The sequence below is a fragment of the Anomaloglossus baeobatrachus genome, chromosome 8 (assembly GCF_048569485.1).
Source record: "Anomaloglossus baeobatrachus isolate aAnoBae1 chromosome 8, aAnoBae1.hap1, whole genome shotgun sequence".
Taxonomy (NCBI): Eukaryota; Metazoa; Chordata; class Amphibia; order Anura; family Aromobatidae; genus Anomaloglossus; species Anomaloglossus baeobatrachus.
Window position 1 is genome coordinate 123,297,962 of NC_134360.1, and position 72,089 is coordinate 123,370,050.

The window sequence follows — 72,089 nt, forward strand, 5'->3', positions numbered from 1 at the left end:
GATAAAGTGTCTCTTCGCAATATTATCACTGGTGTCAATGCAAATAAGGATGTGAATGTCCATAACCTGTTCACCATTGGAGAAATAGTGGCAACAATGGAGGGTCAATCACTGTTTTCAGTTAAGTACAAGCGGTCAATGAAAGCCAAGACTCTGGAAAGAATGTACCAGAAGTGGAACATTATGTTCATGACGGAGGTTCTCTTCTCCATCGACTGAAGTGGTCAGAAGGAAAGACATATTGTTCAATCACTGTAGACTATGCATCTTTCACAGTAAAGCACTATGGTAAGGGTACGATAGTATTTGATGGTTACATTGGAGGACCAAATACTAAGGACATTACCCATCAGCGACGGTGCAAAAATCGAACAAGTAACAAAGTGAACATTGATGAAGGAACGAAATTTGTCGGGAAAAAGGAGGACTTCCTTTCGAATGTGGAGAACAAACAGTCTCTTATCAATCTCATTTCACAGCGCATGAATGACAGAGGTTGCCACATAATACAATCAGAGGGGGATGCAGATGTGGAGATTGTTAAGGCAGCAGTGCCAATGTCATCCAACAAAAGTACTAGTCTCATTGGCGAAGATACAGATCTTTTGGTGTTGTTACTTTATCACGCATCAACCAGCGATGGCAACAAGCTTTATTTCTACTCGGATAAAGGGAGTTTAAAGATAAATATAAAGTTGGTTCAGCCAAAATCTTTGTTACACCTGAACGACTGCCACCGACCTCCTCGGCAACGAAGTATCATGCCCTTCGGAGTTACCTCCAAGTGATGCTTTGGATGGACAATGGTGAGGCCATGGACACTACTGAATGGGGATGGGAATTGCAGAACAGTCTAGTTCCAGTGATGATGGATACTTCACCCGCGCCAGAAACACTTCTGAAAATAATTCACTGCAATTGTTCTCGTGGTTGTAGTACACTTCGGTGCACTTGCAAAAGACACGGACTTACCTGTTCACGGGTATGCGGACCATGTCAAGAAGGGCATTGTGACAATATGAGTGAGGAAGCAGTGTCTGATGATGAAAATAGTGACTATTGACCTGACACAGTTATTCAGTGATGAAGTAGGTCTTAAAATGCACTGTGTATTAATAATTCTATAATTTCTAGAAGTGTACATGTATGTCATGACGTCATTGATGACGTCATGATCTCGCCTGTCCATGTAGTTAGTATAAAACTTTGTATAAAAATTGTTATATGAAAATATATAGTATAAAAAATGCAAACTCTTCTGTAACCTACAGCTACAGCTTTGAAATAGGGAAATATTCGTTATTTTTAGTGCGATGGCTGTCATCGTCTTATGACGTCATAGTTAGGACCTTTGTGCTGATCAATTTTTGGAAAACTTTTAATATGTTGTTCCCCACATATAATAGTAATAAAAAAAAAATCATAAAACGCTTTCTTGGAATTTGTTCCGGGTTAAACCGTATTTTGACTGGACTAGCAGGAAAACAAGGACTTTCAGCCACACTGCTACTATATTCAATTAAATCTGTCTATCACATACTGTATCTGTTTACCTATGTATGGTATTATCTATACTCTGTATATTCCTATCTGAAGCTCTGCTGTCTCTATCTGACTGTATCATACTTATTACCTCACTATTTTGGCACAGTCCTATGTACAGCATATATAACAGTCCTGATTGAGCTCCGGTAGAACTGTACTCCAATAATCCATTGTGAAATCTGCAGTGCTTACGTGGTTATTTGCATATCTTTGTTGCCAATACAGTAACTATAGTATCTCCAATGCGCAGTCACCTTGCCTTTATAATACTGCCTCTTGTGTAAGTGCAGAAAGCAGGATTTATTTGTCTGACTGTTACCAACTCTGTCAGTAAGCAATTAAGTGAGGAATGCTTAGCATCTCTAGGGACAATTACCAGTCTCCATATCTATGCAGGGGTATAGCACCTGTCCCTGTCATTAGGACAGCGAACATTTATCAACAGCCAAGCAGAAGGAATGGTGATTATTTCCCAGTAAAATCTGTTCAATACTTCAGAAAAGAAAAGTCGCTGTGTCAGTCGCATAGAGAGAAGGCCAACTCGTAGTGCCTGAAAGTCATCCTGCGGTAAGATGTACTTTTTATAGCCTTTCTCTGTATTAGAGGAGTATGTTGATCTCTACTATATTTTCTTGGTAATTAGTTTACATTAATATACTACATAATGCATAAACCTAAGCTGTCAGAAAACTATATCGAATGAAAGCAAATGTGTAATCAGTGTGTTATGCTATTGTGAGGACTGTGATGTCACAGTACAGGGGTAATACACACAGTGATGTCACAGTACAGGGGTATAATACACACAGTGATGTCACAGTACAGGGGTATAATACACACAGTGATGTCACAGTACAGGGGTATAATACACACAGTGATGCGACAGTACAGAGGTAATACACACAGTGATGTCACAGTAGAGGGATAATACCAAGACTGATGTTACAGTACGGGGATAATACACACAGTGATGTCACAGTACAGGGATAATACACACAGTGATTTTACAGTATGGGGATAATACACACAGTGATGTCACAATACAGGGATAATACACAATGTGATGTCACAGTACAGGGATAATACACACAGTGATGTCACAGTACAGGGGTAATACACACAGTGATGTCACAGTACAGGGATAAAACACACAGTGATGTCACAGTGCAGAGATAATACACACAGTAATGTCACTGTACAGGGATAATACACACAATAATGTTACAGTAGAGGGATAATACCAAGACTGATGTTACAGTACGGGGATAATACACACAGTGATGTTACAGTATGGGAATAATACACACAGTGATGTCACAGTACAGGGATAATACACACAGTGATGTTACAGTACGGGGATAATACACACAGTGATGTCACAGTACAGGGGTAATACACACAGTGATGTCACAGTACAGGGATAATACACACAGTGATGTCACAGTGCAGAGATAATACACACAGTGATGTCACAGTACAGGGATAATACACACAGTGATGTTACAGTAGAGGGATAATACCAAGACTGATGTTACAGTACGGGGATAATACACACAGTGATGTTACAGTATGGGGATAATACACACAGTGATGTCACAGTACAGGGATAATACACACAGTGATGTTACAGTACGGGGATAATACACACAGTGATGTCACAGTACAGGGATAAAACACACACAGTGATGTTCCAGTACAGGGATAATACACACAGTGATGTCACAGAGCAGACATAATACACACAGTGATGTCACAGTACAGGGATAATACACACAGTGATGTTACAGTAGAGGGATAATACCAAGACTGATGTTACAGTACGGGGATAATACACACAGTGATGTCACAGTACAGGGATAATACACAAAGTGATGTCACAGTACAGGGGTAATACACAGTGATGTCACAGTACAGGGGTAATACACACAGTGATATCACAGTACATGGGTATAATACACAGTGATGTCACAGTAGAGGGATAATACCAAGATTAATGTTACAGTATGGGGATAATACACACAGTGATGTTACAGTACGGGGATAATACACACAGTGATGTCACAATACAGAGATAATATATATATATATATATATATATATATATATATACAGTGCCTTGCAAAAGTGTTCGGCCCCCTTGAATTTTTCAACCTTTTCCCGCATTACATTATTCAAACATAAAGATAAAAAAAAAAAAATTTATGGTGTAGAATCAATGACAAGTGGGACACAATTGTGAAGGTGAATGATGTTTATTGCTTATTTTAAATTTTTGAAAAAAATAAAAAGCTGGAAATTGGGGTGTGCAATATTATTCGGTCCCTTTAAGTTAATATTTTGTAGCGCCACCTTTTTCAGCTATTACAGCTGCAAGTCGCTTGGGGTATGTCTCTATCAGTTTTACACATCGAGAGACTGAAATTCTTGACCATTCTTTCTTTGCAAACAGCTTGATCTGAGTGAGGTTGGATGGAGAGCGTTTGGGAACAGCAGTTTTCAGCTCTTTCCACAGATTCTTAATTGGACTCAGGTCTGGACTTTGACTTGGCCATTCTAACACCTGGATACGTTTATTTTTTAATCATTCTTTTGTAGATTTTGTTTTATGTTTGGAATCATTGTCTTGTTAGAAGACAAATATCCGTCCCAGTCTCAGGTCTTTTGCAGACTCCAACAGGTTTTCTTCAACTATGGCCCTGTATTTGGCTCCATCCATCTTCCCATCAATTTTAAACATCTTCCCTGTCCCTGCTGAAGAAAAGCAGGCCCAAACCATGATGCTGCCACCACCATGTTTGACAGTGGGGATGGTGTGTTCAGGGTGATGAGCTGTGTTGCTTTTACACCAAACATATAATTTGCATTGTGCCCAAAAAGTTCGATTTTGGTTTCATCTGACCAGAGCACTTTCTTCCACATGTTTGGTGTGTCTCCCAGGTGGCTTGTGGCAAATTTTAAACAACACTTTTTATGGATATCTTTGAGAAATGGCTTTCTTCTTGCCACTCTTCCTTAAAGGCCAGATGGACAATGGACAAACTCTCCCACCTTAGCTCTAGATCTCTGCAGTTCATCCAGAGTGATCATGGTCCTCTTGGTTGCATTTCTGATCAGTCTTATCCTTATTTGACATAAAAAGTTTGAGGGACGGACGGGTCTTGGCAGATTTGCAGTGGTATGATACTCCTTCTATTTCAATATGATCGCTTGCACAGTGCTTCTTGGGATGTTTAAAGTTTTGGAAATATTTTGCAACTAAATCCAGCTTTAAACATCTCCACAACAGTATCACGGACCTGCCTGTTGTGTTCCTTGGTCTTCATGATGCTCTCTGTGCTTTAAACAGAACACTGAGACTATCAAAGAGCAGGTGCATTTATACAGAGACTTCATTACACACAGGTGGATTATATTTATCATCATCAGTCATTTAGGACAACATTGGATCATTCAGAGATCCTCAATGAACTTCTGGAGTGAGTTTGCTGCACTGAAAGTAAAAGGAGCCAATAATATTGGACTCCCCAATTTTCAGTTTTTTATTTTTTACAAAAATTTAATATAAGCAATAAATATTGTTTACCTTCACAACTCTGTCCCACTTGTTGGTTCTTCACCATAAAATTTAAAATTTGTATCTTTATGTTTGAAGCCTGAAATGGGGGAAAGGTTGAAAAATTCAAGGGGGCCGAATACTTTCGCAAGGCACTGTATATATACACATAAAAAAGGGGTGCACACCTGGACTAAATAAATAAAACCGATTGCAGAATCCTGTATGATCACATGATGAAAACAGAAGAAGAAAAAAGCTAACACATAATGGATATGCACACCAGAAAATGGAAATGCTAGATAAAAATATAGCAATCTTTATGAAATACAAAAGACAGTAAAAAACACATAAAATCATTTATTGGGACCCTGTCAGGTCCAATATGCACCCAGAACCCAAGCAGTTCTGGGTGCATATTGCTATTCCCTAATGAGCGCAAGGACTAGTCCCCTGGGTGTTGCTTCCCTTGTTAGTCGCCCCCATTAGCATGTTAGTACGTCCTTGTTGGCATACTAACATGCTAATGATTGTACAGCATCAGAGGATGATCTCTCTCACCTCTCCGCTGCCATTGCCGCCCGACGCTGGATTTCGGCTCAGCGCGCATGACCTCAGAGTTTAGGTCATGCGCACTATGATGACGGGTGTACGCGTCCTGCCTTCAAACTGAAGTAGTGCACATGACCGGAACTCTGGGATCATGCTCACTAAGCAAGTGTCGGTCGGCCATGGCAGCGGAGAAGTGAGTGAGATCATCATCTGATGCTGCACATTCCTTAGCATGTTAGCAGATAGGGTTTCCTGATGGTTTACCTTTTAGTACAGGGATAAAAATACACACACACAGTGATGTCACAGAACAGGGATATAAATACACACACAATGATGTCACAGTACAGGGATAACAATTCGCACACACATACACACAGTGATGTCAGTACAGGGATAAAAATACACACACACGGTGATTACTGTATCACGGTGGTTACTGTACAGGGATAACACACACAGTGATTTCACAGTACAGGGATAAAAATACACACACACACACACAGTGAGGTCACAGTACAGGGATAATACACATAGTCATGTCACAGTACATTATAGGGATAAGAACACACACAGTGTTATCACAGTACCGGGATAAAACACACACAGTAATGTCACAGAACAGGGATATAAATACACACACAGTGATGTCACAGTACAGGGATAAAAATAAACACACAGTGATGTCAATACAAGGATAAAAATACACACAGTGATGTTACAGTACAGGGATAACACACACAGTGATGTCACAGTACAGGGATAAAAATACACACACACACACAGTGATGTCACAGTATAGGGATAAGAACACACACAAGCAGTGATGTTACAGTACAGGGATAACACACACAGTGATGTCACAGTACAGGGATAACACACACAGTGATGTCACAATACAGTGATAACACATACACACACAGTGATGTCACAGTTTAGGGATAAGAACACACACACAGTGTTGTCACAGTACTGGGATAAAACACACACACAGTGATGTCACATTACCGGGTCAAAACACACACAGTGATGTCACAGTACAGGGATAAAAATACACACACACAGTGATGTTACAGTACAGGGTTAAAAATACACACACACACACACACATACAGTGATGTCACAGTACAGGGATAATACACACAGTCATGTCACAGTAAAGGAATAAAAATACACACACTGTGATGTCACAGTACAAAGATAAAAATACACACAGTGATGTCACAGTACAGAGATAAAAATACACACAGAGTGATGTCACAGTACAGAGATAAAACACACACACACACACACACAGTGATGTCACAGTACAGGGATAAAACACACACACACAGCGATGTTACAGTACAGGGATAACACACACACAGTGATGTCACAGTACAGGGATAATTCACACACACAGTAATGTCACAGTACAGGGATAAAACACACAGTGATGTCACAGTACAGGGATAAAACACATACACACACAGTGATGTTACAGTACAGGGATAACACACAGTGATGTCACATTACAGGGATAACACACACACACAGTGATGTCACAGTATAGGGAAAAGAACACACACACAGTGTTGTCACAGTACTGGGATAATTCACACACACAGTGATGTCACAGTACAGGGATAAAACACACACACATACAGTGATGTCACAGTACAGGGATAATACACACAGTCATGTCACAGTAAAGGAATAAAAATACACACACTGTGATGTCACAGTACAGAGATAAAAATACACACAGTGATGTCACAGTACAGAGATAAAAATACACACAGAGTGATGTCACAGTACAGAGATAAAACACACACACACACAGTGATGTCACAGTACACGGATAAAACACACACACACACACAGCGATGTTACAGTACAGGGATAACACACACACAGTGATGTCACAGTACAGGGATAACAAACACAGTGATGTCACATTACAGGGATAACACACACACACAGTGATGTCACAGTATAGGGAAAAGAACACACACACAGTGTTGTCACAGTACTGGGATAATTCACACACACAGTGATGTCACAGTACAGGGATAAAACACACACAGTGATGTCACAGTACAGGGATAAAACACATACACACACAGTGATGTTACAGTACAGGGATAACACACAGTGATGTCACATTACAGGGATAACACACACACACACACACAGTGATGTCACAGTATAGGGAAAATAACACACACACAGTGTTGTCACAGTACTGGGATAATTCACACACACAGTGATGTCACATTAAAGGGATAAAACACACACAGTGATGTCACAGTACAGGGATAAAATACATACACACACAGTGATGTTACAGTACAGGGATAACACACACAGTGATGTCACAGTACAGGGATAATACACACACAGATTTAACAGTACAGGGAGAAGAACACACATAGTGATGTCACAGTACAGGGATAAAACACACACAGTGATGTTACAGTACAGGGATAACACACACAGTGATGTCACAGTACAGGGATAACACACACAGTGATGTCACAGTACAGGGATAAAAATACACACACACACACAGTGAGGTCACAGTACAGGGATAATACACATAGTCATGTCACAGTACATATATAGGGATAAGAACACACACAGTGTTATCACAGTACCGGGATAAAACACACACAGTAATGTCACAGAACAGGGATATAAATACACACACAGTGATGTCACAGTACAGGGATAAAAATAAACACACAGTGATGTCAATACATGGATAAAAATACACACAGTGATGTTACAGTACAGGGATAACACACACAGTGATGTCACAGTACAGGGATAAAAATACACACACACACACACACAGTGATGTCACAGTGTAGAGATAAGAACACACACAAGCAGTGATGTTACAGTACAGGGATAACACACACAGTGATGTCACAGTACAGGGATAACACACACAGTGATGTCACAGTACAGTGATAACACATACCCACACAGAGATGTCCCAGTTTAGGGATAAGAACACACACACAGTGTTGTCACAGTACTGGGATAAAACACACACACAGTGATGTCACATTACCGGGCTAAAACACACACAGTGATGTCACAGTACAGGGATAAAAATACACACACACAGTGATGTTACAGTACAGGGATAAAAATACACACACACACATACAGTGATGTCACAGTACAGGGATAATACACACAGTCATGTCACAGTAAAGGAATAAAAATACACACACTGTGATGTCACAGTACAGAGATAAAAATACACACAGTGATGTCACAGTACAGAGATAAACATACACACAGAGTGATGTCACAGTACAGAGATAAAATACACACACACACACACAGTGATGTCACAGTACAGGGATAAAACACACACACACAGCGATGTCACAGTACAGGGATAACACACACACAGTGATGTCACAGTACAGGGATAATTCACACACACAGTGATGTCACAGTACAGGGATAAAACACACAGTGATGTCACAGTACAGGGATAAAACACATACACACACAGTGATGTTACAGTACAGGAATAACACACACAGTGATGTCACATTACAGGGATAACACACACACACAGTGATGTCACAGTATAGGGAAAAGAACACACACACAGTGTTGTCACAGTACTGGGATAATTCACACACACAGTGATGTCACAGTACAGGGATAAAACACACACACAGTGATGTCACAGTACAGGAAAAATACACACAGTCATGTCACAGTAAAGGAATAAAAATACACACACTGTGATGTCACAGTACAGAGATAAAAATACACACAGTGATGTCACAGTACAGAGATAAAAATACACACAGAGTGATGTCACAGTACAGAGATAAAACACACACACACACAGTGATGTCACAGTACAGGGATAAAACACACACACACACACAGCGATGTTACAGTACAGGGATAACACACACACAGTGATGTCACAGTACAGGGATAACAAACACAGTGATGTCACATTACAGGCATAACACACACACACAGTGATGTCACAGTATAGGGAAAAGAACACACACACAGTGTTGTCACAGTACTGGGATAATTCACACACACAGTGATGTCACAGTACAGGGATAAAACACACACAGTGATGTCACAGTACAGGGATAAAACACATACACACACAGTGATGTTACAGTACAGGGATAACACACACAGTGATGTCACATTACAGGGATAACACAAACACACACACACAGTGATGTCACAGTATAGGGAAAATAACACACACACACAGTGTTGTCACAGTACTGGGATAATTCACACACACACAGTGATGTCACAGTACAGGAATAAAACACACACAGTGATGTCACAGTACAGGGATAAAACACATACACACACAGTGATGTTACAGTACAGGGGTAACACACACAGTGATGTCACAGTACAGGGATAATACACACACAGATTTAACAGTACAGGGATAAGAACACATAGTGATGTCACAGTACAGGGATAAAACACACACATTGATGTTACAGTACAGGGATAACACACACAGTGATGTCACAGTACAGGGATAACACACACAGTGATGTCACAATACAGGGATAAAACACACAGTGATGTCACAGTACAGATATAACACACACACAGTGATGTCACAGCACAGGGATAAGAACACACTTATACACAGTGATATCACAGTACAGGGATAAAAATACACACACACAGTGATGTCACAGTACAGGGATAAAAATACACACACACAGTGATGTCATAGTACAGGGATAAAATACACACACACACACACACACATACACACACAGGGATGTCATAGTACAGGACAGTTTCTTTTTGTAGCGTTACAGACAGACATTTGCACATTATAATACTCACCTGCACCTGTGCTGTGAGATCATGCAGCCTCTGGCCTCCCTGCTGCACTTCCTGTGGGTCTTCCTGGCTGTGTTCAGATCCTGTCCTCTGCTTTTCTTTTTGGTCCTCCTGGTCTCCGCTTCATCTTGTTTGCTTAGCTCTCTGTTTCCTCTGCTTATTCTGCTCTGTAGTCTCTCCTTGTCCTTTCCACATTTTCTTTTTTCCCGACGCTGTACAGACAAGCTCCGCCCCCTGTCCTGATTGGTTGTTATCCTCCTGCCATCTCTCACTCAGAGTTCTCCTGTCTGAAAGCAGATGCTGCCTGCCCACTCCCTCCTCTTCAGCAGAGGCCGCGCAGTGTGCAGTGTGGCAAGTATGTGCGAGTCTGCATATTTGTATTGCGGCTGCCTGCAAGTATTCAAATAGTGCGCCCCCCCTTAATCAGCTGCTTGGTGACCGGCCAAGGGCATCCCGCCTTGCTGGGAGTGATGAAAGTCAAAGCGCACACACAGCGGGCAGCCACTGCCGGGCCCCCTTAGGTCACGGGCCCCATAGCAGTGGCGTGGCCTACCTCTATTGACGGTACGCCACTGGTGCCAAGGTCTGCAAGGAAAAAAATCTGCAAAGTGTGCACAGCACTTCAGGATTCTCATAGATTTTGCTGGGACGTGTTTTCACTTGTAGATTGATTAAAATCTGCAAGAATAAAAAGCATAAAAAATGCAAAAATAAAACGCAGCGTGTACACACAGCCTTACTTTTTTCAGTAGGAGCTGAGATACAAGCAGCTCCATAAACTGTTTTTATCCAGCTGTCACTGGAGGTGATAATAACTGGTAAGTGATCAGTGGGGGACACATTTCAGACCCTAATTGATGATACTTTTTATCAATATGAAAGTGATGAGCAACACCTATTATACATGAGACATGAGTTCAGGGGGTTGATAAATAACCATAGATGTATAGATTTTGTGTTGCAGTAAAAATTCTACAGTATACGTGTATCCTATAGGAATAATACTAGACAGATCACTTATATATTGCTCATATGGTGTCTTTAATAAGCTCTCTGAAGCAAATGCAACGTTCAAGACATCTTGGTAACAATATGGATAAGCAATGGGAAGCTGAAAGGCGAGGAGCCAAGAGAGCAGAAGCAAGACTCAACAATGGCATTCAAGAAATTGAGGACGCTCAGAATTACCATATGAACAGTATGACGAAGGAGCAAAAACGATTACAGAAGGATCTCATCAGGATCAAGCAAGGTATGAAACTCAAGCTCTTTGATGTTTTCTAAATTTGTTGTGCTTTAGATGTGCATATTGCAGGGCATCTAAAAAGTATGTATTTGAAACAAGGGGTTGATTCATCAAGACCAGCATATCTCAAACGCGAGCTACACAGTGCCAGATTCATTCAAAACAGCACACCACTTATGAATTTGGAGCCTTTAGCAAGTGGCTTGCATCTTTTCACGCTGAGCCAGATATGTTACTCCAGCCAATGACTGGAATAGCATTTCTGGCATAAAAAACACCATCAAATTTCATGAAGTAGATGCTCCTTCCTTCCATTTTATCAGAGCTGATCCAAAGTGGTGCAAAAACTCCAAAAATTGCAAAATCATTCATGGAACTCCACGTTGCACAAAAAATTAGCAACTTTTCAAAGCTTTTACGTCACTTTTGAGTAATTGGCCTCAATATTTTCTCAAGCAATTAACATTAGAATTTTGTAGAAGTGTTTTAAGCTAGAATAGATGTTTGCCAATTTATTTAACATAATAAAGTGATTAATTGCTTTCAGAAACCTTTCTATTATAAGCTATGGCAGTGAGAAACAAACGGAGTATTAACTTGGTTATTGTCCTTGGCTCCCGCACTACAGAGCCTTGATTTTCCCGGTGCCCTGGACCTCTGTTGTTTTTCTGCATCGGTGACGTTATGTTGACAGCTGACTTCATTGGTTTTGCCATTATACAGAGCACGATCTATTGAATAGGGAAAAACCCTTTAAGATTTACCTTTAATTGACAATTTACTTATGTTCCAGCTACTGCTAAGAAAGCCTCAAATACAAAAAACGACCACAGGACAGAAACTCCACAAACACAACCAACAATTACCGGAAGAAGGTGAGATTACAATTCCTAACATACATGTTATTTATACGCTGTAAATGCAGTCCTGCCCCTTGATGAGTTGTCACAATCAGCACTAGCCTTGTGTAGGTGCCCAGATGGGAAAAGTTGATCCACAGCTATTTGCTATATTATGCCAGCTTTGTTAAGGGGGATACAGTAAGGTCATCATATTGTGCATGTGGAGGGTACCGTGGAAGAATTATTTTTCATGGTATCATACTGTGTTTGGGGGGGCACTTTTGCTGGCATCATACTTAATGGGTTCAATGAAAGGGTAATCAAGGGGCTTCTGTGACCCAGGTAAATATTTTTTATGTGAGGGGATGAGGCAATTAGACCTTCTTCTATGGGGCCCCATGGTTTCTATGTATGTATAGCACCCCTGAGACTGGTCTCTACAGGGTATATAATTATATCCTTCCCGAGCAGGTCAAGATGTTAATCTGGTAAGTTTACACACACCTCACACCACCATACAGCAGGGAAAAGCAGTCACTAGGAAAGGGTTAACAATGTTTCTACAAACACAGTCAGGAAGTGACTCAGCCAGTTCCTAGCAGACCCAGGTCACCATAACAACTTGCAAAGGTGGGGGCATGGGCAGTTAGGAGTAGAGATACTTTTAGCCAGCCAGAAAAAGCTTGGACACAAGACAGAGCAGACGCACAGTGTGCATCTCCCTGAAGGGAGGCTGTCAGGCTTTCAGGGATGCAGAACAGAGCTGTCTGGATGTTACACCGAACAGACAGCACAACCAAGCTGGGGCCAGTAACACCTAGAGAGAGACGGCACTTGTAATCGTAGACTAAAAGAGAGTAGTTGCCAGAGCATGGGACTGAGCACAAGAGAAGGTACAGAGCCCTAGTTCAGGTGGCTGTGGCGCGCCAGCAGAGAGGGAGTCTGAGAGAGGGGGATAGAGGTCCGACCCACGAGAGGCCCAGGCTGCCGACCGTACGGACCGAGATCGGGGAAGAGTACAGAGTTGTGCATGGAGGAGAAAGGCCAGAACAGCCCTTGCACCAATCTCAGAAGCATCAATTTCAACTTGAAAGGGGCAAGACAAATCTGGTTGACACAGAACAGGAGCAGAAGCAAAACGTCTCTTAAGCTCCCGAAAAGCAGAGACCGCCTCAGGAGGCCAGGTCTCCACATCAGCCCCTTTTCTGGTCAGATCAGTTAGTGGTTTAACAATACTAGAAAAATTCACAATAAACTTCCGATAGAAGTTAGCGAACCCCAAACATTTCTGGAGACCTTTGATAGAAGAGGGTTGAACCCATGTGTGAATAGCCTGAACCTTCTCCTGGTCCATCTCAATGGTGAAAGGAGACAAAATGAAACCCAAAAAAGAAACCTTCTGAGCCCCAAAAAGGCACATGGACCCCTTGACAAACAAGTAATTATCGCAAAGGACCTGAAAAACCTTCCTGACCTGGTACACATGAGAATCCCAGAAAAAATCAAAATGTCGTCCAGATACACAATCAAAAACTTGTCAATGAAACAACGAAAAATGTCATGCATGAAGGACTGGAAAACAGATTGGGCGTTCGTAAGTCCGAACGGCATCACAGTGTATTCAAAATGGCCTTTGGGCGAATTGAATGCCGTTTTCCATTCATGACCCTGCTTGATACGAGCTAGATTATATGCCCCCCTCAAATCAATCTTAGTGAACCAACATGCTCCCTTAATTCTGGTGAACAGGTCAGAAATCAAGAGCAATGGATATTGGAATTTCACAGTAATCTTGTTCAACTGCCGATAATCAACGCAGGGTCTCAGGGAGCCATCTTTCTTAGAAACAAAAAAGAACTCCGCACCCAAAGGAGTAGAGGAAGGTCTGATGTGTCCCTTCTCCAAGGCCTCCCTAATATAAGCCCTCATAGCCTCGTGTTCTGGCACAGACAGATTGAAAAGTCTTCCCTTAGGGAACTTACTACCTGGTATCAAGTCAATTGCACAGTCACACTCCCTATGCGGAGGAAGCGGACCAGATTTTGGTTCATCAAAAACCTCCTGAAAATCAGACAAGAACTCAGGGATCCTTGAAACAGATGCGGAAATTGTCCTTAGAGGCAAAGCATCATGCATCCCCTGACAGCCCCAACTAATAACAGACATATTCTGCCAATCCAATAGTGGATTATGAGTCTGCAGCCATGGGTACCCCAACATGACAAGATAATGCAAATCTTGCAAAACAAGAAACTGGCATTCCTCAGATTGATCCGGAGCCATACGCATAGTCAAGACCATCCAAAACTGTGGCTTGTTCTTTGCCAAAGGAGTTGTATCAATGCCTCTCAAAGGAATAGGGACTTGCAAGGAATGCAACAGGAAGCCACAACTCCTGGCAAACTTGAAATCCATTAAATTCAATGCAGTACCCGAGTCCACAAATGCTATTACAGAAAAAGATGATAACGAGCAGACCAGTGACACAGACAACAAAAATTTAGGCTGTATAGTATTGATGGTAAAGGAGCTGGCAATCCTCATACTCCGCTTAGGGCAAGCCGAAATTACATGAAACGGGTCGCTGCAATAAAAACACAGCCTATTTTCCCGCCTAAAACTCTGTCGATCACCACGAGATAACGTCTTATCACACTGCATAGGGTCTGGAACGTGATCAACAGATGCAGGAGCCTGATTTCCAGGCTGAAAACTGAGTCATTCAGATATAAGCTCCAGGAAACGCCTGTCACTCTGAATAGCAAGATACATTGAATTATTCAGACCTGACGGTTTGGGGAAACCACCCATCACATCTTTAACGGCTTCAGAAAGGCCTTTTCTGAACAGAGCTGCTAAAGAATCATCATTCCATTCAGTCAACACTGACCATTTTCTAAACTGTTGACAATAAATTTCAGCTGCCTCAGATCCCTGCTGCAAGGCCAGCAAGGCTTTTTCTGTTTGATCTACCAGATTGGGCTCATCATAAAGTAGATCCAAAGCCTGAAAAAAGGAATCAACACTATGCAAAACAGGATTCTCAGATGACAGAGAAAAGGCCCAATCCTGTGGGTTGCCACTTAGCAAGGAAATAATTATCCTAACCTGCTGTACGGCATCACCAGAGGATTGCGGTTTCAGTGCCAGATATAATTTACAGTTACTTTTGAAACTCAAAAATTTTAACTGACACCAGAAAACAAGTCAGGAATAGGAATTTTTGGTTCAGATACAGAAGGTTGAGTAACATAATCTGCTATACCCTGAACTCTGGCCGCAAGCTGGTCCAAGCGAGCAGCCAAAATCTGTGCACTCATACTGAAGAAGTAATCATCAAACACCCTGATTACAAGAGGGGAAAAAACAGAGAAAAAAAAATTCAAAACACCCTTTTTCCCTGCTTCTGTGGAACAATCAATAATGGCCAGTTTTACTGTTATGATCCGTTGTTCAATGACTACCATGAACACAATTCACCAGATTCGTAGGTAATAAAGTACCGACCGGAAGCCTTGAACTTAACACCACTCTAGAAGTAGCTGTGCAGCATGCCTAACAACCTAGATGCCTCAAACCCAGCCGGAAGACTACATAACTTACAAGGCAGAAAGTGAAAAGAAACAATCTTGCATCAGAGCAGATTTCCCCAAAGAAAAATAGGCAGCCTCCCACTTGTACAGACTGTGAGCAAAGATGAAAAGACATACACAGCAAGAGCAAGATGGAGCAAAGAGAGGCCACACTATACTAAATACGAAAGACAGGATAGGTAACTCTTGCGGTCGGCATGAAAAACCCTATCAAAACTTCCTACACGGAATGTGCAAAAAGGAAGAGTAATCTAATACTCGCACATTCACAATCCATGCAAGACTCTGGTTAAACTGTGGAAAAAAATAGCAATTACCCTACCGACTAACCCTTGCTAAGATAAATAGCATAGACTGACTAGGAAGATAAATCTTCCTTATCTGAAGGCACAAACAAAACAGGATACAATACAAAAAAACCTTCAGAGATAATTCACAGAAGCCATAAGCAAACAACACACAAAAGTATGAAGTAAAACTAAGAACTTAGCTTAGCTTGATAGCAGGGAAGCCAGGGGGACAAGAGACAGATTCCTATTATCTCAGGAATTTCAGACAACTGGCAAAGACAAACATCCAGCACATGCCTATATCCAAAATCAAGGTTTGAGCTGCCAACCAGGTGTGTAGAACTGAGGAAAAGAATCCAACCCACTAACATCAACGACCACAGGAGGGAGTCCAAGAGCGGAGCTCCACCAGACAGCATTCACAACAATGGTGACTCTGTGAGAAACTGCCGCCGCCCTGCGCTCCTGTGAACTGCCGCCCCTGTTCTCACCAACCTTCCGGGGTACCGCGCTCCGCCCGTGGGGAGCGATATGTACCGCCCCGCGTTCGACTGCATCCGAGCCGCTCGGATCCGGGCTTGTTGGTGGCTCGAGCGCCTCCGGACCCGGGGTCACTTCGCTCTGAAAGGGTGCTGGCGCTACTTTGGGGGTAGGTAGGTAGGTGTACGGCCGGAGCTGTGTTTGAGTTCGTGACGCCACCCACGGGATGTGGTGAAGGTGTAGACACCACCGCTGCAGTTACGGGGCACCCAGGGGAGATGGTTATGCAGCAAGATGTTAACTCCTCTGTGGGCAGGGATGATGGCCCCAGGACCCGTTGGGGAGAGTAGCTGGGTGGTGCAGGGCGGTGCACTGCCGGATGGCACTGTTGTACTTACAGTTATTGACACACACAAGTCTCTGGTAAACAAAGTTGATGGTGGCCGGTGCCCGCAGCCGGCTGCGTCTGGTCCCCCACCCAGTTTGGTGGTCTTGGCCTTTCTCCTGCACCGTGTTATGTATGTGTTGACTGCCTGTGCTTCAGCAACGGGAGTCTGCTCCCCAGCTTTGTATATGTCGAAGGAGCCCGTTTGCCCGCAGACGCTAGCCCGTGGGATTTCTCTGCCTGTGCGGTGGCTTTCCATCCACCTCGGTGGGCTGTTGTCTTCAGTCCGGACTTGGGTGGGAAAGGACCTAAGGTCCAGACCGCAATCAGTTGATTAACTCAGTCCAGTGGCTTCTGGACCTCGTTTCATGATCTGAGTACCCCCCTGTGTGCTCCGATTTCCGAGTCGGTTCCCCGGGTCGGTACCGGCGGGCCACTACCCTGTCCCGATCCATCACGGTTCCACCGAGCCGTCTTCTCGGCTCCTGCAGGCTAGGCCACTGTCTGCCTCCTAGCCAAAGGTGCCCGAGCTCCAACCCCAGCACCTGTCAGTCTCCTTCACCTCACTCAACTCCAACTGCACTTCCACTGAACTCCCTCCAAACTCACTGTGTTTTCTGCCTCAGGCCCTCTGGACTCCTCGGTGGGCGTGGCCAACCGCCTGGCTACACCCCCTGGTGTGTCCATCAAGCTCTGAGGGAGGTGACTAGGGTTTAATGTGTTGGCTGGTGTTACCTGGTGAGGGACTGGTGTTGTGTGGGGCGCTATCTGTGACTTCCTGGCTAGTCCAGGGCGTCACACTCCCCCTTGGTTAACTACAGACCATCCGTGGGCTGTCCGACCACCACCGTTTATTTTTCTGAACTGAAAAAGATTGAAACAGTGAACAAGCATACTAACATATTTACATTTCCGAAGGTTTTTGCATCTTCCCTTGCGGGAGGCATTTTGCTTAAAAGTTGCAAACAGGTAAAACATTTTTATTAACCGGGAACGGGACGGGACCGGGTCCTTTCAGTTGCCCACCAAAGCAAACCTGAACCTTGATGCTGCCTCTAAAAACAAGTCAGCACCCCATTTCCCCAGTCCAGGAAACAGGAACGGGTCCGGGTGTTGCCCATACGGGCCGGGTACAAAGTTCCATACCCGGCAGTCTCTCACAGGTACCACGTCCAGGGGACCCCTGACCCGGAGGGTCGTCACCGGTTGCAATGGTGACGGGACCTCGGCCTCCTCTGCCGCAGGCCCTTCCTCCAACAAGCCTCCCCGGGGCTGCAGGACCTGAAAGGGTGGTCCGGGATTATTTACAAGCCGAAAAGTTTTTAGGTGGCTTGCAAGTTCTCAGCCTTGTTCATTTTAAAACGGAAACATGAACAAGTCCCAATGGGGACGGGCAGTATGGTAGCCAAGAACCGCTACCTCACTCAACAGTCGTTGCCGTCTTCATGGTCAGAGAATGGCGAAGAGGGGCGGACGTGCAACTGTGCACCCATGTATGCCCTCCTTACAACCAAGGCTGGCACGGAGATCTGGGACAGCCCCACAGGCAACGCCGTCTCTTCTGGGCGCTGGGACACCTGGGGTTCACCGGTTTCACCGTGAGCGGGCCCTGTCTCCCGACGGGTCGGCGGGTCTGGAAGGGTTTGCATGGCCTTATCCTGCTGGGGTGCCTTCCATGAGGCGGGCCTCTCGTTCGCCTGCACCACAGCCACCATCGTTTGCATCTCCTATTTCCAACTCAAAGCTTGCTGCATCCTGCAAGCAAGCTCCAGCCACGACAGTGACTTCATTGTTTGACCAAATATAGTACAGATAGGGACTCTAGATTGTGAGCCCCAATGAGGACAGTGTTGCCAATGTATGTAAAGCGCTATGGAATTAATAGCGCTATATAAATAAATAAAATTATTATTATTATTATTATATAGTAGGGTAATTTTAAAGTTGACAATTTTGTGTGGCTGCCGAATTATGGCAGAAATTTCCAAATGGCCTCCGCCAGAAAAAAAAGGTTCCCTGATCTAGAGCAAAAAAGTTTAATTAACATCAAAGACTGTTACTCTTTACTGTAAGAGCAGTGAGATTGTGGAACTTCAGGGGTGGGGAACCTCCGGCCCACGGGCTGTATGTGGCCCGCGAGGAAGTTTTCTACGGCCCGCGGACAGATTCCTAGATTCCTGAGGCCACAGTGCTCGGGCTGGCGATTGCATCTTGCCGGCCGCCATTGCTTTAAATCCCCATGTGCGCTTTGAGGACGTGCATTCAGGAGTCACACTTGTGAGTGACTCAAGCGAGTCTCTGTCACGTCCCCATCGGAGTCCGCTCCTGCGACTTCTGCTCCGATCGCCAGACGACGCCATGTTACCACCATGGATAGTGCTGGTGATGGGAGAGGAGTCGGTGCCCGTGGTTCTGCGGAGCACAGTGTCACGTCCCCACCGGAGTCCGCTCCTGCGACTTCTGCTCCGATCGCCAGACGACGCCATGTTACCACCATGGATAGTGGTGGTGATGGGAGAGGAGTCAGTGCCCGTGGCTCTGCGGAGCACAGGCTCCGCTCATCCACTAGGCTGGGTTTCCCTGGAACCTGCAGTACCACTGGCTGACTGTAGGTGGCGTGTGTCTCCCGGCTGAAGTGGCCAACATTCACCTGCAGCCTATGGGAAGACACCACACCCTTCTTATTCCCTCTCCTGTCACATGATCACTGCCAGTGATAGTTCTGTTCTCCTGGCTCATGTGCTGTTTGTATTGTGATTCCTGTGTGCTGACCTTGCTTGTGTTTGACTACCCTCCTGCCTGTCGTTTTTGTACCTTGCTGCCAGTTCCGGATTTGACCACTGCTTTGTCTCCTTACTACGCCCTTGCCTGCCGATTCTGTTCCTGTTTTGCATCTCCTGGATTTTGACCCTGCCTGACGACCACGGACTACAGTCTACCACAGGTAGTGATCGCTGAGGCTCTGTGTAAATCCAAATCCCTGTACAGGGGTTAAAGGGTTGCAGAGTTCTTGGGGTCCTGCTTTGTGAGCGGCTTTTCACTAAATTCCCCTTACAGCCAGTCTGAGTCTGTGGCTCCTATCAGGCATTACAGTCTCTCATCGCATCACCCAGCACGACTGCACACTCTGGGTCGGCTGCATGTATTTCTATGTAGAGTTCAAAAGGATAAGGCACTTCTACCGAATTTCTAGTTACCAGGGTGCAGTCTGTCATTAGCAGTATCCACTGCTGTGTGGAGGCAGTGGATACTGCTAATGACAGACTGCAAACCACAGAGACTCTTAATAGCATTACTACAACTGCCCATGGCAGAAATAACAGGCTGCAGATCCCAGTCACATATCTGCTAGCATTCCAAATACTGCCTTCATCTCAGGTGCTAGTTACTGATGAAGGCCATTTTTGGGCCGCAACGTCTTGACTTGACTATACTGAGCATGAAATAATAAAAAATCATCAATTTACTGAATTCAGGAGTCCCTTGTATATATTACTACTGTATTTCTATGTAGCTGAGAGGCTCCTGTCAGGAGAGTGTGCGGCCCTGCCGGGTGATGTGATGTGTGACTCCGGCCAAAGCGTTCACTACTGAATGCTGCGTTAACGTATCATTGGGTGCACACACTGGCCAGTGCCAGTGTGCTTATGGCGAACTTCGTGGGCAGGGTTAGCGCTCTGCACTCCCGTCTCACTGAAGACTAGCAGCAGCTTCATGGCTTCCAGCGCTGTGTGCCTGCCCTCCGGTGTTGTGTGCCCCCTCCCCCAGTGCTGTGTGTGTGCCACGCATAGTGCTGTGGGGCCTCCATAGTGCTGTGTGCCCCCCAGTGTTGTGTGACACCCCCAGTGCTGTGTTTCCCCTCAACCAATAGTGTGGTATGCCCCCTCCTCCAGTGCTGTGTGCCCCCCTCTGCCAGTGCTGTGTGCTACCCCCCAGTGCTGTGTACAACCCAGTGATGTGCCCCCAGTGATGTCCATGTTCCCCTAGTGATGTCCATGCTCCTCTAGTGATGTCTGTTATCTGCAAGTGTTATCTGTTTTCACAAGTGCCCCACTAGTGCTGTCAAAGTCCTCCTGTGCTGTCTGTACTCCACTCGTGATATCCAAGCACCCTCATGCTGTCCGTGCCCCCAGTGATGTCCATAACCCTCAGTGATATCTGTGCCTCCTTAGTGATGTCTGTGCTTCTCCAGTGTTGTCCATGCCCCCCATTAATGTCTGTACCCCCCAAGTGCTGTCTGTGCCCCTTAGCCATGTGTATGCCTCCCAGTGATGCCTGTGCCCCAGCATCTCTTGTGATGTATATGCCGCAGCCCCTCCTGTGATGCGTATGCCCTCAGCCCCTCCATCATTGTATATGCCCCTGCCCCTCTTTTGATGTATATGCCCTCAGCCCCTCCTGTCATGTGCATGCCCCCAGCATCTCCTGTGAAGTGTATGCCCCCAGCATCTCCTGTGATGTGTATACTCCAACCTCTCCAGTGATATATACATCACATGAGGGGCTGGGGTATATACTTCCCAGGAGGGTCTTGGGGCATACATATCACTGGAGGGGCTGGGGCATATACATCACAAGAGATGCTGCAGGGCATATACATCACAGGAGAGGCTGAGGCATATACATCACATTGGAGATGCTGGGGCAAATATATCACAATGGAAATGCAGGGGACATGCATATCAAAGGAGAGGCTGGGGCTTATACAGCACAGGAGGGGCTGGGGGAATATACATCACAGGAGGGGCTGAAACATGTACAACACAGGAAGGACTGGGGGCATGTTCATCACATTCATATTGGAGACGCTGAGGAATATAAATCACAGTGGAGAAGCTGGCGGCATACACATCACAGGAAAAGCTGGGGGCATACACATCAAAGGAGGGGCTGGGGAATATATATCACAGGAGCGGCTGGAGCATATACATCACAGGAGGGGCTGGGGCATATACATCATAGGAGGGGCTGGATCATATACATCACAGAAGGGGCTGGGGCAGGTAGATGTCCCCAGCCCCTCGTGTGATGCATGTGCCTTCAATGTCTCCTGTGATATAAATACAGCAGTCCCAATGTCTCCTATGTAATGTATATACAGAAGTCCCAGAGTTTGTTATGTGATATATATGATTTACCAATCTTATTATCACAAAGAGTTGACTGCGCTCCAGACAGAGACATACTGTACATGGAAAAGAATTTGTGAAAAGCAACGTTACGTGATCAATATAATTGAAAATTAACCATACCAAAGAGAAGCAGCTCCGGCCACAACAATAGGGGTGAGTTAATTAATTGCTTGATCAGATAAAGCCGGTTAATATTCAGATTGATAATTTTGTGCGGTTACCGAAGGTTGGTATACATTTACAAATGGCCCCTGGCAGTAAAAAGGTTTCCCGCCATCCACTACAAAATTTCAAGGCGGTCCTGGATCTCTTTCTTGAAAAATATAATATTACAGGTTATAGGTAATAATTTATGTGATGGACTTTGATCCAGGGATCTAGTCTAACTGCTGTATGTGGAGTTGAGAAAAAAAAATTCCCCTAATATGGAGCTTAATATCTTCCCCATGAGTTTGGGTTAACATGTAAGGCTATAGGTTAAACTCAATGTATTTATGTCTACATTCAACCTTAAAAACGATGAAACTTTGACATATTGTACTCTATGTTTGTGGTAAATTTAGGCTCATATCATTTGTGTTTGTAAAACACAAATTATATGTAAATGAAACAGGGTATCATGGTGGCTAAATCGAAAGCATAATTGCTTTACAAGCAGTAAGGGGCACTTTGCACACTACGGCATCGCAAGCCGATCCTTGCGATGCCGAGCACGATAATCCCCACCCCCGTCGCAGCTGCGATATCTTGTGATAGCTGCCATAGCGAACATTATCGCTACGGCAGCTTCACATGCACTCACCTGCCCTGCGACATCGCTCTGGCCGGCGACCCGCCTCCTTATTAAGGGGGCGGGTCGTGCAGCATCATAGCAACGTCACACGGCAGGCGGCCAATAGAAGCGGAGGGGCGGAGATGAGCAGGACGTAAACATCCCGCCCACCTCTGTCCTTCCGCATAGCCGGCGTCAGCCGCGGGACGCAGGTAGGAGATGTTCCTCGCTCCTGTGGCTTCACACACAGCGATGTGTGCTGCTTCAGAAACGAGGAACAACATCGTAACATTGGTCCTTCCGAAATTATGGAAATGACCGAAGCTACACCGATGATACGATTTCGACGATTTTGGGATCGTTAATCTATCAAAAATGATTTACACACTATGATATCGAGAGCGACGCCAGATGTGCGTCACTTTCAATTTGACCCCACCGACATCGCAGCTGCGATGTCGTAGTGTGCAAAGCCCGCCTAAGATCCTTGGTTCAAATCCCACAAAGGACATCTGCAAGGAGTGTTTGTATGTTTTCCCTGTGTTTGCGTGGGTTTTTCTCTCACATTCCAAAGACATACTGATAGGGAATTTGGATTGTGAGCTCCAATGGGGATAGTGTTGTTGATGTATGTAAAGCGCTGTGGAATTAATAGCGGAGTTTAGGGAATAATATAAATAAATATGTCTGAAAATCCCCAAAATTTGTAGTCTGAATTTCTATTACTTTAAAACAGTCATGCCGCAAAACAAATAATGAATAAATAACATGTTATTTCTACCTTACGTTACCATCAGTTTTAAATGTCTATTTGCTAGAATTTTAGAAAGTTTACAATTTTAACAACTTTTTTTAGCACAATTTACAAAACCTATTTTTTAGCAACCAAGTTACATGGAGAGACCTATATGTCAGAGAAACCTCAAACATTACTCCATTTGAAAAATTGCTCTGATCAAAGTACTCATATTAACCATTCAGGTACCTAACGGGAAAAACAACAAAGTAAAAAGAAAAAATTAAAATGGCATTTTGTCTACTAAAATGTTATTTTAGCCCTGAACTTTTAATTTTCACAAAGGTAACAGGAGAACATGGCTCCCAAAATGTGTTGTGCAATTTCATCTGAGTACACCAGTATCAAACAGGTCATTGGAAACTGTTGGCACACACAGCAGAACTCAGAAAGGAAGGAGCGCTACTTGACCTTCGGAGTGTAGATTTGAAAATATGAGATTGACTGGGCCATGTCGTATTTGCAGAGCCACTGAGGTGCCAAAATTACAGAAACCCTCCACAAGCAACTGCATTTTGGGACCTACACCTCACCTGGAATATTTCAAGAGGTGCAGTGAGCATCTTAAACAGATTTTGCTGGAATGGTTTATGGCTGTCATGGCACATTAGCAGAGCTACTGAGGGAAAAAGCAGAAGAATACCCAGAAAGTGAACCCAGTTAGAACAATACCCCTCAATCAATTCCTCAAGGGGTGTGGTGAGCATTGAATACCACAGACGTTTCACAAAGTGTTATCCCATTGGGACATAAAGTTAAAAAATTTCATTTTTTTTTCACTATAATGTTTCTTTTTGCAATTGCAATGTTTCATTTTCACAAGAGGTAATAGAAAATGAGCCCAACAATTTGTTACAAAACCTGTCCCGAACATGGCAAGGCCTCCTGAGGGGTCAAAACAGCAGAACCACCCTATAAGTTAGCATAGTTTGGAAACTATACCAGTTAGTGAATTCATTTTAGCATAAGAAGTGTTTTTCATAAATAAGCATGTAGTGAATGTCGCACAGTGAAAATAGCAGATGATAAATGATAACATATTTACAAAAATATTATAACAAGTATGCACAAATTATACTTAATAACCCAACACTTTCAAAGATAAAATATAATCATTTTTATTGTATAATATATTAAAACTAAAGATAAAAAAAAAAAATCACAAAAAAATCACAAGAAATCGAAATAGAAAAATCGGACATCTATATATATAATTGCCTTATTCTGTCTGTCTGTCTGTCTGTCTGTCTGTCTTGCTCCAAAATTGTGTCCTTACGGTGACACAAAGCTGATTGGCCGCTGGGCTCGCCATGGCCCCGCCCTCCCGCACGGATTGGCCGCTCGCCCAGGCTGCGCCCCCACACGGATTGGCCGGCCGCTCGCCCAGGCTCCGCCCCCCACAGATTGGCCTCTCACCCCGGCACCCTGCAGGCATTGGCAACTCGGCCACGCCCCGCCCCCCTCACGCAATGCACGCTAGCTCTGGCCCCGCCCCCCACGCATTCCCCGAACCGACACGGTCACGGAGCCACGACTACCAGGTGAGTACTGTACCCCTGGGAGCCCACATCAGCGTACGCCGCCAACCCAGCCGACACATACCCTCGCATTGCTGGGGCTGGCCGACGTATGCTGGTGTGGGCTCCCGTGCGGGTGGGGGACGAGATACGCTGGTAACCATGGTAGCATAGTTACCAGCGCATCAAGGTCCTGCAGCGGCGGAACATACACACACGCACACACATAACAGCACACACACACACACACATCAGATCACACTCGCTCTCACACACACACACACACACACACACACCTCACACACACATCACATCGCATCCACATACTCACAACATCCTGGGATATCGCTTGCTTTTCGGCGGCGATACTGTGCTGTGAGCTTCCAGGACCTGCCGAAGGATCACATGGCCAGAAGCATGTGGTATCTCCGGATGTTGTGAGTATGAGCGCGTATGTGCAATATCGTCAATGTGTGTGTGCGTGAGTGTATGCGATCGGGTGTGTGTGTGTGTGTGTGTGTGTGAGTGTATGCGATCGTGTGTGTGTGTGTGTGAGTGTATGCGATCGGATCTGTGAATGTCAGCAGAGGAGCACGGCGTGCTGGAGGAGGCTGGGAGGAGAGAGGCTGATCCTGGGGAAGGCTGGGATGGGGAGGCTGAGAGAAGAGAGGCTGATGCTGGGGGAGGCTGACGCTGGGGTAGGCTGGGAGGAGAGAGGCTGATGCTGGGGACTGAAAAGGCTGATGCTGGGAGGAGAGAGGCTGAGGCTGGGGTAGGCTGGGAGGAGAGAAGCTGATGCTGGGAGGAGAGAGGCTGATGCTGGGGGAGGCTGAGGCTGGGGTAGGCTGGGAGGAGAGAGGCTGATGCTGGGAAGAGAGAGGCTGATGCTGGGAGGAGAGAGGCTGATGCTGGGGGAGGCTGAGGCTGGGGGAGGCTGAGGCTGGGGTAGGCTGGGAGGAGAGAGGCTGATGCTGGGGACAGAAATGGCTGATGCTGGGAGGAGAGAGGCTGATGCTGGGAGGAGAGAGGCTGAGGCTGGGGTAGGCTGGGAGGAGAGAGGCTGATGCTGGGAAGAGAGAGGCTGATGCTGGGATTTGAGAGGCTGATGCTGGGGGAGGCTGAGGCTGGGGGAGGATGAGGCTGGGGTAGGCTGGAAGGAGAGAGGCTGATGCTGGGGACAGAAAAGGCTGATGCTGGGAGGAGAGAGGCTGATGCTGGGAGGAGAGAGGCTGATGCTGGGGGAGGCTGAGGCTGGGGTAGGCTGGGAGGAGAGAGGCTGATGCTGGGATGAGAGAGGCTGATGCAGGGAGGAGAGAGGCTGATGCTGGGGACAGAAAAGGCTGATGCTGGGAGGAGAGAGGCTGATGCTGGGATGAGAGAGGCTGATGCTGGGGACAGAGACGCTGATGCTGGGGACAGAGAGGCTGATGCTGGGATGAGAGAGGCTGATGCTGCGGGTAGAGAGGCTGATGCTGGGAGGAGAGAGGCTGATGCTGCGGGCAGAAAGGCTGATGCTGCGGGTAGAGAGGCTGATGCTGGTGCAGCATGGGGGATGGAGCACGATGGGGGGTGCGCAGCATGGGGGATGGAGCACGTGTGGGAGTGCGCAGCATGGGGGATGGAGCACGTTTGGGAGTGCGCAGCATGGCGGATGGAGCACGTTTGGGAGTGCGCAGCATGGCAGATGGGGCACGTTTGGGAGTGCGCAGCATGGCGGATGGACCACGTTTGGGAGTGCGCAGCATGGCGGATGGAGCACGTTTGGGAGTGCGCAGCATGGCGGATGGAGCACGTTTGGGAGTGCGCAGCATGGGAGATGGAGCACGATGGGGGGTGCGCAGCATAGGGGATGGAGCACGATGGGGAGTGCGCTGCATGGGGGATGGAGCACGATGGGGAGTGCGGAGTATGGCGGATGGAGCACGTTTGGGAGTGCGCAGCATGGCGGATGGAGCACGTTTGGGAGTGTGCAGCATGGCGGATGGAGCACGTTTGGGAGTGCGCAGCATGGGAGATGGAGCACGATGGGTGCGCAGCATGGGAGATGGAGCACGATGGGGAGTGCGCTGCATGGGGGATGGAGCACGATGGGGAGTGCGCTGCATGGGGGATGGAGCACGATGGGAAGTGCACACCTCCCCCAACACACACACACACACTGCCACACACGCACTGCACTACACACCACACACACACACTGGGAACCACAAACAACTGCCCTACACAGACACCCACACACACAGACAACGCTGCACACACACAACACCCAACACACAAACACCGCGGCACACACAAATATACGCACATACCGCACAACACACACATTGTACAAAACATACCTCCCCCCAAAACACACCACACACACACAAACCGCGCAACACACACACACAACGCTACAGACACACAGCGCTCCACAAACAACGCAACACACGCAACACACATACAACACCGCTCTCACCCCCCGCCACACCCAGACAACACCCAGAACATGTACAGCGCCCTACACAAACACTTGGTAACTACACACAACAACATATATATATATATATATATATATATATATATATACAGTTAGGTCCAGAAATATTTGGACAGTGACACAAGTTTTGTTATTTTAGCTGTTTACAAAAACATGTTCAGAAATACAATTATATATATATATATATATATATAATATGGGCTGAAAGTGCACACTCCCAGCTGCAGTATGAGAGTTTTCACATCCAAATCGGAGAAAGGGTTTAGGAATCATAGCTCTGTAATGCATAGCCTCCTCTTTTTAAAGGGACCAAAAGTAATTGGACAAGGGACTCTAAGGGCTGCAATTAACTCTGAAGGCATCTCCCTCGTTAACCTGTAATCAATGAAGTAGTTAAAAGGTCTGGGGTTGATTACAGGTGTGTGGTTTTGCATTTGGAAGCTGTTGCTGTGACCAGACAACATGCGGTCTAAGGAACTCTCAATTGAGGTGAAGCAGAACATCCTGAGGCTGAAAAAAATGAAAAAATCCATCAGAGAGATAGCAGACATGCTTGGAGTAGCAAAATCAACAGTCGGGTACATTCTGAGAAAAAAGGAATTGACTGGTGAGCTTGGGAACTCAAAAAGGCCTGGGCGTCCACGGATGACAACAGTGGTGGATGATCGCCGCATACTTTCTTTGGTGAAGAAGAACCCGTTCACAACATCAACTGAAGTCCAGAACACTCTCAGTGAAGTAGGTGTATCTGTCTCTAAGTCAACAGTAAAGAGAAGACTCCATGAAAGTAAATACAAAGGGTTCACATCTAGATGCAAACCATTCATCAATTCCAAAAATAGACAGGCCAGACTTAAATTTGCTGAAAAACACCTCATGAAGCCAGCTCAGTTCTGGAAAAGTATTCTATGGACAGATGAGACAAAGATCAACCTGTACCAGAATGATGGGAAGAAAAAAGTTTGGAGAAGAAAGGGAACGGCACATGATCCAAGGCACACCACATCCTCTGTAAAACATGGTGGAGGCAACGTGATGGCATGGGCATGCATGGCTTTCAATGGCACTGGGTCACTTGTGTTTATTGATGACATAACAGCAGACAAGAGTAGCCGGAAGAATTCTGAAGTGTACCAGGATATACTTTCAGCCCAGATTCAGCCAAATGCCGCAAAGTTGATCGGACGGCGCTTCATAGTACAGATGGACAATGACCCCAAGCATACAGCCAAAGCTACCCAGGAGTTCATGAGTGCAAAAAAGTGGAACATTCTGCAATGGCCAAGTCAATCACCAGATCTTAACCCAATTGAGCATGCATTTCACTTGCTCAAATCCAGACTTAAGACGGAAAGACCCACAAACAAGCAAGACCTGAAGGCTGCGGCTGTAAAGGCCTGGAAAAGCATTAAGAAGGAGGAAACCCAGCGTTTGGTGATGTCCATGGGTTCCAGACTTAAGGCAGTGATTGCCTCCAAAGGATTCGCAACAAAATATTGAAAATAAAAATATTTTGTTTGGGTTTGGTTTATTTGTCCATTTACTTTTGGCCTCCTAAAATGAGGAGTGTTTGTAAAGAAATGTGTACAATTCCTACAATTTCTATCAGATATTTTTGTTCAAACCTTCAAATTAAATGTTACAATCTGCACTTGAATTCTGTTGTAGAGGTTTCATTTCAAATCCAATGTGGTGGCATGCAGAGCCCAACTCGCGAAAATTGTGTCACTGTCCAAATATTTCTGGACCTGACTGTATATATATATATATATATATATATAACAAAAATCATACATGAACTACACAATACGTAAATTCTAGAATACCCGATGCGTAGAATCGGGCCACCTTCTAGTCTATATATATAATTGTCTTATTCTGTCTGTCTGTCTGTCTTGCTCCAAAATTGTGTCCTTACCGTGACATGTCCTTACGGTGACAAACAGCGGATTGGCCGCTGGCCTCGCCATGGCCCCACCCCCCCTCATGGATTGGCCGCTTGCCTCGGCTGCTCCCCCCGCATGGATTGGCCGCTCGCCTCGGCCTGGCCCCGCCCTCCACATGGATTGGCCGCTCGCCCCGGCCCTCCGCACGCATCGCCAGACATAACCTTGCGCTGCTGGGATCGTGACGGAGCCGGTGAATGCTGGTAACCATTATACATATCGGGTAACTAAGATCCCTTAGTTACCCGATGTGTATCATAGTTACCAGTGTACACCGGCTCCGTCACGATACCAGCAGCGCCAGACATAACCTTGCGCTGCTGGGATCGTGACGGAGCCAGTGAACGCTGGTAACCATTATACACATCGGGTAACTAAGGTCTCTTAGTTACCCGATGTGTATCATAGTTATCAGCATACACCGGCTCCGTCATGATCCCAGCAGCGCCAGACATAACCTTGCGCTGCTGGGATCGTGACGGAGCTGGTGAATGCTGGTAACCATTATACACATCGGGTAACTAAGGTCCCTTAGTTACCCGATGTGTATCATAGTTACCAGCGTACACCGGCTCCCGGTACACATGTGCAGGAAGCCGGCATTATACTCCTCTCCCCCCAGGACTACTCCTCCTATTATAGTCCTCCTATTATACTCCTCTCTGAGTATAATAGGAGAACTATTATAGCATGGGGGATGGAGCACAATGGGGAGTGCGCAGCATGGGGGATGGAGCACGATGGGGTGCGCAGCATGGGGGATGTAGCACGATGGGGGGTGCGCAGCATGGGGGATGTAGCACAATGGGGAGTGCGCAGCATGGGGGATGTAGCACGATGGGGAGTGTGCAGCATGGGGGATGGAGCACGATGGGGGGTGCGCAGCATGGGGGATGGAGCACAATGGGGGGTGCGCAGCATGGGGGATGGAGCACGATGGGGGGTGCGCAGCATGGGGAATGGAACACGATGGGGAGTGCGCAGCATGGAGGATGGAGCACGATGGGGAGTGCACAGCATGGAGGATGGAGCACAATGGGGAGTGCGCAGCATGGGGGATGGAGCACGATGGGGGTGCGCAGCATGGGGGATGGAGCATGATGGGGGGTGCGCAGCATGGGGGATGTAGCACGATTGGGAGTGCGCAACATGGGGGAATGGAGCACGATGGGGAGTGTGCAGCATGGGGGATAGAGCATGATGGGGGGGTGCGCAGCATGGGGGATGGAGCACGATGGGGGGTGCGCAGGATGGGGGATGGAGCACAATGGGGGGTGGGCAGCATGGGGGATGGAGCACGATGGGGGGTGCGCAGCATGGGGGATGGAGCACGATGGGGGTGTGCAGCATGGGGTATGGAGCACGATGGGGGGTGTGCAGCATGGAAGATGGAGCACGATGGGGAGTGCGCAGCATGGGGGATGGAGCACGATGGGGGGTGAGCAGCATAGGGGATGAAGCACAATGGGGGGTGCGCAGCATGGGGGATGGAGCACGATGGGGAGTGCGCAACATGGGGGATGGAGCACGATGGGGAGTGCGCAGCATGGGGATGGAGCACGATTGGGGTGCGCAGCATGGGGGATGGAGCACGATGGGGGTGCGCAGCATGGGGGATGGAGCACGATGGGGAGTGCGCAGCATGGGGGATGGAGCACGATGGGGAGTGTGCAGCATGGGGGATGGAGCACGATGGGGGTGCACACCTCCCCCCAAAACACACACATACCGCCACACGCGCACCGCACAACACACCACACACGAACTGGGAACCACAAACACCGCCCTACACAGACACCCACAAACACAGACAACGCCGCACACACACAACACCCAACACACAAACACCGCAGCATACACAAATATGCGCACATACCGTGCAACACACACACATTGCACAAAACATACCTCCCCCCAGAACACACACACGCACCCCACACCCACACAAACCGCGCAACACACACACACAACACTACAGACACACAGCGCTCTACAAACAACGTAACACACAAACAACACCGCTTTCACCTCCCGCCACATCCAGACAACACCCAGAACATGTACAGCGCCCTACACAAACCCTTGGTAACTACACACAACAACATCTATATATATATAACAAAAATCATACATTAACTACACAATACGTAAATTCTAGAATACCCGATGCGTAGAATCGGGCCACCTTCTAGTAACTAAATAAGGGTATAAAAATAAATCTATATATGCAACCTATATCAATGTCATTAAGGTACCGTAATAAAAAATACTGAAAATATAAAAATACATGCATATGAGTGTATACAAATAAGCCATAATTATAAATTAAGAGTGCATGTGCAAAAATCACTCCTTATGCAAGATGATACTGTATATGTAGATAGAAATCAATTAATGGACTGTAAATCTTCTATGCAAAATGCATATGCTAATCAAGACATGATCATAGATATAATAATCATTAGTATAATTACCCAAAACAAAAGAAAATGTCCGTACTCCAATGTGCATTTCACCCACTGCTTTCTCAAGGGGATGTTTGTGAAGATGCCAGGTCACCCTCGTATACAAGCTCCCATTAATGCTTAAACCCCAATGCAGGCCCAACCATACATACTTTATATTCCCGCTTACATTCATTCGCCTATGCATGGAAGGCTGTTTTCAGTCTAAGTGATGTCATCAATGGATGCCTGGATATCCAGCCTCATTAAAAGCATACAGTGACAAGCAAAAGGGTAACAATATTGTGAACTTTTCATTTTCAGCCTCCACATCTCACGATGCACTACAGCTTTGAGCATGAGGTTACCTTCATTTTATAGACAATCATCTTGGCTATCTCATACATAAATTTAACTTGCAAATTTATATATCATATCATCATTTATGTACATTTTGGTTATGTCACTACATTGTTACTGTTTTGCTTTTCAAAATCAAAATTTCAATTTTTATTATTTTGTTAGTATTTTGTTAATCTACTTTGGCTTTCAACTCTGCCTGAATCCTTTTGGGCATGCTCTTGATCAGATTCAAGCAAGTCTCTACTGAGATCTGATCCCAGGTCTCAATGTTGATGCACACTGGTCAGCTCACTTGAGTATATATATAGCTTTTAATTCCTCTCATTGTGTTTAGGTCTGAGAACTGTGGAGGCCAATCCAGCACCTCTTCTTCGTTGTCATTGAACCATAGCACCATTTCTTTGCCAATCTTGACGTGTGCTTCAGGTCATTGTCCTGCTAAAACACTACATCCTCCTTTTCATACCCATAGTACTTGATTATAAGAAGCAACTCATCTTGTAGGATACTCATATATAGCTCAGCATTGAGAATACCATCGATCCTGGTCAAGTATCGAACACCTTTGGCTGTAAAGCAACCAAATATCATCAGGCTTCCTCCACTGAACTTGTGAGCCAAACAAAAGAAAAAGAGGCGAATAATTGTCCACATTATCAATTTTTTATTATTTAAACAGAAAAAGAAGTATGGTGCAAGGATAAAATAGTGGTGAAAACAAGCCACAACCCACCAATTGTAATAATAAATATTTATATGAAAAGTAAATAAAAGCCAGAGTTAGCAATGATAAATCAACCTTAAATTGAATATTATTCTAGACATTTCAAAAAATATCACTCACGCTGGGGTGACTCAATAATTACATATCCATTTAGTGTAATTTAGCCCCATGCTACTCGCAATGATCTTGACACTGAAAGGTATCTGATTATCCACCAGTCTAATTAACTAAAGGCTGCTTTACACGCTGCGATCTCGCTAGCGAGATCGCTAGCGTGCGTTCCCGCCCCCATCGGTTGTGCGACACGGGCAAATCGCTGCCCGTGGCACACAACATCGCTCAGACCCGTCACACTACTTACCTGCCTAGTGACGTCGCTGTGGCCGGCGAACCGCCTCCTTTCTAAGGGGGCGGTTCGTTCGGCGTCACTGCGACGTCACTAAGCAGCCACCCAATAGAAGCGGAGGGGCTTAGATGAGCGGAACGTAACATCCCGCCCACCTCCTCCCTTTCTCATTGCGGGCGGCCACAGGTAAGGTGAGGATCGCGCTACTCACCTATTTGCTGCGTGGAGCTGACAGGAGCGGCGGTGTATTCTGCTGCTCCTGTCACCTCCATGTAGCAGAGCTGGAAGCGACGCTGGAACTCCGTGGATTACGCCGGACATGGAGGGCTTTTTCGGGCTGAATAAAGTGGTGAATGAGGGTATGTGTTAGTGTTTTTTATTGCAAATAAAGGATTTCTTCAGGTGTGTGTGTGTGTATTTATTTACTGTAACTTACAGATTAATCATGGAAGGTATCTCGGGGAGACGCCGGACATGATTAATCTAGGATTTAGTGGCAGCTATGGGCTGCCATTAACTCCTTATTACCCCGATTGTTAACTCACCAGGGCAAATCGGGAAGAGCCGGGTACAGTCCCAGAACTGTCGCAGCAAATGGATGCGGCAATTTTGGGCGGCTGCTGGGTGATATTATTAGGCTGGGGGGCTCCCCATAACGTGGGGCTCCCCATCCTGAGAATACCAACCTACAGCCGTATAGCTTTATCTGGCTGGTATTAAAATTGGGGGGACCGCACGCCGTTTTTTTTTAATTATTTATTTATTTCTCTGCTCCATAGTGACACGCCCACCGGCGGCTGTGATTGGTTGCAGTTAGACAGCTGTCACTCAGCGTGTGGGCGTGTCTCACTGCAACCAATCATATTTGCCGGTGGGCGGGGAAAGCAGGGAATACGAGATTGATTAATGAGCGGCCGGCTTTTTAAAAAGAGGAAAAGCCGCCAGAGTTTAGAGAACAGCCGTGCAGCGCCGCGCCGGATATTGGGGAACGGTGAGTATGCGAGAGGGGTGCTCCATTCAGTCACTCTGGTGATTAGCGGTCACCGGTGAGTCCTTTACGGGTGACCGCTAATCAGGACGCGACACAGACAGAGCCGCGGTATGACAATGAAGTCGGGTGAAGTTCACCCCAGTTCATTCTCTACGTGCGACTCTGTCTACTGTCAGCGGGTATGTATCTACGACATTGTGCATCACAAACACGCAGAAATTCACACGGACAACACATACACATGTCAGTTTTTTCTCTCACGCATAAACGGACAATCAACACGCACACACGGCTAGCATACGGCATTCACGCAGATGGCACACGGACACAAAAAAGGACACAAAAACGGAAAACGGACCCGAAAAACGGACGCAACATATGTGCGTGTTTTTTTATGGACTTGTCAAGGGGGCCTAAAGCAGCCTTTAGGAGCGTCAAAAGAGCAGCTCTTAAAAATAGCTATTATCAGGTTCAATGGTTATACTAATCATTAGCCTATAAGCCATAGTTGAAATGATGTAAAATAAACACCGCTGATCTAAAGAACAACCTAAAAAAGTGGCTGAAATAGGGTAATAATCACCTGTGTGGACAGCTGAGAGGCACAAGGAACTGGCAGGGAGGCAAGTCAGCAGATCTATCTATCGATCCATCCATCTATCCATCTATGTATCCATCTATCCATTATCTATCTATCCATCCATCTATCTATCTGTCTATCTATCCATTATCTATCTATCCATGTATCTGTCTATCATCTATCTATGTATCGGATAGATGGATAGATAGATAGATAGATAGATAGATAGATAGAAAGATAGATAGATGGATAGATAGATGGATAGATAGATAGATAGAGGGATAGATAGATAGATAGATAATTGATAGATGGATAGATAATAGATAAATAGATAGAGGGATAGATGGATAGATGGATAGATGGATAGATAGATAGATAGATAGATAGAATGAGGGACAGAGGGATAGATAGATAATTGATTGATAGATAGATAATGGATAGATAGATGGATAGATAGATAAAAAAGGATAGGTAGATAGATAGAAAGATAGATAAATAGATAGATAGATAGATATAGATAATTGATAGATAGATAATGGATAGATAGATAGATGGATAGATAGATAATAGGTAAATAGAGGGATAGAGGGATAGATGGATAGATATATAGATAGAATGAGGGATAGAGGGATAGATAGATAATTGATAGATAGCTAGATAGATAATAGATGGATGGATAGATAGATAAAAAGGATAGATAGATAGATCGATAGATAGATAGATAGATAGATAGATAGATAGATAGATAGATGAATATAGATAGATAATTGATAGATAAATAATGGATAGATAGATAGATAGATGGATAGATAGATAATAGATAAATAGATAGAGGGATAGAGGGATAAATGGATAGATGGATAGATAGATAGAATGAGGGTTGGAGGGATAGATAGATAATTGATAGATAGATAAATAGATAGATAGAAGGATAATGGTTAGATATGTAAATAGATAGATAGATAATGGATATTTGATTTGATTTGATTTGATTAGATAATGGATAGATAGATGGAAATATAGATAGATAAAAAGATAGATGGATAGATAGATAGATAGATAGATAGGTAGGTAGATAGATAGATAGATAGATGGATAGATAATGGTTAGATATGTAAATAGATAGATAGATAATGGATAGATAGATGGATAGATAAAAAAGGATAGATAGATAGATGGATAGATGGATAGATAGATAGATAATAGATAGATAGATGGATAGCTAGAGGGATAGAGGGATAGATAGATAGATAAAAAGGATAGATGGATAGATAGATAGACAGGCAGACCGATGTTAAACACATATATAATATCCCACCTCCCTGCATATTCTAAGCTGGCACCCTTTAGTGACTTTCATGTGGCACTAAAGGGTGCCTAGACTTGTATTTAGCCAAAAAAATAAATAATTAAAAATAAAGGCGACGTGGGGTCCCCCCATTTTTTGATAGTCAGCTAGTGTAAAGCAGATGGCTGCAGCCTGTAGACCACAACTGTCAGCTTTACCTTGGTTGGGAAACCAATTTGGAGGGCCCCCAGGCTCTTTTTTATAATTATTTATAAATAAATAATTAAAAAAATGTGGTGTTCCCCCCAAATTGGTTCACTAGCCAAGGTAAAGCGGACAGCTGTGGTCTGGTATTCTCAGGGTGGGAAGGTCCATAGTTATTGGCCCTTCCCAGCCTAAAAATAGCAGGCCACAGCCGCCCCAGAAGAGACACATCTATTAGATGCGCCAATCCTGTTTTTTTGCCCCAGGTCATCCCGTTGCCCTACTGCGGTGGCAAACAGGGTAATAAATGGGGTTGATACCAGATGTGTAATGTCACCTGACATCAAGCCCAGCAGTTGGTGATGTCATGGCGTCTATCAGATACCCGACATCACCAACTGTCAGTAATAAAAATATAAAAAAAAATCGAAGACAATAAAAAAAATTATTTGAAAAATCACTCCCCAACCATTCTCTTTCACCAATTTATTGTAAAGAAAAAGAAAAAATACATCCTGTAATCCATTTTGGAAGTCCCATGACGACTCTGGACCTTCTAGAATATGGGGGGCACGCTCAGGGAACGTATCCCCCATTTTCTGGGAGTGCAGACCCTCCACGTGAGGAGTGTGGGTGCAAAGAATCTGCACCTACTTTCCCCGGGTCCACATCAGCAGTGTCCATGCAGCCAGCACAGCTCTCACTTCTTCCTGTACCACTGCTTGAAGTTGTCTTCCAGAAGGTCTGAGAGTTGAGCTTCACTCCATCCTCAACCTGAAAAGGTCCCACAAGTTCATCTTTGATGATACCAGCCCCTACCAGTAACCCACCTCCACCTTGCTGGCATCTGAGTCGGAGTGGAGCTCTCTACCCTTTACTGATCCAGACTCTGGCCCATCCATCTGGCCCATCAAGAGTCGCTCTCATTTCATCAGTCCATAAAACCTTTGAAAAATCAGTCTTAAGATATTTCTTGGCCCAGTCTTGACGTTTTATCTTATGTTTCTTGTTCAAAGGTGGTCGTTTTTCAGCCTTCCTTACCTTGGCCATGTCCCTGAGTATGGCACATCATGTGCTTTTTGATACTTCAGTAACGTTGCAGCTCTGAAATATGGCCAAACTGGTGGCAAATGGCATCTTGGCAGCTTCACGCTTGATTTTCCTCAATTCATGAGCAGTTATTTTGCATCTTTTCTGCCCAACACGCTTCTTGCGACCCTGTTGATTATTTGCCATGAAACACTTGATTGTTCGGTGATCACACTTCAAAAAGTTTGGCAATTTCAAGACTGCTGCATCCCTCTGCAAGACATCTCACAATTTTGGACTTTTCAGATCCCGTTAAAACTTTCTTCTGACCCATTTTGCCAAAGGAAAGGAAGTTGCCTAATAATTATGCACAGCTTAAATAGGGTCTTGATGTCATTACACCAAAACCCTCCTCATTACAGAGATGCACATCACCTGATTTACTTAATTGGTAGTTGGCTCTCAAACCTATACAGCTTGGAGTAGGACAACATGTATAAAAATTATCATGTGATCAAAATACTCATTTACTTAATAATTCTGCACACGGTGTAGATAGATAGATAGATAGATGGATGGATCAATGGATAGATAGATGATATTACAGCTTTTATTTGTGATGTATGTGTTTTCCCCCAAAAGTATGTGTGATAGAGCAGTGACCCTGCGGGAGTTTGGATCGGAGTTCTCGCAGGGTCACTGCCAGTCAGTGACGTCACTGTGAGTTGTGCTTTACAGCAGCACTGAAGTTCTCGCGAGTGGTAATTAGAGATGAGCGAACCAGTCGCGGTTCGGCTCGAGGTCGGTTCGCCGAACGGAGGTCCCGTTCGAGTTCGGTTCGTCGAACGTTCGACGAACCGAACTTGAACTGCATAGGAAACTATGGCAGGCAATCATAAACACATAAAAACACCTAGAAAACACCCTCAAAGGTGTCCAAAAGGTGACAAACAACTCACAACAACACAAACACATGGGAAAGTGACAAGGACATATACTCATGCGAAAACAAAACAGCTGGACAAGGAAAAAGAGGAGGAGACACAGATATATGAGTATATGCAAGGAAACATCGATGCCATTACTGTGCAACTTGAGCCCTGCTCATTTTAGGCTTCCAATCTGGATAAATTGCCTGAGCTTGCCACGTACGCCTTGGGGATCTTGTCGTGTCCTGCAGCCAGCGTTCTCTCGGAACCTGTCTTCAGTGCTGCTGGGGGTCTGCTGGCAGATAAGCACACGTGTCTGTCCACTGACAATGTGGACATGGCTCTCAGAGGACTTTTCTTACCCTGGGTCAGCCAGGGGAGGCGAAAGGCACGCGTATTTTTGAGAGTGCTTCATGCAAAGCATCTTTTTCATTTTGAAAAGGGGGGTCAAGTGATGCCAGTCAAGTGGGGTGTGTGTGGCCCAATTAGTGGCAACGAGGAAGACTGTGGTTGGAGTCCCCTCGCTGTGTTTCTAAAAGAACCAAGATGAACAAGTCATGGCTCTCAGAGGACTTTTCTTCCCCTGGGTCATCCAGGGGACGGGAAAGGCACGCATATTTTTGAGAGTGCTTCATGCAAAGCATCTTTTTCAAAAGGGGGGTCAAGTGATGCCAGTCAAGTGGGGTGTGTGTGGCCCAATTAGTGGCAACGAGGGAGACTGTGGTTGGAGTCCCCTCGCTGTGTTTCTAAAAGAACCAAGATGAACAAGTCATGGCTCTCAGAGGACTTTTCTTCCCCTGGGTCAGCCAGGGGAGGCGAAAGGCACGCGTATTTTTGAGAGTGCTTCATGCAAAGCATCTTTTTCTTTTTCAAAAGGGGGGTCAACTGATGCCAGTCAAGTGGGGTGTGTGTGGCCCAATTAGTGGCAACGAGGGAGACTGTGGTTGGAGTCCCCTCGCTGTGTTTCTAAAAGAACCAAGATGAACAAGTCATGGCTCTCAGAGGACTTTTCTTCCCCTGGGTCAGCCAGGGGAGGCGAAAGGCATGCGTATTTTTGAGAGTGCTTCATGCAAAGCATCTTTTTCTTTTTCAAAAGGGGGGTCAACTGATGCCAGTCAAGTGGGGTGTGTGTGGCCCAATTAGTGGCAACGAGGGAGACTGTGGTTGGAGTCCCCTCGCTGTGTTTCTAAAAGAACCAAGATGAACAAGTCATGGCTCTCAGAGGACTTTTCTTCCCCTGGGTCAGCTAGGGGAGGCGAAAGGCACGCGTATTTTTGGGAGTGCTTCATGCAAAGCATCTTTTTCTTTTTCAAAAGGGGGGTCAACTGATGCCAGTCAAGTGGGGTGTGTGTGGCCCAATTAGTGGCAACGAGGGAGACTGTGGTTGGAGTCCCCTCGCTGTGTTTCTAAAAGAACCAAGATGAACAAGTCATGGCTCTCAGAGGACTTTTCTTCCCCTGGGTCATCCAGGGGATGGGAAAGGCACGCATATTTGTGAGAGTGCTTCATGCAAAGCATCTTTTTCAAAAGGGGGGTCAACTGATGCCAGTCAAGTGGGGTGTGTGTGGCCCAATTAGTTGCAACGAGGGAGACTGTGGTTGGAGTCCCCTCGCTGTGTTTCTAAAAGAACCAAGATGAACAAGTCATGGCTCTCAGAGGACTTTTCTTCCCCTGGGTCAGCCAGGGGAGGCGAAAGGCACGCGTATTTTTGAGAGTGCTTCATGCAAAGCATCTTTTTCTTTTTCAAAAGGGGGGTCAACTGATGCCAGTCAAGTGGGTTGTGTGTGGCCCAATTAGTGGCAACGAGGGAGACTGTGGTTGGAGTCCCCTCGCTGTGTTTCTAAAAGAACCAAGATGAACAAGTCATGGCTCTCAGAGGACTTTTCTTCCCCTGGGTCAGCCAGGGGAGGCGAAAGGCATGCGTATTTTTGAGAGTGCTTCATGCAAAGCATCTTTTTCTTTTTCAAAAGGGGGGTCAACTGATGCCAGTCAAGTGGGGTGTGTGTGGCCCAATTAGTGGCAACGAGGGAGACTGTGGTTGGAGTCCCCTCGCTGTGTTTCTAAAAGAACCAAGATGAACAAGTCATGGCTCTCCGAGGACTTTTCTTCCCCTGGGTCAGCTAGGGGAGGCGAAAGGCACGCGTATTTTTGAGAGTGCTTCATGCAAAGCATCTTTTTCTTTTTCAAAAGGGGGGTCAACTGATGCCAGTCAAGTGGGGTGTGTGTGGCCCAATTAGTGGCAACGAGGGAGACTGTGGTTGGAGTCCCCTCGCTGTGTTTCTAAAAGAACCAAGATGAACAAGTCATGGCTCTCTGAGGACTTTTCTTCCCCTGGGTCAGCCAGGGGACGGGAAAGGCACGCGTATTTTTGAGAGTGCTTCATGCAAAGCATCTTTTTCTTTTTCAAAAGGGGGGTCAACTGATGCCAGTCAAGTGGGGTGTGTGTGGCCCAATTAGTGGAAACGAGGGAGACTGTGTTTGGAGTTCCCTCGCTGTGTTTTACATGATTTTCGAAGGGCATGACATGCCTAAGAGGTTGAGTTTCATCATCTACAACTTGTTGGCAACAGAAAGGCTGCCTTTACACCTTTTTGAGACCGAGGATTTTCGAGACCTTATGCCCATTGCAGTGCCCCAAGAGCCGATGGCCAGTCGTCACTCCTTCTCCAAGAAAGGCGTGCCCGCGCTACCACAGCAGGTCGCACACAACCTCACCGATTCCTTGAGAAACTCTGTGTGTGACAGGGTGCATTTCACCACAGATACTTGGACCAGTAAGCATGGACAGGAGAGTTACATGTTGCTTACTGGGCACTGGGTAACTATGGTCAGAGATGGAGAAGGGTTTGCTGTACAAGTCTTGCCATCCACACGACTTGTGTGTCAATCCTTCATCTGTATGTACAAGTTCCTCCACTGCTTCTGCCTCCTCAACCTCGTGTGGGTCCTCCACCTCGGCCCAAACCCTGTGTGGTCAGGCGACCCGCGTTGTAACTGCGCCCAAGGAATCCCACACACCTCCTTACTATGCTGGCAGCAGAGCTCAAGGCCATCAGGCGGTCAAATGTTTACTTTGAAATGTAGGGGAAATTTGAGGCACAGCTCAGGAGTTGTGGACGGTTAGCTCTGGAGAGTGAGACCGAGTTTCATCAATGGTTGTCTCCACTCAACCAGCAGCCAGGGAAGGTCGGGTGCGACAATGATGCAAACCAGTCTGCGACCCTTCTTCAGGGCAATGTGGCACACGTGCCTTGTATGGCTCACGTGTTGAACCTGGTTGTCCAGCAATTTTTAAAACACTATCCCGGCCTACATGGCCTTCTGCAGAGGGCACGGTGTAACGCCTGCCTGGATCGACACACTCAGATGGGCTGTAAAGGATAGGCTAGAGGCAAGCCACTCACCAAGCCGGACACCCAGAACCCTGAAACCCTTTAACCCCTATACAGTGATTTGGAATTACACAGGGCCCAAGTTGATCAATACCTGTGGAAGGCTGCAGTTCCAGAGAATAGTAGTCATGCAGGGTCAAAAACATTAATTGAGGAAGAGGAACAGAATGGGATGGCCAGGACTTAATCAGAAAACAAGCAGAGGTAAAATGCGGATCGGCCAACGAGGTACACAAACAGCAAGCAGGAAAAGTAGTCAGGTAACAAGCATGCAAACTCATAAAACTGAACTGGGGGTAACAGTAACAAGAGGTTCATATCTTTGTCTGGCAGTGGTCTGCAGACAGGAGGGGCCTAAAAAAAGGGTGTGGTGTCTTCCCATTGGTTGTAGCTGAATGATGGTACTTCATCTGTGAGATACCCACCACCTACATTCAGCCTGTGGTTCTATATCTGTCAAGGTAACGCAACCCAGTGGGTGACCATAACCTGCGTCCACCTGCGCCGCAGGCATCGACTCCTTTCCCATCATCAGCACTATGCACGAAAGGAACACGTTGTCACCTGGCGACCGGAGTACAAATTGATTGAGTGGACTATGTTGGTGACTTAACAGCCGTGTGTGGCAATGATGCAAACCTGTTTGCGGCCCTTCGTCAGGGCAATGTGACACACGTGCCTTGTATGGCTCACGTGTTGAATTTGATTCTCCAGCAATTTTTAAAATACCATCCCAGCCTACATGGCCTTGTGCAGTGCTCACTTTCATCCTTCGCACCCAGCAGCTCAACAACTTTCATCGCTCCTGAAGTCTTAGGGTCTGGCGGTTAAACGCAAATGCGATGTTCCGACACGCAGGAATTGGAATCTGCACATGTTGCAGCGTCTGTGGCAGCACCGCAGAGCCCTGCTGAAATACGGTATGACGTATACCCTGGGCTAACTTGATCCAGAGGTGGTGCAGATCACGCTGCTGGAGTGGTGTCAGATCAAGGACCTATGCACCCTTCTACACAGTTTACAAATGTCGACGAAGATGTTTAGCACTGGCGATGCCATTCTCAGCGTGACAATTCTGGTCATCTACAAGATGGAGCACACTGTAAGCATTATTCGGAGTCAGGTGTTGGTCCAAGAGGAAGGGGAGAAAGTACAGGAGTCATGTGCAGAAGGGATAATAAGATGTACAAGGTTCATACAGTGAGCGGCACCTAGACGGCAGTCATGGTGGGGGATAGGGATTAACAAGGGCGCATAGCATCAGCAAAAAATGTTGAGGAAGGTGCAGGAGCCCATGAAGAAATGGAGGACGAACTTGCGATGGCCATGGAAGACTCAGCAGATGAGTGAGAGCTTGCTCACATTTCGGTTGTGCGAGGTTGGGGGAGAGGGCAGAGGAAGGAGGCACGATTCTCACCTCTCTGCCACCAACAAACCAAGGACTTGGTCCTCCTGGATGCACAAGACACATGAGCGCCTTCTTGCTGCACTACCTACAACATGACCCTCGGATTGTACGAATTCGAAGTAATGCTAACTACTGGGTTGCCACACTGTTAGATCCTCGGTACAAGACCAAATTTGGCTAAATAATTCCTGCCATAGAAAGGGACGCACGTATACAGGAGTATCTGCACAAGGTGGTACGGATTCTTAGATCTGCTTTTATCAGTAAACACCAGTGCTGCACAGAGTGAATCTCAACGCTTTGTCATGGATTGGAGGAAATGGTCTTTTACTTGTCCACATCTGAGGGACCGAGGGCTGGCTGCTGTGCTGAGACGGCATTGAGTACGGTGTCCCTGCAGAGTTGCACTTTTGGTCATATACCAAATGAGTTGAAAAAGGACAAATGCTGGTGGAAAGGGGAACAGGTGTGTTGGAAAGGGGAAAAAAGTTTTTGTCCGTGGGTTTGTTGGTTAAGCAAAAGTAACATTTGATGAAGAAACACCATCTGTTACGGTGGGACTGGCAAATTTGGATAAGGTGGTATATACTATGTTACCGCTATATAACGAAAATTAATAAGAAAAGAAAGAGAAAGGTATATATCCCCATCAGCAGTCAATGTCCACCGTGCTCCCGGATGGAAAAGGAGAGGTTGGCAACTGGAAGGTTAGGTGGAGGATACAGAGCTGTGTGGCTATGAAACTAATAGTTGCCTGAACCGAGTTAGACGACACTCGGATCTTGAGAGTGGGAGCCCTGTTAGCGTCACAGGGTCCACACTCCCACCCAGCCCAGGAACTCCCTGTTAACATCACAGGGGCCATTCAGTACGCTGACCGCGTGCATTGGGGCCACACCTGTGGACAGCAGGCGCATCAGCAGCAGCAGGCCTGTTAATACCACTGGGCTGCACAAGCAGGACTTGTAGGACAGTAGCTGGTCTTAACCGTTCTGCGTTACCAACTGTGGTGGCGGCCTGCATCGACGCCCTATCCCTGCCTACCTTTGGCCTAAAGCCGCAATGGGTTCAACACATAGAGGTGTGCTCTTTCGGAGCATAATAGAAGACTGCGCACCTCCTTGTTGGCTCCAGCCCGTTTTATAACCTGGGTCCGCCCCAAACCAGGGTGGACCACAATGCACCTCCTGGAGACAAAAGCAGAGTGACACGTCATGAGTGGCATAACTAGCGTCCTATTTGGAACCGCAACTTTAATAATGACCTCATGGCTGCCACGACACAAACACCTCACCAGTCATCGTCTGACCATCAATAATGAGGTGACAAGTCATAGGGGCGGGCCTCTGCAAGCCATTTGGGAGTGGCCTGCCCACATCGTCAGGACACCTGATGCCCTGTGGTCTATATGGGCTCCCCACATCAGGGGCAGGGCCAAAGAGTTCATTACCGGACCTAGTCTCTGATGCAGTAAGTGCCTGAGCATGGTCAGTTGCATGAAATACAGTCTCTGAAAAAAGACTATCAGCTTTAGCATGGTGTCTAGGCACAAAACAGGACTTAGACCCGGCACGGAATGCAAGTACCTGTGCAAAGAGGCTTTTCGCACTAAGTGTGGGAGCATGCGATGCATCCCGAAATGAAGACTTAGCATCAGGAATGGCACAGTCAGGCTGAGCATACTCACTAGGCGAAACACTGTAGTTAGGCTGCAGCTGGGGTAAATCGGCACACGCATGCACACTAGCTGCCTCTCCACACTTACACGTGGAGGAGAAATTGCTCTTCGGGTGTGGACTTGTAGATGCTGTCTATGAACAGAAGGAAAAGCTAAAGGAAGCCTCACTTTCTATCCCTCTGAATTATCAAATGCAGAAATGAATTCCCTGAGTTTGCTATAACATTAGCGTAGCAAAATGTGCATGAGGGTGTCATGCAGAGGTGCTAGAAATAGCTTGGCACCTCTAGGTTCACTCAGTGTTTGCTAGTATAATGGCTTAGTTACAATGAGTTTGAGTGTGCAATGCAGGCAGACGTGCTGCAAATATCTTTGCACTAGTGGGACTATACAGAAGTCCAATAGCCACGTTTAGGATGCCACTAAGTTTACTCAGTGTTTGCTAGTATAATGGCTTAGCTACAATGAGTTTGAGTGTGCAATGCAGGCAGACGTGCTGCAAATATCTTTGCTCTAGTGGGACTATACAGAAGTCCAATAGCCACGTTTAGGATGCCACTAAGTTCACTCAGTGTTTGCTAGTATAATGGCTTAGTAACAATGAGTTGGAGTGTGCAAAGGGCAGGAGGGTACAGTGGCAGAGTTGTGGGTCTCTGGGTAGAGGAAAGGAAGCCTCCCTTTCTATCCCTCCTAATGGGGAAATGCAGCGAGGAAATCCCTGACCTTAGCTACACAGACGCTGTCATCTTGTGTAGCTGTTAAACTCTGTTTTCAGGACCTGTCACCTATGGCTCTGACCCTGCCGGTATGAGCCCTTAAAAGGACTGATAGAAAGTGCTATCCCTAAGCTGTCCAGCACTGTGTATGGAGCGTATACAGCAGTATCAGCGATAGGAGCTGCGCCAGTGATGTCTGACACCAAGAACGCAGAAGGCAGATAATGGCGTGCTGGAGGAAAATGTCCGGTTTTATAATGCAGGGACATGTGACATGGACATCCTATCACACATGCCGTTGCTTCTCTGGCTAAAAGTCCACTTAGCTGTGAGTGTGTCTGGGATTGGCTGACATGCTGGCCCGCCCCACTACACGCGCGCGCTTAGGGAAGGAAGACAAGGAAAAAAAAAAAAAATGGCGATCGCCATTATACATACAGCAGTGATCTGAATGCGCTGTTCCCGCACACTATACACTGAAATGTCATAATAGTGTGAGTCACAGAGTGACTTACACTATTACAGCGGAAAGCCAGCTAGGAATTAGCTGTTTTTTTTGCTGTTAGAACCGTTCTCGAACGCATCTAGAACTATCGAGCTTTAGCAAAAAAGCTCGAGTTCTAGTTCGATCTAGAACAGCCCCCAAAATCACTCGAGCCGCGAACTGGAGAACCTCGAACCGCGAACCACGCTCAACTCTAGTGGTAATGTGTTGACATCACCGACCGTGAGAAATGACCTGGAGTTACCCTTAGTGAATTGACATTTATTATTAATACCACGTTTGGGTTAATAATATTTTAAATTGATTTTATGCTGTTAAAATTATTTTAAATTTAGTTTATTATATTGTGCCTACCACTATCATTCTATCAATATACAAATTGTGAATAATATCTATCTTCTTTATTTTTATCTTTTGTATAAGAAGTCAGCTGCCAGCTTCTCTTCAAGGACCAGTCATGGCATCTGGCTCATCCATGACTCTGCAAATGCGTATAAATGACTTCATGGATGGCGTTAAAAAGGAAAAGGGAGAAAATCTTCAGAGAATTGAATTTCCACTTTCTGGGACCATTATAACAGATACCAAAACTTCTCCGGCTCGGAGACTCAGCATTATTTCAGTAACTGGGGATGTTGTGTCTAAGGATGATCTCCCAGGAAAATCATCTAGTGTTCTCTCGAATACAAAAGATAAAGCTATTGGCTCTGCAAACCCACAATTTCATAGACAGAGACGAGGTTCTCTTTTCAAGGACAGGGCAGCATTTGATGAAGAAATCTATGCACCTGATGGGGGTCTCCGTACCCTACACACAATGCCTGACCTTATGGATTCTCTGGAGGAAGCCAAGAATGCCAGATATATTAGACACAGAGTCAAACCAGAGTTTGAAAAAGAACTAAGTGTTGGTGAAATATTCATAAAGGAGGATAGCAGTGGTATCCACAACAAATGTGAAATGGACAGTGCTAGGAAAATGATGTAAATTAGATTTGATTTGTTGCTTGATTACCAGACTGATGTAAATGATAAATCAAGACCTTCAAACAACGAATGATGTATTAACAATAAGAGGCTTCAGTAAATAGATCATTGTACGGTACTTTTATACTTTAAGTCCTAGAGAGCAACAGGCATGGTCATGTATCCTTGTGTCTAATTTTCAGTGATTTCTTTTTTCTATGTCCTACATTGGTGTTATTTTATCTGTTAACTACTTCCATTTATTGTACAATGCTACAGAGTATGTTGGATTTAATTACATAAAGATTATTATTAATTCAATAAAACAAATGCAATACTATTTTATTTACATATTTTGTACAAAGCTGTGGCATCGGTCCATGGCAAAAGTGGCATACATAACATTATTAGTTGGCCAGGACTCCAGGAAAATGATAAAGAAATGAGGTGTTAGGGAACAGATGGAAGAGAGGGGTGAGATTCACAGAAAAATAACTCAATGAACACATTTTTTTCCTGCTTTCAACCATCAGACTATAGCCATAGTGGTTAATACTTGAATTAGGAACTTCAACTCTGAAAGTAATTTTCTATTGTAACTTTAACCCCTTAACGACCGCGGGCAGTAAAATTACGTCCTAGCGGTCATAACGTCACTGCCCGCGGTCTGCCGGCGGCAGCATGCTGCGATCGGCGCACATCCCAGCTGATTTTCACAGCTGAGATGTGTGCCTGCTAGGCACGAGCAAAATCGTTATCTGCTCGTGCCGTTTCACCCCTTAAATGGTGCTGACAATATGTGACAGCGCCATTATAAGTGCGATCGCGGTAAACTTTTACTTACCGCCCGATACCGGAAGTCACGTGACGCGATCCCGTGACTTCTGGTAGTTGTCACGGTAGCACAGGGTCACGTGATGACTCCTGTACTACACATGAATTGCTTTCACTTTCGCTGTGCCCGCAGCCCAGTGAAAAAGAAAGTGAGCGTATCTGCTGTTTACAGCTGTGTAGCTGTGATCAGCAGATAGTGCAGAGCGATCAGATTGCTGATCGCAATAGCCCCCTAGGGGGACTAGTAAAATAAAAAAAAAAAAAGTTAAAAAAAAGTTTTAAAAAATTAAAAAAAACCCAAAAAAACCTAAAAGTTCAAATCACCCCCCATTCGCCCCATTGAAAATTAAAGGGTTAAAAAATATACACACATTTGGTATTGCCGCGTTCAGAAACGCCCGATGTATCAAAATATAAAATCAATTAATCTGATCAGTATACGGCGTAGCGGCAAAAAAAATCCAAACGCCAAAACGACCTTTTTTGTCACCACAACTTTTGCGCAAAATGAATGGCGAAAAAAAAAACGGAAAGCAAAACATCGGCCCGTTGTGAAGGGGTTAATGGAGATCCTGAGGCAGGCACTGTATTAAGAGGTTCTTTTGCTGTCCGTATTGTGCATGTCCTAATTATTTTAAGGGTCATGTATACCAGTTTCTTTGTGTTGCATGGTGCTCATATTTAGCCTTAATGAAAGGCTTGTTGTGCAACCAAGCTTAAATGAAATCTGTCAGCAAGTTTTAGCTATGTAATCTGAAGACAGCATGCTGTAAGGGTTAACATAGAGATTTCAGCCATGTGTCACTTATCACCAAATGTGTTTTAATTACTTGTTTGACTGAAATGTTAGTTTAAGCTTCAGTAGCTTTATCATTAGTGTACTCAGGAACACATGAGCTGCCCTTCTCTGTGATTAGCAGCTACTAAGCTCTGCTGCTTTGCTAAAACTAAAATCTTTGAGTCAAAATCGCTGTATCCAGTAATCTAAACAAAACATCTTTGGTTTCATAATGTCTTTCCCTACATCATGCTGCTTTCAGATGAGGCAGCAAAAATCTGATGAGATATTTCTTGTAACTGCTAAACGAATGGCTTAAAGATCCATGAAAATGATTATACTTACTGTACTTCATCCAAAAGGTACAAGGCAACATAATACTTGAAAATGGATGTATATGCAAATAATTAGACTTCAATGTCAATTGGGAAAAAACACAACTTTGTCTAGAAAAATAGGAATGATATTAATAGCTTTTAAAATTAAAGGGAACCAGAGAAGGCCTCATGCTAATCAAAGCACCTGCAGTTGTATCTTTCTGTCTAAATGCCCTTTATATTATTGAAGAAATTGCTAACACAATTAGCAAAAGTGCACAGGTCTAGAGAGGTCATCCAAGTTTAAATAATGAAAAAAGACCAGCACTACAATTTCATGAAAAACTGTGAAGGATTTTATTCCATCAATTCCATGTACAGGTGTCAAAAGTATCGCATTTTGAAGGGTCTAAATTATTGGCACAGATCCAGTGGGGGGTATGGCACTTACTGTTCTCTTTAGGGTGGTATCCATCACCCTTCAGCTGGTCCCCATCATAGACGCAGAAGTGTAACACTTGACACAGGAATTCCTTTGGCAACTATAACTTGAACAGTTTATTTTCTTTCTCAGAGAAAAATGGAAAATTCCAGCACCGTTAATTTTCATAAAATATTCGTTTCTTCTTTATTGAAAAATCATATACAGTTCCTACAAGTAGTATTCAACCCCCTGCAGATTTAGCAGGTTTACACATTCGGAATTAACTTGGCATTGTGACATTTGGACTGTAGATCAGCCTGGAAGTGTGAAATTCACTGCAGCAAAAAAGAATGTTATTTCCTTTTTTTTTTTTTAAATTGTGCAAAGTTTATTCAGAGGGTCATTTATTGTTCAACCCCTCAAACCACCAGAATTCTGTTTGGTTCCCCTAAAGTATTAAGAAGTATTTCAGGCACAAAGAACAATGAGCTTCACATGTTTGAATTAATTATCTCTTTTTCCAGCCTTTTCTGACTAATTAAGACCCTCCCCAAACTTGTGAACAGCACTCATACTTGGTCAACATGGGAAAGACAAAGGAGCATTCCAAGGCCATCAGAGACAAGATCGTGGAGGGTCACAAGGCTGGCAAGGGGTACAAAACCCTTTCCAAGGAGTTGGGCCTACCTGTCTCCACTGTTGGGAGCATCATCCGGAAGTGGAAGGCTTATGGAACTACTGTTAGCCTTCCATGGCCTGGACAGCCTTTGAAAGTTTCCACCCGTGCCGAGGCCAGGCTTGTCCGAAGAGTCAAGGCTAACCCAAGGACAACAAGGAAGGAGCTCCGAGAAGATCTCATGGCAGTGGGGACATTGGTTTCAGTCAATACCATAAGTAACGTACTCCACTGCAATGGTCTCCGTTCCAGACGAGCCCGTAAGGTACCTTTACTTTCAAAGCGTCATGTCAAGGCTCGTCTACAGTTAGCTCATGATCACTTGGAGGACTCTGAGACAGACTGGTTCAATGTTCTCTGGTCTGATGAGACCAAGATCGAGATCTTTGGTGCCAACCACACACGTGACGTTTGGAGACTGGATGGCACTGCATACGACCCCAAGAATACCATCCCTACAGTCAAGCATGGTGGTGGCAGCATCATGCTGTGGGGCTGTTTCTCAGCCAAGGGGCCTGGCCATCTGGTCCACATCCATGGGAAGATGGATAGCACGGCCTACCGGGAGATTTTGGCCAAGAACCTCCGCTCCTCCATCAAGGATCTTAAAATGGGTCGTCATTTCATCTTCCAACAAGACAACGACCCAAAGCACACAGCCAAGAAAAACAAGGCCTGGTTCAAGAGGGAAAAAATCAAGGTGTTGCAGTGGCCTAGTCAGTCTCCTGACCTTAACCCAATTGAAAACTTGTGGAAGGAGCTCAAGATTAATTTCCACATGAGACACCCAAAGAACCTAGATAACTTGGAGAAGATCTGCATGGAGGAGTGGGCCAAGATAACTCCAGAGACCTGTGCCGGCCTGATCAGGTCTTATAAAAGACGATTATTAGCTGTAATTGCAAACAAGGGTTATTCCACAAAATATTAAACCTAGGGGTTGAATAATAATTGACCCACACTTTTCTGTTGAAAATTTATTAAAATTTAACTGAGCAACATAACTTGTTGGTTTGTAAGATGTATGCATCTGTTAATAAATCCTGCTTTTGTTTGAAGTTTGCAGGCTCTAACTTATTTGCATCTTATCAAACCTGCTAAATCTGCAGGGGGTTGAATACTACTTGTAGGCACTGTATGTAGGCTGTATACTGTACTGGAGTGCGCTGCAGACTATCTCTGATTGATAGCTGCAGTGTGTGCACAACACAGTCCATGTGATGAATATGAAAGTGTTTTAAAGCAGCTTCAACAAGATCATCTAATCCTAAAGTATCATTTTGCTGTTCTTCTGTTGTAATTAGAGTTGAGCGCGGTTCGCGGTTCGAGGTTCTCCAGTTCTAGGCTCGAGTGATTTTGGGGGCTGTTCTATATCGAACTAGAACTCGAGCTTTTTGCAAAAGCTCGATAGTTCTAGATACGTTCGAGAACGGTTCTAGCAGCAAAAAGACCAGCTAATTACTAGCTGGCTTTCCGCTGTAATAGTGTAAGTCACTCTGTGACTCACACTATTATGACATTTCAGTGTATAGTGTGCGGGAACAGTGCATTCAGATCACTGCTGTTTGGATAATGGCGATCACCATTTTTTTTTTTTTCCCTTGTCTTCCTTCCCTAAGCGCGCGCGTGTAGTGGGGAGGGCCAGCATGTCAGCCAATCCCAGACACACACACAGCTAAGTGGACTTTTAGCCAGAGAAGCAACGGCATGTGTGATAGGATGTCCATGTCACATGTCCCTGCATTATAAAAACGAGTATCTGCCCGTCCGGACGCCATTATCTCTTCTGCGTCCTTGGTGTCAGACATCACTGGCGCAGCTCCGTCCTGAGTCCTATCGCCGATACTGCTGTATGCACTCCATACACAGCGCTGGACAGCTTAGGGATAGCACTTTCTCTCAGTCCTTTTAAGGGCTCGTACCGGCAGGGTCAGAGCCATAGGTGACAGGTCCTGAAAACAGAGTTTAACAGCTACACAAGATGACAGCGTCTGTGTAGCTAAGGTCAGGGATTTCCTCGCTGCATTTCCCCATTAGGAGGGATAGAAAGGCAGGCTTCCTTTCCTCTACCCAGACCCACAACCCTGCCACTGTACCCTCCTGCCTGCATTGCACACTCCAACTCATTGTTACTAAGCCATTATACTAGCAAACACTGAGTGTACCTAGTGGCATCCTAAACGTGGCTATTGGACTTCTGTATAGTCCCACTAGTGCAAAGATATATGCAGCACCTCTGCCTGCATTGCACACTCAAACTCATTGTAGCTAAGCCATTATACTAGCAACCACTGAGTGTACCTAGTGGCATCCTAAACGTGGCTATTGGACTTCTGTATAGTCCCACTAGTGCAAAGATATTTGCAGCACCTCTACCTGCATTGCACACTCAAACTCATTGTTACTAAGCCATTATACCAGCAAAAACTGAGTATACCTAGTGGCATCCTAAACGTGGCTATTGGACTTCTGTATAGTCCCACTAGTGCAAAGATTTTTGCAGCACCTCTGCCTGCATTGCACACTCAAACTCATTGTTACTAAGCCATTATACTAGCAAACACTGAGTGTACCTAGTGGCATCCTAAACGTGGCTATTGGACTTCTGTATAGTCCCACTAGTGCAAAGATATTTGCAGCACCTCTGCCTGCATTGCACACTCAAACTCATTGTAGCTGAGCCATTATACTAGCAACCACTGAGTGTACCTAGTGGCATCCTAAACGTGGCTATTGGACTTCTGTATAGTCCCACTAGTGCAAAGATATATGCAGCACCTCTGCCTGCATTGCACACTCAAACTCATTGTAGCTAAGCCATTATACTAGCAACCACTGAGTGTACCTAGTGGCATCCTAAACGTGGCTATTGGACTTCTGTATAGTCCCACTAGTGCAAAGATATATGCAGCACCTCTGCCTGCATTGCACACTCAAACTCATTGTAGCTAAGCCATTATACTAGCAACCACTGAGTGTACCTAGTGGCATCCTAAACGTGGCTATTGGACTTCTGTATAGTCCCACTAGTGCAAAGATATTTGCAGCACCTCTACCTGCATTGCACACTCAAACTCATTGTTACTAAGCCATTATACCAGCAAAAACTGAGTATACCTAGTGGCATCCTAAACGTGGCTATTGGACTTCTGTATAGTCCCACTAGTGCAAAGATTTTTGCAGCACCTCTGCCTGCATTGCACACTCAAACTCATTGTTACTAAGCCATTATACTAGCAAACACTGAGTGTACCTAGTGGCATCCTAAACGTGGCTATTGGACTTCTGTATAGTCCCACTAGTGCAAAGATATTTGCAGCACCTCTGCCTGCATTGCACACTCAAACTCATTGTAGCTGAGCCATTATACTAGCAACCACTGAGTGTACCTAGTGGCATCCTAAACGTGGCTATTGGACTTCTGTATAGTCCCACTAGTGCAAAGATATTTTCCGCACCTCTACCTGCATTGCACACTCAAACTCATTGTTACTAAGCCATTATACTAGCAAACACTGAGTGTACCTAGTGGCATCCTAAACGTGGCTATTGGACTTCTGTATAGTCCCACTAGTGCAAAGATATTTGCAGCACCTCTACCTGCATTGCACACTCAAACTCATTGTTACTAATCCATTATACCAGCAAACACTGAGTGTACCTAGTGGCATCCTAAACGTGGCTATTGGACTTCTGTATAGTCCCACTAGTGCAAAGATATTTGCAGCACCTCTGCCTGCATTGCACACTCAAACTCATTGTAGCTATGCCATTATACTAGCAAACACTGAGTGTACCTAGTGGCATCCTAAACGTGGCTATTGGACTTCTGTATAGTCCCACTAGTGCAAAGATATTTGCAGCACCTCTACCTGCATTGCACACTCAAACTCATTGTTACTAAGCCATTATACCAGCAAAAACTGAGTATACCTAGTGGCATCCTAAACGTGGCTATTGGACTTCTGTATAGTCCCACTAGTGCAAAGATATTTGCAGCACCTCTGCCTGCATTGCACACTCAAACTCATTGTTACTAAGCCATTATACTAGCAAACACTGAGTGTACCTAGTGGCATCCTAAACGTGGCTATTGGACTTCTGTATAGTCCCACTAGTGCAAAGATATTTGCAGCACCTCTGCCTGCATTGCACACTCAAACTCATTGTAGCTGAGCCATTATACTAGCAACCACTGAGTGTACCTAGTGGCATCCTAAACGTGGCTATTGAACTTCTGTATAGTCCCACTAGTGCAAAGATATTTGCAGCACCTCTACCTGCATTGCACACTCAAACTCATTGTTACTAATCCATTATACCAGCAAACACTGAGTGTACCTAGTGGCATCCTAAACGTGGCTATTGGACTTCTGTATAGTCCCACTAGTGCAAAGATATTTGCAGCACCTCTGCCTGCATTGCACACTCAAACTCATTGTAGCTATGCCATTATACTAGCAAACACTGAGTGTACCTAGTGGCATCCTAAACGTGGCAATTGGACTTCTGTATAGTCCCACTAGTGCAAAGATATTTGCAGCACCTCTACCTGCATTGCACACTCAAACTCATTGTTACTAAGCCATTATACTAGCAAACACTGAGTGTACCTAGTGGCATCCTAAACGTGGCTATTGGACTTCTGTATAGTCCCACTAGTGCAAAGATATTTGCAGCACCTCTGCCTGCATTGCAAACTCATTCTCATTGTTACTAAGCCATTATACTAGCAAACACTGAGTGTACCTAGTGGCATCCTAAACGTGGCTATTGGACTTCTATATAGTCCCACTAGTGAAAAGATATTTGCAGCACCTCTACCTGCATTGCACACTCAAACGCATTGTTACTAAGCCATTATACTAGCAAACACTGAGTGTACCTAGTGGCATCCTAAACGTGGCTATTGGACTTCTGTATAGTCCCACTAGTGCAAAGATATTTGCAGCACCTCTGCCTGCATTGCACACTCAAACTCATTGTAGCTAAGCCATTATACTAGCAACCACTGAGTGTACCTAGTGGCATCCTAAACGTGGCTATTGGACTTCTGTATAGTCCCACTAATGCAAAGATATTTGCAGCACCTCTGCCTGCATTGCACACTCAAACTCATTGTAGCTAAGCAATTATACTAGCAAACACTGAGTGAACCTAGTGGCATCCTAAACGTGGCTATTGGACTTCTGTATAGTCCCACTAGTGCAAAGATATTTGCAGCACCTCTGCCTGCTTTGCACACTCAAACTCATTGTAGCTAAGCCATTATACTAGCAACCACTGAGTGTACCTAGTGGCATCCTAAACGTGGCTATTGGACTTCTGTATAGTCCCACTAGTGCAAAGATATTTGCAGCACCTCTGCCTGCATTGCACACTCAAACTCATTGTAGCTAAGCAATTATACTAGCAAACACTGAGTGTACCTAGTGGCATTCTAAACGTGGCTATTGGACTTCTGTATAGTCCCACTAGTGCAAAGATATTTGCAGCACCTCTGCCTGCTTTGCACACTCAAACTCATTGTAGCTAAGCAATTATACTAGCAAACACTGAGTGAACCTAGTGGCATCCTAAACGTGGCTATTGGACTTCTGTATAGTCCCACTAGTGCAAAGATATATACAGCACCTCTGCCTGCATTGCACACTCAAACTCATTGTAGCTAAGCCATTATTCTAGCAACCACTGAGTGTACCTAGTGGCATCCTAAACGTGGCTATTGGACATTTGTATAGTCCCACTAGTGCAAAGATATTTGCAGCACCTCTGCCTGCATTGCACACTCAAACTCATTGTAGCTAAGCCATTATACTAGCAACGACTGAGTGTACCTAGTGGCATCCTAAACGTGGCTATTGGACTTCTGTATAGTCCCACTAGTGCAAAGATATTTGCAGCACCTCTACCTGCATTGCACACTCAAACTCATTGTAGCTAAGCCATTATACTAGCAAACACTGAGTGTACGTAGTGGCATCCTAAACGTGGCTATTGGACTTCTGTATAGTCCCACTAGTGCAAAGATATTTGCAGCACCTCTGCCTGCATTGCACACTCAAACTCATTGTAGCTAAGCCATTATACTAGCAACCACTGAGTGTACCTAGTGGCATCCTAAACGTGGCTATTGGACTTCTGTATAGTCCCACTAGTGCAAAGATATTTGCAGCACCTCTGCCTGCATTGCACACTCAAACTCATTGTAGCTAAGCCATTATACTAGCAAACACTGAGTGAACCTAGTGGCATCCTAAACGTGGCTATTGGACTTCTGTATAGTCCCACTAGTGCAAAGATATCTGCAGCACCTCTACCTGCATTGCACACTCAAACTCATTGTTACTAAGCCATTATACTAGCAACCACTGAGTGTACCTAGTGGCATCCTAAACGTGGCTATTGGACTTCTGTATAGTCCCACTAGTGCAAAGATATTTGCAGCACCTCTGCCTGCATTGCACACTCAAACTCATTGTAGCTAAGCCATTATACTAGCAAACACTGCTGCCAGTTTAAGGGCCGTAGTTGCATTGTCAGTGATAATTATTGTTGTTTATTCTGCTGTTACTAAAGATAGACCACCGCTGCAATCTACACCACCTCTCAATTTTTACTACCACATTTTAAGTGCACAATCTTGTCGCATTTAAAATGAGTGGCAAAATGACAGATGCTGGTGGAAAGGGTAAGAGGCGTGTTGGAAAAGGAAAAAAAGGGTTTGTCCGTGGTGAAGGTGGCAAAGCTCCATTAACATCTGCTGAAGATAGACCATCTTCCAGCAAAAGTAAGATGTCTACTACTTACCGTGGACAATCCGATGTGCTCCCTTTTTTACGGACAACTGGAACAAAGGTAGATGATGGCCAAAAAAGGAAAATGCTTGAATGGATCTCAACTGGTCCAACAAGTGCCCTCTCCACCACCTCAACTACCGCATCCAAAAAACACCAGTCCTCTGAGTTGTCATCCCAATCAAACTTGCTTTCTCCCAGCTCTGAAGTCTCCATCCGCCCTGCACAGTATGGTGAAACTGAGATGGCTGAGTCTGCAGAGCTGTTCAGTCACACTATAACCTGGGAATCAGAGGTCTGCTCCCAAGCTACAGTGAGTACAGAACAGGAAATGGTCTGCAGTGATGCCCAGAACCTTTGTGACTCTGATTCAGGCCGTGAGGACCAAGTTTCTGAGCATAATGTTGACCCTTTGTCACAAACTGTAACACCTGTTATAGACAATGAGGAACATACTGATGACGATGAGACGCAGATACCAGATTGGGATGACAACTTAAATATTCGGTCAGGGCAAGAAGAGGCTCGGTCTGAGGGTGAGGGGAGTGCAAACACAACAATTGATGAGGAAGTTCTAGATCCCACCTACTGTCAACCCACAGTCAGGCACTCGAGGAGGTCAACAGAGGTGGTGGAGGAGGATGCAACTGATGACGAAGTTACCTTGCGCCTTCCTGGACAGAGTCGGAGTACTGGTAGCACATCTACAACTGCATCCTCAGCCACCACTCTGCCTCTGAGCACTAGTCGGGGTGGATCAACAGGTCGCATGCCCTCTAAGCCTTGCCTAGCCTGGTCCTTTTTTGACATAGCAAAAGATCGCCCAAATTAAGTGATCTGTAAAATTTGTCATGGTTCTCTTAGTAGAGGTCAAAACCTCAGCAGTTTAACAACTTCTTCCTTGAATCGTCATATGAATAAATATCATATGTCCCGGTGGGAAGCTCACCGTGCTGTAATGCGGCCTAGCGGAGCGAACCATCCACCGCCAGCCCCTTCCAGTGCATCCACGCGCTCTTCATCTTCCAGGACTGTGGGGACAGCTTTCACACCTGGTTTTCCACGCACAACTTCCACCACTGTAACCGCAACAGGCAGTTTGCTTGGTAGGTCGTCAGTTGGTTTGGAAGGGGAAACAAGTGCGTGTGTACAGCTCTCTCAGACATCGATAGCACCAACGTTGGATGAAGGCGACATCATGTCTCCGCCTGCACTTTCCTCACAAAGCTGCATTTTTCCAGGGACACCCTACTCAACACCGTCTACACACAGCAGCCAGATCTCTGTCCCTCAGATGTGGACAAATAAAAGGCCATTTCCTGCGACCCATGACAAAGCTAAGAGGTTGACTTTATCCCTCTGTAAGCTCTTGGCTACCAAAATGCTGCCTTTCCGCCTGGTGGACACACACAGGATTTTAGAGACCTTATGTCTGTCGCTGTGCCCCAGTACCAGATACCCAGTCGCCACTACTTCTCTAAGAAAGGTGTGCCCGCGCTACACCAGCATGTCGCACACAACATCAACGCTTCCTTGAGAAACTCTGTGTGTTAACGGGTGCATTTCACCACCGATACTTGGACCAGTAAGCATGGACAGGGACGTTACATGTCGCTGACTGGGCACTGGGTAACTATGGTGATAGATGGTGAAGGGTCTGCTGCACAAGTCTTGCCGTCCCCACGACTTGTGTGTCAATCCTCTGTCTGTCCAAGTTCCGCCACTGCTTCTGCATCCTCCACCTCATCTGTGTCCTCCACTTCCGCCCCAAGCCTGCCTGGTCAGGCCACCAGCGTTCTCACTGCGCAGAAGGAATCACGCACCCCTCATTACTATGCTGGCAGCAGAGCGCAATGGCATCACGCGGTCTTTAGCTTGACATGTCTTGGGAATAGGAGTCACACAGCTGAGGAGTTGTGGTCAGCTTTGCGGTCCGAGTTTAATAAATGGTTGTCTCCACTCAACCTGCAGCCTGGTAAGGCCGTGTGCGACAATGCTGCAAACCTGGGTGCGGCCCTTCGCCTGGGCAAGGCGACACACGTGCCTTGTATGGCTCACGTGTTGAACCTTGTTTTCCAGCAATTCTTAACACACTATCCCGGCCTAGATGGCCTTCTGACCAGGGCACGAAAACTGTCTGCTCACTTCCGCCGTTCATCCGCCGCAGCTGAGCGACTTGCATCGCTCCAGAAGTCTTTCGGCCTGCCGGTTCATCGCCTGAAATGCGATGTGCCGACACGCTGGAATTCGACTCTCCACATGTTACAGCGACTGTGGCAGCACCGTCGAGCCCTGGTGCAATACGTCATGACGTATAGCCTGGGCCAACGAGATGCAGAGGTGGGGCAGATCACCCTGATGGAGTGGTCTCAGATCAAGGACCTATGCACCCTTCTGCAGAGTTTCGACATGGCGACGAATATGTTTAGCGCTGACAATGCCATTATCAGCATGACAATTCCAGTCATTTACATGCTGGAGCACACGCTAAACACTATTCGGAGTCAGGGGGTGGGACAACAGGAAGGGGAGGAAGTACAGGAGGATTCATATGCGCAAGACACAACAACATCACCAAGGTCCAGACGTTCATTATCACCAACGCGGCAGGCATGGGACCATGGGGGACAGGGATCAACAAGGGCGCATGGTAGCAGGCGAGATGTTGAGGAAGGTGCAGGAGAACATGAAGAAATGGAGGACAAACTGTCCATGGACATGGAAGACTCAGCGGATGAGGGAGACCTTGGTCAAATTTCAGTTGAAAGAGGTTGGGGGGAGATGTCAGAGGAAGAAAGAACGGTTAGCACCTCTATGCCACAAACACAGCGTGGACTTGGTCCGCATGGCTGCGCAAGACACATGAGTGCCTTCTTGCTGCACTACCTCCAACATGACCCTCGTCATGTCAAAATTAGAAGTGATGATGACTACTGGCTTGCCACACTATTGGATCCCCGGTACAAGTCCAAATATTGTGACATAATTCCAGCCATAGAAAGGGACGCACGTATGCAGGAGTATCAGCAGAACCTGTTACTCGATCTTAGCTCGGCTTTTCCACCAAACAACCGTGCAGGTGCAGGGAGTGAATCTCCCAGTTGTAACTTGACAAACATGGGACGGTCTCGTCATCTTCAACAGTCTACCCGTACCAGTAGCACCGTATCTGGTGCTGGTAACAGCAATTTTATGGAATCTTTTCATAATTTTTTTAGACCGTCCTTTGCAAGGCAACCAGAGACAACAAGTCTGACACATAGTCAACGGCTGGAGAGGATGATACAGGAGTATCTCCAAATGAAAATCGATGCCATGACTTTGCAAATGGAGCCTTGCTCATTTTGGGCTTCAAATCTTGAAAAACGGCCAGAGCTCTCAACTTACGCCTTGGAGATTTTGTCATGTCCAGCTGCCAGTGTTGTCTCTGAACGTGTCTTCAGTGCTGCTGGGTGTGTGCTGACAGATAAGCGCACGCGTCTGTCCAGTGACAATGTGGACAGAATGACGTTCATCAAAATGAACAAGTTATGGATCCACAAGGAATTTACTACCCCTGTGTCATCCTGGGGAGAGTAAAAGCTTGTGGATTTGGAATGTGCTTGATGCAAATAAAAACATCCTGTTTGCAACTAGGGCACAAGTACTGCCACTGATGGGGTGTCTGTGTGGCCCAATTTTTGGAAAAAAGGGAGACTCCACTTGGAGTAACCCTTGCATGCTGTGTTTTTTAAAAGGAGCCAAGATGAACAAGTCATGGTTCAGCAAAGACTTTGCTACCTACCCCGGTGTCATCCTGGGGACGGTTAAGTATGGCGTATTTTTGAATGTGCTTGATGCAAATCTAGCTGTGAAGTGTACAACTGGGGCACAAGTGCTGCCACAAAAGGGGTGGGTGTGTGTGGGGCCCAATTTTTGGAAAAAAGGGAGACTCCGCTTGGAGTAACCCTTGCATGCTGTGTTTTTTAAAAGGAGCCAAGATGAACAAGTCATGGTTCAGCAAAGACTTTGCTACCTACCCCGGTGTCATCCTGGGGACGGTTAAGTATGGTGTATTTTTGAATGTGCTTGATGCAAATCTAGCTGTGAAGTGTACAACTAGGGCACAAGTGCTGCCACTGAATGGGTGGGTGTGTGTGGGGCACAATTTTTGGAAAAAAGGGAGACTCCGCTTGGAGTAACCCTTGCTTACTGTGTTTTTTAAAAGGAGCCAAGATGAACAAGTCATGGTTCAGCAAAGACTTTGCTACCTACCCCGGTGTCATCCTGGGGACGGTTAATTATGGCGTATTTTTGAATGTGCTTGATGCAAATCTAGCTGTGAAGTGTACAACTGGGGAACAACTGCTGCCACTGAATGGGTGGGTGTGTGTGGGGCCCAATTTTTGGAAAAAAAGGGAGACTCCGCTTGGAGTAACCCTTGATTGCTGTGTTTTTTTAAAATGATCCAAGATGAACAGAGCTGGGATCAGGAAAGACTTTGCTACCTACCCTGGTGTCATCCTGGAGACGGTTAATTATGGCGTATTTTTGAATGTGCTTGATGCAGATCTAGCTGTGAAGTGTACAACTGGGGCACAACTGCTGCCACTGAATGGGTGGGTGTGTGTGGGGCCCAATTTTTGGAAAAAAAAGGGAGACTCCGCTTGAAGTAACCCTTGATTGCTGTGTTTTTTTAAAATGATCCAAGATGAACAGAGCTGGGATCAGGAAAGACTTTGCTACCTACCCCGGTGTCATCCTGGGGACGGTTAATTATGGCGTATTTTTGAATGTGCTTGATGCAAATCTAGCTGTGAAGTGTACAACTGGGGCACAACTGCTGCCACTGAATGGGTGGGTGTGTGTGGGGCCCAATTTTTGGAAAAAAAGGGAGAATGTCCATGCGGCCTACAGTATGTGGGTCGAACCACACAAATGCTTCATAACAGACTTAATGGCCATCGTTTCAACATCAGGCATGGTACCCTAACCCATAGTCTATCCAAACATTTTTTACTAGAGCATAATAAAGATAGAGAAACATTCAAAACAACTATTATTGAGCAAATAATTGTAGATGTGAGGGAACGTTATTGGAAACTAGTGGAACGTGAATCATTTTGGATTTTTAAATTGGCCACACTCCATCCTGAGGGTTTGAACATCATGACAGAGCGGGTAAAATAAAGATTGATCTTCCGGCTGGGTAGATATGTGTAAAGTATCCCATCACTAACTAAAGTAAATTTGTGTGAACAATTCAATAAATTATTAACAGAAAGTAGAAATTAACCAAGGATTTGAGATCAGTTTTATATAATAACCCCTATGGACATCTATTTAAACATTGATTGATAATTGGCCTTGGGATTCATCATTTGCTAATATTTTTTATATACTTTTAATATTATTGAATGAGGCGCCAACTAAGGTTCCCACGATTTTATTTATCACTGAATAATTTCACTGCAATTTTTTAGCCTTATAATTCTTACCAATCGAGAGCTCAATCATAATCTAGTCCAATTAATTTAATCTGTTTTATATGTAATTTCTATGTAATATTTATGTAAATCTATAAGGTTTTTCATAATTTTTATCAGTAATGTATGTTCTTTCATATCAAGGTTTCATCACACAATTTTATAATAGGAGGAGAAAAAAAGAAAAAAAAAAAAAAATCAACTACTCTTTTAAAATTGATTTATCTCTAATTATCCATACATTTCCTGTATGTACTTATACTATATATATTTTATTACTTTGCAGTTTGCTATTTCCTGGTTCTTTCAAAACATAATTTACACTCCCAGGGTATAGCTCTAGATAATATTAATAATTTGGAAATACCAACATCATCCTTAATCTTATTTTAATTTTTATGTCATAACTCTTATGCACATTTATTCTAATTGAATTAATATAACCCCCGACCCCAATGATTCATCCCATAATAATCCAGCTCAGACACCCCAGATTGTTTTTTGGAGATCTGAGGGTTAATTACATATGGGGTAATCAATTCTTAATTGGGACCAACACTGAGGGAGGGTCTGTGCATTATCTTATCCTTTCATTGTATATATATGTGTCTGCTACACTTTTATCTTTATGCTACCTGAGGAAGGGGGAAACTATTATTGTTTTATTGTATCCCTGAAACGCGTTGTAGCTCAAATAAATCTTCACTATTTATCTCCTATCTCCCTTGTGAGCAGCGCCCTTTATACCGTGGCTTTTTTTCTTCTTCTTTCAATTTATTACTAGATATTTTAGAAGTTGGAGTCGGTGCATTTTATACTGACTGCCACTCCGACTCCACCAAAATGAGCTCCGACTCCGACTCCGACTCCACGACTCCGACTCCGACTCCACAGCCCTGGGCTACAGATACAGTGCCTACAAGTAGTATTCAACCCCCTGCAGATTTAGCAGGTTTACACATTCGGAATAAACTTGGCATTGTGACATTTGGACTGTAGATCAGCCTGGAAGTGTGAAATGCACTGCAGCAAAAAAGAATGTTATTTCCTTTTTTTTTTTTTTTTTTTTTTAAATTGTGAAAAGTTTATTCAGAGGGTCATTTATTATTCAACCCCTCAAACCACCAGAATTCTGTTTGGTTCCCCTAAAGTATTAAGAAGTATTTCAGGCACAAAGAACAATGAGTTTCACATGTTTGGATTAATTATCTCTTTTTCCAGCCTTTTCTGACTAATTAAGACCGTCCCCAAACTTGTGAACAGCACTCATACTTGGTCAACATGGGAAAGACAAAGGAGCATTCCAAGGCCATCAGAGACAAGATCGTGGAGGGTCACAAGGCTGGCAAGGGGTACAAAACTCTTTCCAAGGAGTTGGGCCTACCTGTCTCTACTGTTGGGAGCATCATCCGGAAGTGGAAGGCTTATGGAACTACTGTTAGCCTTCCACGGCCTGGACAGCCTTTGAAAGTTTCTACCCGTGTCGAGGCCAGGCTTGTCCGAAGCGTCAAGGCTAACCCAAGGACAACAAGGAAGGAGCTCCGGGAAGATCTCATGGCAGTGGGGACATTGGTTTCAGTCAATACCATAAGTAACGTACTCCACCGCAATGGTCTCCATTCCAGACGAGCCCGTAAGGTACCTTTACTTTCAAAGCGTCATGTCAAGGCTCGTCTACAGTTTGCTCATGATCACTTGGAGGATTCTGAGACAGACTGGTTCAAGGTTTTATGGTCTGATGAGACCAAGATCGAGATCTTTGGTGCCAACCACACATTCAGACACAGCGTTTTGTGAGGATCCATTTTTGTGCTCAAAAACAGATCCTCACAAAGAATAAGCATGTCAGTTTGTGGCAGTTTTCTAATCTGCTTTTACTATTGAAAGCATTATTTATGAGCTCAGAAACCTTTCAGGTGATGCGGTTTTTTAAAAAGCTGATCTGCTTTTGCAGCTGACAAACGTATCCTCAAAAAATGCAGCAAAAACGCTGTGTGAATGTAGCCTTAGATCAGGAATAGAACAGCCATTTATAGGACATTTCATAACTTTCCCAAATTCCTATGAAACAATATTCAGCACATTCTGCATTGTACTACTGTACCCAATTTATTATTATATATTTTAGAAGTTGGAGTCGGTGCATTTTATACTGACTGCGACTCCGACTCCACCAAAATGAGCTCCGACTCCGACTCCACGACTCCGACTCCGACTCCACAGCCCTGGGCTACACATACAGTGCCTACAAGTAGTATTCAACCCCCTGCAGATTTAGCAGGTTTACACATTCGGAATTAACTTGGCATTGTGACATTTGGACTGTAGATCAGCCTGGAAGTGTGAAATGCACTGCAGCAAAAAAGAATGTTATTTCTTTTTTTTCTTTTTTTTTTTTTTAAATTGTGAAAAGTTTATTCAGAGGGTCATTTATTATTCAACCCCTCAAACCACCAGAATTCTGTTTGGTTCCCCTAAAGTATTAAGAAGTATTTCAGGCACAAAGAACAATGAGCTTCACATGTTTGGATTAATTATCTCTTTTTCCAGCCTTTTCTGACTAATTAAGACCCTCCCCAAACTTGTGAACAGCACTCATACTTGGTCAACATGGGAAAGACAAAGGAGCATTCCAAGGCCATCAGAGACAAGATCGTGGAGGGTCACAAGGCTGGCAAGGGGTACAAAACCCTTTCCAAGGAGTTGGGCCTACCTGTCTCCACTGTTGGGAGCATCATCCGGAAGTGGAAGCCTTATGGAACTACTGTTAGCCTTCCACGGCCTGGACAGCCTTTGAAAGTTTCTACCCGTGCCGAGGCCAGGATTGTCCGAAGCGTCAAGGCTAACCCAAGGACAACAAGGAAGGAGCTTCGGGAAGATCTCATGGCAGTGGGGACATTGGTTTCAGTCAATACCATAAGTAACGTACTCCACCGCAATGGTCTCCGTTCCAGACGAGCCCGTAAGGTACCTTTACTTTCAAAGCGTCATGTCAAGGCTCGTCTACAGTTTGCTCATGATCACTTGGAGGACTCTGAGACAGACTGGTTCAAGGTTCTCTGGTCTGATGAGACCAAGATCGAGATCTTTGGTGCCAACCACACACGTGACGTTTGGAGACTGGATGGCACTGCATACAACCCCAAGAATACCATCCCTACAGTCAAGCATGGTGGTGGCAGCATCATGCTGTGGGGCTGTTTCTCAGCCAAGGGGCCTGGCCATCTGGTCCGCATCCATGGGAAGATGGATAGCACGGCCTACCTGGAGATTTTGGCCAAGAACCTCCCCTCCTCCATCAAGGATCTTAAGATGGGTCGTCATTTCATCTTCCAACAAGACAACGACCCAAAGCACACAGCCAAGAAAAACAAGGCCTGGTTCAAGAGGGAAAAAATCAAGGTGTTGCAGTGGCCTAGTCAGTCTCCTGACCTTAACCCAATTGAAAACTTGTGGAAGGAGCTCAAGATTAAAGTCCACATGAGACACCCAAAGAACCTAGATAACTTGGAGAAGATCTGCATGGAGGAGTGGGCCAAGATAACTCCAGAGACCTGTGCCGGCCTGATCAGGTCTTATAAAAGACGATTATTAGCTGTAATTGCAAACAAGGGTTATTCCACAAAATATTAAACCTAGGGGTTGAATAATAATTGACCCACACTTTTCTGTTTAAAATTTATTAAAATTTAACTGAGCAACATAACTTGTTGGTTTGTAAGATTTATGCATCTGTAATAAATCCTGCTCTTGTTTGAAGTTTGCAGGCTCTAACTTATTTGCATCTTATCAAACCTGCTAAATCTGCAGGGGGTTGAATACTACTTGTAGGCACTGTATGTAGGCTATATACTGTACTGGAGTGCGCTGCATCTGCCAAACCAGCGAAAAACCGGATGTGTGAAATCTGGGTCCCTCTTGCAGACTATCTCTGATTGATAGCTGCAGTGTGTGCACAACACAGTGCATGTGATGAATATGAAAGTGTGTTAAAGCAGTTTCAACAAGATCATCTAATCCTAAAGTATCATTTTGCTGTTCTTCTGTTGTAATATCTGTTTGTTCCTCAGTTACATGAACAGCACTGTGGCCTTCCATCAAACACATACTAAATCCTAAGTGTTCTTCTAGCTGTTGTTCATTACTCTCATTCATCAGTTTAATTGTACTTATCATGTTTGAAGCATTTACAATAGCAAGAACCTGTTCTTTTTTGAGTTTGTTATCTTGCAGAACTTTTTCCACTAAGGCCTGGAGAAACTGGCCGGTGTGATGAGCTTTAATATCTTTTACTGCCAGTGTCTTACTAACAATTTCTTTCTTGTCACAAACATATCGAACATTGATGGCAAAATAATTCAGTGAATTGCAGTGACTCTGGCACCCAGCAAAGGCAATGGGTTTCAAGACATGACATTCAGACACAGCGTTTTGTGAGGATCCATTTTTGTGCTCAAAAACAGATCCTCACAAAGAATAAGCATGTCAGTTTGTGGCAGTTTTCTAATCTGCTTTTACTATTGAAGGCATTATTTATGAGCTCAAAAACCTTTCAGGTGATGCAGTTTTTTAAAAAGCTGATCTGCTTTTGCAGCTGACAAACGTATCCTCAAAAAATGCAGCAAAAACGCTGTGTGAATGTAGCCTTAGATCAGGAATAGAACAGCCATTTATAGGACATTTCATAACTTTCCCAAATTCCTATGAAACAATATTCAGCACATTCTGCATTGTACTACTGTACCCAATTTATTATTATATATTTTAGAAGTTGGAGTCGGTGCATTTTATACTGACTGCGACTCCGACTCCACCAAAATGAGCTCCGACTCCGACTCCACGACTCCGACTCCGACTCCACAGCCCTGGGCTACACATACAGTGCCTACAAGTAGTATTCAACCCCCTGCAGATTTAGCAGGTTTACACATTCGGAATTAACTTGGCATTGTGACATTTGGACTGTAGATCAGCCTGGAAGTGTGAAATGCACTGCAGCAAAAAAGAATGTTATTTCTTTTTTTTCTTTTTTTTTTTTTTAAATTGTGAAAAGTTTATTCAGAGGGTCATTTATTATTCAACCCCTCAAACCACCAGAAATCTGTTTGGTTCCCCTAAAGTATTAAGAAGTATTTCAGGCACAAAGAACAATGAGCTTCACATGTTTGGATTAATTATCTCTTTTTCCAGCCTTTTCTGACTAATCAAGACCCTCCCCAAACTTGTGAACAGCACTCATACTTGGTCAACATGGGAAAGACAAAGGAGCATTCCAAGGCCATCAGAGACAAGATCGTGGAGGGTCACAAGGCTTGCAAGGGGTACAAAACCCTTTCCAAGGAGTTGTGCCTACCTGTTTCCACTGTTGGGAGCATCATCCGGAAGTGGAAGGCTTATAGAACTACTGTTAGCCTTCCACGGCCTGGACAGCCTTTGAAAGTTTCTACCCGTGCCGAAGCCAGGCTTGTCCGAAGCGTCAAGGCTAACCCAAGGACAACAAGGAAGGAGCTCCGGGAAGATCTCATGGCAGTGGGGACATTGGTTTCAGTCAATACCATAAGTAACGTACTCCACCGCAATGGTCTCCGTTCCAGACGAGCCCGTAAGGTACCTTTACTTTCAAAGCGTCATGTCAAGGCTCATCTACAGTTTGCTCATGATCACTTGGTGGACTCTGAGACAGACTGGTTCAAGGTTCTCTGGTCTGATGAGACCAAGATCGAGATCTTTGGTGCCAACCAAACACGTGACGTTTGGAGACTGGATGGCACTGCATACGACCCCAAGAATACCATCCCTACAGTCAAGCATGGTGGTGGCAGCATCATGCTGTGGGGCTGTTTCTCAGCCAAGGGGCCTGGCCATCTGGTCCGCATCCATGGGAAGATGGATAGCACGGCCTACCTGGAGATTTTGGCCAAGAACCTCCCCTCCTCCATCAAGGATCTTAAGATGGGTCGTCATTTCATCTTCCAACAAGACAACGACCCAAAGCACACAGCCAAGAAAAACAAGGCCTGGTTCAAGAGGGAAAAAATCAAGGTGTTGCAGTGGTTTAGTCAGTCTTCTGACCTTAACCCAATTGAAAACTTGTGGAAGGAGCTCAAGATTAAAGTCCACATGAGACACCCAAAGAACCTAGATAACTTGGAGAAGATCTGCATGGAGGAGTGGGCGAAGATAACTCCAGAGTCCTGTGCCGGCCTGATCCGGTCTTATAAAAGACGATTATTAGCTGTAATTGCAAACAAGGGTTATTCCACAAAATATTAAACCTAGGGGTTGAATAATAATTGACCCACACTTTTATGTTGAAAATTTATTAAAATTTAACTGAGCAACATAACTTGTTGGTTTGTAAGATTTATGCATCTGTTAATAAATCCTGCTTTTGTTTGAAGTTTGCAGGCTCTAACTTATTTGCATCTTATCAAACCTGCTAAATCTGCAGGGGGTTGAATACTACTTGTAGGCACTGTATGTAGGTGTATACTGTACTGGAGTGCGCTGCATCCGCTAAACCAGCGAAAAACCGGATGTGTGAAATCTGGGTCCCTCTTGCAGACTATCTCTGATTGATAGCTGCAGTGTGTGCACAACACAGTGCATGTGATGAATATGAAAGTGTTTTAAAGCAGCTTCAACAAGATCATCTAAACCTAAAGTATCATTTTGCTGTTCTTCTGTTTTAATATGTGTTTGTTCCTCAGTTACATGAACAGCACTGTGGCCTTCCATCAAACACATACTAAATCCTAAGTGTTCTTCTAGCTGTTGTTCATTACTCTCATTCATCAGTTTAATTGTACTTATCATGTTTGAAGCATTTACAATAGCAAGAACCTGTTCTTTTTTGAGTTTGTTATCTTGCAGAACTTTTTCCACTAAGGCCTGGAGAAACTGGCCGGTGTGATGAGCTTTAATATCTTTTACTGCCAGTGTCTTACTAACAATTTCTTTCTTGTCACAAACATATCAAACATTGATGGCAAAATAATTCAGTGAATTGCAGTGACTCTGGCACCCAGCAAAGGCAATGGGTTTCAAGACATGACATTCAGACACAGCGTTTTGTGAGGATCCATTTTTGTGCTCAAAAACAGATCCTCACAAAGAATAAGCATGTCAGTTTGTGGCAGTTTTCTAATCTGCTTTTACTATTGAAAGCATTATTTATGAGCTCAAAAACCTTTCAGGTGATGCGGTTTTTTAAAAAGCTGATCTGCTTTTGCAGCTGACAAACGTATCCTCAAAAAATGCAGCAAAAACGCTGTGTGAATGTAGCCTTAGATCTGGAATAGAACAGCCATTTATAGGACATTTCATAACTTTCCCAAATTCCTATGAAACAATATTCAGCACATTCTGCATTGTACTACTGTACCCAATTTATTATTATATATTTTAGAAGTTGGAGTCGGTGCATTTTATACTGACTGCGACTCCGACTCCACCAAAATGAGCTCCGACTCCGACTCCACGACTCCGACTCCGACTCCACAGCCCTGGGCTACACATACAGTGCCTACAAGTAGTATTCAACCCCCTGCAGATTTAGCAGGTTTACACATTCGGAATTAACTTGGCATTGTGACATTTGGACTGTAGATCAGCCTGGAAGTGTGAAATGCACTGCAGCAAAAAAGAATGTTATTTCTTTTTTTTCTTTTTTTTTTTTTTAAATTGTGAAAAGTTTATTCAGAGGGTCATTTATTATTCAACCCCTCAAACCACCAGAAATCTGTTTGGTTCCCCTAAAGTATTAAGAAGTATTTCAGGCACAAAGAACAATGAGCTTCACATGTTTGGATTAATTATCTCTTTTTCCAGCCTTTTCTGACTAATCAAGACCCTCCCCAAACTTGTGAACAGCACTCATACTTGGTCAACATGGGAAAGACAAAGGAGCATTCCAAGGCCATCAGAGACAAGATCGTGGAGGGTCACAAGGCTGGCAAGGGGTACAAAACCCTTTCCAAGGAGTTGGGCCTACCTGTCTCCACTGTTGGGAGCATCATCCGGAAGTGGAAGGCTTATGGAACTACTGTTAGCCTTCCACGGCCTGGACAGCCTTTGAAAGTTTCTACCCGTGCTGAGGCCAGGCTTGTCCGAAGAGTCAAGGCTAACCCAAGGACAACAAGGAAGGAGCTCCGGGAAGATCTCATGGCAGTGAGGACATTGGTTTCAGTCAATACCATAAGTAACGTACTCCACCGCAATGGTCTCCATTCCAGACAAGCCCGTAAGGTACCTTTACTTTCAAAGCGTCATGTCAAGGCTCGTCTACAGTTTGCTCATGATCACTTGGAGGACTCTGAGACAGACTGGTTCAAGGTTCTCTTGTCTGATGAGACCAAGATCGAGATCTTTGGTGCCAACCACACACGTGACTTTTGGAGACTGGATGGCACTGCATACAACCCCAAGAATACCATCCCTACAGTCAAGCATGGTAGTGGCAGCATCATGCTGTGGGGCTGTTTCTCAGCCAAGGGGCCTGGCCATCTGGTCCGCATCCATGGGAAGATGGATAGCACGGCCTACCTGGAGATTTTGGCCAAGAACCTCCGCTCCTCCATCAAGGATCTTAAGATGGGTCGTCATTTCATCTTCCAACAAGACAACGACCCAAAGCACACAGCCAAGAAAAACAAGGCCTGGTTCAAGAGGGAAAAAATCAAGGTGTTGCAGTGGCCTAGTCAGTCTCCTGACCTTAACCCAATTGAAAACTTGTGGAAGGAGCTCAAGATTAAAGTCCACATGAGACACCCAAAGAACCTAGATAACTTGGAGAAGATCTGCATGGAGGAGTGGGCCAAGATAACTCCAGAGACCTGTGCCGGCCTGATCAGGTCTTATAAAAGACGATTATTAGCTGTAATTGCAAACAAGGGTTATTCCACAAAATATTAAACCTAGGGGTTGAATAATAATTGACCCACACTTTTATGTTGAAAATTTATTAAAATTTAACTGAGCAACATAACTTGTTGGTTTGTAAGATTTATGCATCTGTTAATAAATCCTGCTCTTGTTTGAAGTTTGCAAGCTCTAACTTATTTGCATCTTATCAAACCTGCTAAATCTGCAGGGGGTTGAATACTACTTGTAGGCACTGTATGTAGGCTGTATACTGTACTGGAGTACACTGCATCCGCCAAACCAGTGAAAAACCGGATGTGTGAAATCTGGGTCCCTCTTGCAGACTATCTCTGATTGATAGCTGCAGTGTGTGCACAACACAGTGCAT

The 72,089-nt window shown here is 45.0% G+C and overlaps 1 protein-coding gene across 3 annotated transcripts; it reads left to right on the top strand.

Moving 5' to 3' along the window:
• Positions 1–1,833: 1,833 nt before the first annotated feature.
• On the top strand, positions 1,834–47,870 carry CCDC190 (coiled-coil domain containing 190). 3 transcript variants are annotated; one of them, XM_075320920.1, is made up of 4 exons: positions 1,834–2,112; positions 11,557–11,759; positions 12,547–12,628; positions 47,006–47,870. In XM_075320920.1, the coding sequence occupies exons 2-4, from the start codon at positions 11,570–11,572 to the stop codon at positions 47,568–47,570; spliced, it is 837 nt and encodes a 278-aa protein (XP_075177035.1). In that variant the 5' UTR covers positions 1,834–2,112; positions 11,557–11,569; the 3' UTR covers positions 47,571–47,870. The 3 variants fall into 3 exon arrangements, with proteins under 3 accessions (XP_075177035.1, XP_075177037.1, XP_075177036.1); XM_075320922.1 differs by having other exon boundaries at positions 47,009–47,870; XM_075320921.1 differs by lacking the exon at positions 1,834–2,112 and adding an exon at positions 11,149–11,325.
• Positions 47,871–72,089: the final 24,219 nt, after the last annotated feature.

Coding starts and splice junctions, on each gene's coding strand:
- CCDC190 (XM_075320920.1), top strand. CDS start 11,570: ATGCAACGTTCAAGACATCTTGGTAACAATATGGATAAGCAATGGGAA. Junction 11,760..12,546: donor TCTCATCAGGATCAAGCAAG/GTATGAAACTCA, acceptor CTTATGTTCCAG/CTACTGCTAAGAAAGCCTCA. Junction 12,629..47,005: donor CCAACAATTACCGGAAGAAG/GTGAGATTACAA, acceptor CTTTTGTATAAG/AAGTCAGCTGCCAGCTTCTC.